Source organism: Pipistrellus kuhlii, unplaced genomic scaffold (assembly GCF_014108245.1).
Source record: "Pipistrellus kuhlii isolate mPipKuh1 unplaced genomic scaffold, mPipKuh1.p scaffold_m20_p_21, whole genome shotgun sequence".
NCBI lineage: Eukaryota > Metazoa > Chordata > Mammalia > Chiroptera > Vespertilionidae > Pipistrellus > Pipistrellus kuhlii.
The window spans coordinates 11,806,454-11,878,126 of NW_023425520.1; the positions used below are offsets into that span (position 1 = coordinate 11,806,454).

A 71,673-nucleotide genomic window follows, 5' to 3' on the forward strand; every position below is an offset into this window, starting at 1 on the left:
AAAAAGAAAGAAAATACATAGGGTGGCTTACTGAGTAAAAAAACAAGGCCTTTATATGTTACTTACAGGAGAAACATAAAGATATAAATAGGTGGAAAAGATACTTCATGCAAATGGAAAATGGGGGGAAAGAAGCTGAGGTAACAGAATTCATATCAGGCAAAATAGGCTTTAAAATGAAAGCTATAAAAAAAGGAAAGAAGGGCATTTTATAATAATAAAGGGATCATTCCAACTAGAAGAAATAATGTCAGAAAACTTTCCCTACCTGGTGAAATAGACTTACAAGTCCAGGAAGCACAAAGAGCCCCAAACAAAAGGAATCTAAAGAGGACCACACCAAGATAAATCATAATTAAAATGCCAAGAGCAAAAGACAAAGAGAGAATATTAAAAGCAGCAAGAGAAAAATAGTTACCTACAAGGGAGTACTGATATGACTGTCAGCTGATTTCTCAACAGAAACTATGCAGGTCAGACAGGAGTGGCAAGAAATATTCAAAGTGATGAATAGCAAAAATCTACAACCAAGATTACTCTACCCAGCAAAGTTATCATTCAGAGTTGAAGTTTGGATAAAGAGTTTTACAGATAAGAAAAAGCTAAAGGAGTCCATTACTGCCAAACCAGTATTAAATGAAATGCTAAAGGGTATTCTGTAAGAAGAGGAAGAAGAAAAATATAAAGATAAAAATTATGAATAACAAAAATATATATCTATCAATAAGTGAATCTAAAAATCAAGTGAATAAAAAATCTGATGGACAGAATAAACTGGTGAATATAATAGAATCAAGGGCATAGAAAGGGAGTGGACTGGCAATTCTCAGGGGAAAGGGGGTGTGGGAGTGTGAGAAGAGACTGGACAAAAATTAACACCTATGGATGAGGACAGTGGAGGTTGGGGGGTAAGGGCAGAGGTTAGGTGGGAACCAGGTGGAGGGGAGCTATGGGGGGAAAAAGAGGAACAACTGTAATAATCTAAACAATAAAGATTTATTAAAAATGAATGGGTTAATAATAATAAAGAAAGAAATCAAAAGATACCTGAAGATCAATAAAAATGCAAACAAAACAACCCCAAATCTATGGGGCACAGCTAAAGCAGATATAAAAGGAAGTTCATGGCACTATAGGCTTACTTTGAGAAACAAGAATAATCTCAAATAAACAGTTTAGCCATACATCTCAAGGAACTAGAAAAAGAAAAACAAAGCTCAAAGTGAGCAGAAAGAAGGAAATAATAGGGACCAGGCTGGAAATAAATGAAATAGAGTCTAAAATAGAATTCAAAAGATAATGAAACCAAGAACTGGTTCACTGAAAAGATAAACAAAATTGATAAAACATTTAAACAGACTCATCAAAAAAAAAAAGAGTAGAAGACAGTAATAAATGAAATAAAAAAATGAAATAGGAGAAGTAAAAACTGACACCACAAAAATACAAAAAAATTATAAAATACTATGAACAATTATGTGCCAAAAAACTGGACAATCTGGAAAGAATGTATAAATTCTTAGAAACATACAATCTTTCAAGACTGAATAAAAAAGAAACAGAAAATCTGAGCAAATCAATAACTGACAATGAAGTTGCATCAGTAATAAAAAATAATGCAACAAAAGTCCTGACCAGATGACTTCACAGGTGAATATTACCAAATATTCAATGAAGAATTAACATGTAGCCTTCTAAATTTTCCAAAAATCTGAATAGGAGAGAAGGCTCTCATTTTATTAGTTCAGCATTACCTAATACTAAAATCACATAAAGAAATTACAAAAAAGAAAATTATAGGCCAATATTACTGATGAATATAGATGTAAATTCCTTCAACAAAATATTGGCAAACCGAACTCAGCATCACATTAGAAAGGTCACACATCATGATAAAATGGGATTTACTCATGGGATGCAAGGTTGGCATAATAGCTGCAAATAAATTAATCTGAAATACCACATTTAAAAAAGCAAGGATAAAAATCATACAATCATCTCAATATATGCAGAAAAATAATTTGACCAAATCCAGTATTAATTTAATATAAAAACTCAGTAAAGTGATAATAGAGAAAACGTACTTCAACATACTCAATGGTGAAAGGCTAACAGTGGTTTACTTAAGATTAGGAAAGTGACAAGGATGTTCATTTAACCACTTTTACTCAGCTTAGTATTGCAAGTCCTGGCCATACCAAGAAAAACAAATAAAAAGCATTCAAATTAGAAAGAAGTCATTATATACAGATGATATACTATATATATAGAGAACCCTAAAGATTCCACCAAAAAACTATTAAAACTGATAAATGAACTCATTAACATAGCAGGATATATTGTACAATCAGTGTTCAGAAATTGGTTGCATTTTTATACATCAATAATTGACTTCTGAAAGAAATTAAGAAAACAATTTTATTTTTGATCAGATCACAAAAAGGAAATACCTATAAATTATTATAATTTAACCAAGAAGGTAAAAAAAAACCTGTATTCAGAAAACTATAAGACACTGAAGAAATAAACTGAAAAAGATACAAATAATGCTCATAGATAGGAAGAATTAGAATTTTAAAGTGTCAATACTGCTCAAAACTATATATAGATTTAATGCAATCTCTATAAAAATACCAATAGCATTTTATTATTTATTTAATTAATTAATTTATTTTTGTTTCCTCTCCATTTATTCATATTTCCTGGGTTGTTTCATGTCCTCAATGGGATAATCCAAAAACTGACACAGACGGGGATTACATGGGCTGACAATTCAAGTATTAAAAACGTTTCCACGAAACCGGTTTGGCTCAGTGGTAGAGCGTCGGTCTGCGGACTGAAAGGTCCCAGGTTCCATTCCGGTCAAGGGCATGTACATTTGTTCATTTGTTGCAGGCACATCCCCAGTAGGGGGTATGCAAGAGGCAGCTGGTCGATGTTTCTCTCTCGTCGATGTTTCTAGCTCTCTATCTCTCTCCCTTCCTCCTCTCTGTAAAAATATCAATAAAATATATTTAAAACAAAAACAAAAACAAAACACGTTTCCTACTTCAAACAAAGCAAACGTTATCCACCTGATGGCTAGGAAGTAAGCTTCCCTCCATTACCGCTGGTCTGCTGGGAGAGCCCTCGGCCCAAGGCCAAGTATTTCCGAGCAGCCTTGTGCCCAGGGCTGGACTGAGGCCCATTTGCCAAGAGGCTCTCTGTCCCTTCAGGCAGCACAGGGCAACCAATGGCATTTTAAAAAGACTAGAACAAATAATCCTAAAACTTACATGAAGCTGCAGAAGACCCTAAATAGGCAAAGCAATCTTAAGAGTGAGGAACAAAGTGGGAGGTATCCTTCTACCAGATACATAAAAACAGACACATAAACCAATGAAACAGAGTAGAAAGCCCAGGAGTAAACCTATATCCATATTGTCAATTAATCTATGACAAAGGAGGCAAGATATTACAATAGGATAAAGACATTTAATTCAGTAAATAATGTTGGTAAAACTGGAAAAATACATGCAAAAATATGAAACTAGAGCACTTTCTTACATCATATACAAGAGAAAACTCAAAATGGATTAAAGACTTAAATGTAAGACCTAAAACCATAAAACTCCTAGAAGTGCTGGCGGTAAACCCTTTGGCATTGCTTAGCAATTGTTTTGTGGATGTGTCCTTGGACATGAGAAACTAAAGAAAAAACAAAACAAAAAACAAATGGGACCACATAAAGTTTTTACACAGCAAAGGAAATCATCAACAAAATGAAAAGACAGCCTACCAGATGGGTGAAGGTATGTGTCAATGATACATCCAATAGGAGGTTAATATCCAAAATATATAAAGAACTCATCAACTTAATACCAAAAAACAAAACATAACAAAAAAAAAAAAAAACCCACACCATAAAATCAATTAAAAAATTGGAAGAAGTCCTAAATAGACACTTGTCAAAGAGAACATACAGATGGCCAACAGAAAATGTTCAACATCACTAGTCATCAGAGATGTAAATTAAAACCACAATGGGAAATCACCTCAAACCTGCCAGAATGGCTATCCTATATAATAAAAGAGTAATATGCAAATTGACTGTCATTCCAACACACAAGATGGCTGCCACTATGTGGTCAAAGATGGCTGCCCCCATGTGGACACAAGATGTCCACCACAAGATGGCCAGCAGGGGGAGACAGTTGGGAGGGATCAGGCCTGAAAGGGAGGGCAGTTGGGGGTGATCAAGCCTGCAGGGGAGAGCAGTTAGGGGTAATCAGGCTGGCAGGAAATCATTTAGGCATCAATCAGGCTGGCAGGGGAGTGGTTAGGGGGTGATCAGGCTGGCAGGCAAAATCAGTTAGGGGCAATCAGGAAGGCAGACAGGCGAGCAGTTGGGAGCCAGCAATCCTGGATTGTGAGAGGGATATCCGACTGCCTGTTTAGACCTGACATCCCTCGAGGGGTCCCATATTGGAGAGGGTGCAGGCTGGGCTGAGGGGAAACCTACCCCACCCTGCCGTGCATGAATTTCATGCACTGGGCCTCTAGTCATCAATAAATCAACAAACAGCAAATGTTGGCCAGGATGTGGGAAAAAGGGAATCCTGTGCCCTCTTAATGGGACTGCAAATTGGTGCAGGCAATATGGAGAACAATATGGAGATTCCTCAAAATATTAAAAATAGAGCAGGCATACGACCCAGCAATCCCACTTCAGGGTGTTTATCTGAAGAAATCCAAAACATTAATTTGAAAAGGCATATGCATCCCTATGATCACTGCAGTATTAATTACAATAGACAATATATTTAAGCAACCTAAATTTCCATAGGACAAAGAAGGGATAAAGAAGATGTACAATGGATATTACTCAGCCATATAAAAGAATGAAATCTTACCATTTGAGAAGGCGTGGATGGACCTAGAGGGTACTATGTTAAGCAAAACAAGTCAGGCAGAGAAAGACAAACCTATGGTTTCACTGAGACAGGGTGGGCCAAAAGTAGGTTTACAGTTGTTCATATGGACAGACTTATATGTTGAAAAACTACAAAATATTACTGAAAACGTAAAGATTTTTAAAAGATATACAGTGTTCATGAATCAGAAGACTTAATACTGTTAAGAAGAAAATACTACCTAAAGTGATCTATATTTTTGCTGTGCTGCTTATCAAAACTCAAATAGCCTTTATTTCTTGTGTTAATATAAAAACTAATCCTCACATTCATATAAAATTGTAAGGGGCTCTGTAGAGACAAAACAATCTTGAAAAAGAACAAGGACATACATTCCTGATTTCAAAGTTACTACAGTAATGAAAATAGCATGGTACTAGCAAAAAGGCAGACATGTAGGTCAATGAACTAGGGTTCCCAGAAATAGACCCTATCCTATCTAATAAAAGAATAATATGCAGCCAAAACCGTTTTTGGCTCAGTGGATAGAGCATCGGCCTGTGAACTGAAGGGTTCCAGGTTCGATTCCGGTCAAGGGCATGTACCTTGGTTGTGGGTACATCCCCAGTAGGGGGTGTGCAGGAGGCAGTTGATTGATGTTTCTCTCTCGTCGATGTTTCTAACTCTCTGTCCCTCTCTCTTCCTCTCTGTAAAAAAAAAAATCAATAAAATATTTATTAAAAAAAAGAATAATATGCAAATTGACTATCACTCTAACATACAAGATGGCCACCCCTGTGTGGTCAAAGATGGCTGCCCCATGTGGACACAAGATGGCCACCACAAGATGGCCTTCAGGGGAGGGCAGTTGGGAGTGACCAGGCCTGCAGGGGAGGACAGTTAGGGCAACCAGGTTGGCAGGGGAGGGCAGTTAGGGGCAATCAGGCCAGCAGGGGAGCAGTTAGGCAGGCATCGATCAGGCTGGCAGGGGAGTGGTGAGGGGTGATCAGGCTGGCAGGCAGCAGTCCCAGATTGTGAGAGGGATGACCAACTGCCCATTTAGGCCCGATCCTACAGGGTAGTCAGACATCCCTTGACGGTCCCAGATTGGAGAGAGTGCAGGCTACACTGAGGGACATCCCTGCCCCCTATACGCGAATTTTGTGCACCAGGTCTCTAGTGTATAATATGGTCAATTCATAAAAGTTTTTTTGTCCCTGATATTCAGTCCTCTCCTGTTCTCTCGCCTGGGTTCCTATCTCCTCTGCACTTTGCAAATCTCCCATGAGAATTCCACCTCTCCTCAGACCCACACAGATGCTGTGAGGCAGTGCCCAATACAGACTGGGCCTTTTCACGCACTTCAGAGTATGTCTATAGTCAATTGGTTTTGCACAGGGTTCCAAGGTCATTGAATAAGAAAAGAACAGTCTTTTAAGCAAATGATGACTGTACATCCACATGGCAAAGAATGAAGTTGGATCCTTATCTTTTTTTTTAATAAAATTTTATTGTTCATATTATTACAAATGTTCCTCTTTCCCCCCCCCTCCATTGCTCCCCTCCACCAGGTTCCTACCCCACCCTCTGCCCTTTTCCCCCCCCATTGTCCTCATCCATAGGTGCACAGTTTATGTTCAGTCTCTTCCCACATCCCCTCTCTCCTTTTCCCCAAGAATCGACAGTTCACTCCCCTTTCATACCTCTGATTTTATCATATTCACCAGTTAATATTGGTCATCAGATTTTTAAAAAAATTTCCTTGGTTTTAGATTCACTTGTTGATAGTTACATATTTGTTGTTCATAATTTTTATCTTTATTTACTTTCTCTTCTGAAAGAACCCCCTTCAGCAATTCATATAATTCTGGTTTGGTGGTGATGAACTCCTTTAGCTTTTTATTTTTATTTTTATTAGTGAAGCTCTATATCTGGCCTGCAATTATGAGTGATAGCTTTGCTGGGTAGATTATTTTTGGCGGTAGGTTCTTGCTATTCATCACCTTGAATATTTCTTGCCATTCCCATCTGGCCTGCATGGTTTCTGTTGAGAAATCAGCTGACAGTCGTATGGGTGCTCCTTTATAGGTAACTACCTGCTTTTCTCTTGATGCTTTTAATATTCTCTCTTTGTCTTTTGCTCTTTGAATTTTAATTATGATGTGTCTTGATGTGGTCCTCTTTGGATTCCTTTTGTTTGGAGTTCTGTGCGCTTCCTGGACTTGTAAGTCTAATTCTTTCACCTGGTGGGGGAAGTTTTCTGTCACTATTTCTTGCAGTATGTTTTTGATATCTTGCTCTCTCTCATCTTCTGGGACCCCCATAATTCTGATGTTGGTTCGCTTGAAGTTGTCCCAGAGGTTTCTTACATTATCTTCAACTTTCTGGATTCTCTGGCCTTCTTGCGTCTGCGGAGGAGTGTCTTCTGGCTCTTTATGTTCCAAATCTTTGACTTGATTCTTGCGATCTTCCATTCTGTTTTTAGGACTCCATAAAATATTTTTTTATTTCAGACAATGTATTCTTTATTTCTTGTTGATCCCTTATTATTTCTAGTTGATCCTTTATTATTTCTAGTTGATTCCTTTTCATATCCTCATAGGTCTCATTTATTTTATCAGCCTTTTCTAGGAAATTCTTGAAAAACCTTATAAGCGTGGTTTTGAACTCTATATCCAGTCACCTTTTGTCCTCCATTTCTTTCATTTGTGATCTGTTTCCTTGTCTTAGCATTTTCGCAACTTTCCTGAGTTGGTAGCCTTAAAAGTCTGTATTCAGCTTGGATGGGGTGGAGTTTCAAGGTGGAGCCTACAGCCTTGGCTTCTGTCAGCCACTCCCTATGAGGCTCCTGAGTCTCAGTGATCCTCAGTGTTTTTCAGTACTCGCTGTACGCACCTCTGAGAGAAAGGTGCCCTCGAGTTTTGCCTGCTACCAAACAGTCTAGGCTCTCCCCGAATGAGCCCGGAACTGGGGTTCAGTTCAGTTGGAAGTGGGGTTCAGAGCAGTCTGGAGCTTTTGTCTCCTTCCCGCTAGGGCAATCCAGTGGCACAGTCAACCATCAGTTCTCTGTGGGCAATGTGCGCGCCTCTGGGACTTCCTTTCACCGCTCCTCTGGGTTTCTGCCTTCCAGCCCAGGCTCTCTCCTAATGAGCCTGGGTCCCCAGGGTCTGGCCTAGAACTGGAGTTCAGTGCAGTCAGAACTGGGGCTCAGCACAGCCTGGAGCTTTTGTCTCTTTCCTGCTAGGGCAATCTAGCAGCAGAGTCAACAGTCCATCCTCTGCGTGCAATGTGCACGCCTTCGGGACTGCCTTTTGCCACTTCCCTGGTTCTGCCTTACAGCCCAGACTCCTTCCTTATTTGTCTGGGTCCCCAGAGCCTTGCCCAGAACTGGGACTCAGTGTTGTCGGAACTGGGTTCAGCACAGTCAGGAGCTTTTATCTTCTTCCCGCTAGGTAATGCCAGCCAGGCACTCAGTCTTTCCCTCCTCTCTGGCTCCGTCCTCTCCACGCGTGCACCGTGTCTCCGTACCTTAGGCTTTTATAGCTCCTCTGATTTTCCTTCTGGTTTTCTCTTTCCTTCTCGTTGTAGAATTTCCAGTCAGTCAACTTTCCTGTAGTTCTGGGTAATGCCCATTTTGTATTTTAGTTGTATTTTATTGAAATTGTTGTGTGAGGCTGAAGTTAGGTGTTTACCTAAGCCGTCATATTGGTTTCCCTCTTCAGGTTTTTTTTAGTTGTTAGAGGGATGAACTGGAGGTATTGGAGCCACCCAATTCTGGCTCAAATACCAGATAGAGAGTTTTCCTAAAATTTTGTTGTGAAAACTTTCAAACACAAAGTAAAGTTGAAAGAATTTTACAGTGAATACCCATATACCATCACCTAGATTCTACTATTTATAGGTTACTAAATTTTTTTATAAGGGTTTTTAATAGCTAAAACTTGGCAAAAATCCAAATGTCTATTTTAGTAAGTAACCTCACACAAGCGAAACTGATAAAATCTTTGGAGAACACAGCACACAAAAAGTACAGTTGTATGATTACATTATATAAAGTCTAAAACTGGTAAGATTATTGTATAAGAATGTATGAATGGGTGGTAAAACTATAAAGAAAAGCACACAGATGTCTATCTCAAAAGTCAGGATAATAGCTATGACTAGGAATGATGCATGAATATTGGTAGGAGTCTACTTCTCAACATGTGTGGATGCTTACAGGGTTTTTGCCTTATAATTATGAAATATAAAATTAAATGGTGTCACTTATATTAAGGGGCTTTAAAATGGAGCTAGAAGGCCATTAAAGAAATGGGTCTTATGCACAGTCTAGCCAGACAGAACATGAACTATCTGAATCAGCTTACCTAAATTCCAATTCCTTTTAAACCCAAATAAACACTTTCTTTTTCTTTGCTTAATTTTTGTCTACTGACAAGTTAAATTAACATACTCATATGCTATATTGGAATATATATGTTCTAATTGTTTCTGTATATATATTTCACATTTTTAAAAAGTATGAGAAACATGATTCTATTTTCATTTCATACACACAAATGTGTATATATACATACAACAGCATATATAAATAGATGTAATCAGTGTTTCTCCTGGACTTATTTATTATATGTTTCTTCAGTCTATACACTGTGTGCAAATTTTTTTTATAATGAATGCTTTAACTTTCATAGTCAGGGTAAATAACAAAGAACTTAAAAAATTATTCCATTATAATATTTCAAAATGATATAAAAATATTGAACATTTGAATAGGAAATGGCCGAAGTACCTATACAGGCAATTAACATCAGAAAATATCCAAGTGGTTCAATAAATATGAGATATATTTCATTTCACAAACATTAAAAATTAGATATTAAAAATTGCTCTATTAAAAACAAAAGCATTTTTTAAAAAAGCATTTAAAAGAAAATAATCAAGAATGAGTATGGGCCGAAGCCGGTTTGGCTCAATGGATAGAGCGATGGCTTGGGGACTGAAGGGTCCCGGGTTCGATTCCGGTCAAGGGCATGTGCCTTGGTTGCGGGCATATCCCCAGTGGGAGGTGTGCAAGAGGCGGCTGATCGATGACTCTCTCTCATAGATGTTTCTAGCTCTCTCTCTCTCTCCCTTCCTATCTGTACAAAATCAATAAAATATATTTAAAAAAAAATAATGAGTATGGGTGCTAGGCATATAATGTTATGAAATGCATATGGAAATATAAATTGTAAAATTTTCCAGAAAAGTAATTTTCTGAGCCACAGGCTAGTTGTAGAGCTTCATTTCAGTGGATAGAATGAAAATCTGGGTCTCTCTGCCTTCACCCTACATTGCTTCATATGACCTTCAGGCTAATAACTCCTGCTTTATACATACTAATCATTGAGGAATTCTGTTTCTGCCTTGTTTTTACAAACATCTCCTTCCATTTTCTCTTCCCTCCCTTGACATAAAAGAAGCCTACATTCTGTTACTTTCTTAAAATGGATTTGGAGATTAGGATGTCTATCTTCTCAGTTGGTGCCTCCTTGATCAATAAAAACTTTCCTTATTCCAAATTCTGAAGTTTTGAGTTTTGGCCTTTAGAAGTGTTGGGCACACAAAATTTGTGCTGGTAACAGCTAGGCAATGTACTTAAAATTCTAACAGTCCTTGATCTAGCGAATACAATTTTAAGAAATTTAAGTTAAGAAAATAATCTCCAAAAATTTACACTGAGTGGCCAGATTATTATGGATTCAGAGATCATAATAATCTGGTCACTCAGTGTATATCTTATCTAATAAAAGGCTAATATGCAAATTGTCCCCTCAACCAGGAGTTTGACAAGCAGGCAGGCCGGCCAACCCCTCATATTCCTTCCCCCTGGCTAGGCTGGCAAGATCCCACCCATTCACGAATTCATGCACCAGACCTCTAATATATATACTGAGTGGCCAGATTATTATGCATTCAGAGATCATAATAATCTGGCCATTCAGTGTAGCTACAAGGATATTAATGGAACAAAAAATTGGAAGTAATATAACTAACAATAGGAGTTATATTACTCACTATATTTATTCATTAAATATTCTACCCTGTTTCCTCGAAAATAAGACAGTGTCTTATATTATATTAACTTTTTCTCCTAGGTCTTATTTTCAGAGGATGTCTTATTTTCGGGGAAACACAGTATCTAATAAAAGAGTAATATTCAAATTAACCACCATTCTGCTACATGCTCAGGCCATGCTCATAAGCCACGCCACCAGCCAATCAGGAACAAATATGGAAATAAACCCAACCACGATGGCTATGGCCACAGAGGGCGGGAGGTAGGTTTGGGTTTCCTTGGCAATGGAGGAAGCCAAGCTTTCTGCCTGCCTTTGCTGGCCTAGGCCTCCACTCAAGTCTACAAAGTTTCAATGATAGAAGGTAAACAAATCCAAACTGAAATGGTGGCAGCCACAGAGCTGGAAAGAGCAGGAGACTAGAGTTGCCCCCAGCAATGGAGGAAGCCAAGCTTCTGCAGCCCTGGCCAGCCCAGGCCTCTGCTTAAGGCTACAAAGTTTCAATTATAGAAGTTAAATAAACTCCAGATACCAGGGCCTCCATGTGGGTCGCCAGTGGACTGGCCAGCCTGAAAACCACTGCAGGCCCCAGAAGAACCCCCACTCTGATCCGGGACATTCTTCAGGGCAAACCAGCCAGCTCCAACCTGTGCACCAGGCCTCTATCCTATCTAATAAGAGAGTAATATGCAGATTGACCATCACTCCAACACACAAGATGGCTGCACCCATGTGGTCAAATATCCTGCCCTCATGTGGACACAAGATGGCCACCACAAGATGGCCAGCAAAGGAGGGCAGTTGGGGGTGATCAAGCCAGAAGGGGAGGGCAGTTAGGGGTGACCACACTGGCAGAGGAGGGAAGTTGAGGGTGACCAGGCCTGCAGGGAAGAGCAGTTGGAGGGGAAGAGGCCTTCAGGAAAGAGCAGTTGGGGGGAATAAGCCTGTAGGGAAGGGCAGTTAGGGGTAACCAGGCCTGCAAGTGGGGGGGCAGTTAGGGACAAACAGGCTGGCAGGGAACCAGTTAGGCATCAATCAGGCTGACAGGGGAGTGGTTAGGGGGTGATTAGGCCGGCAGGCAAAAGCTGTTAGGGGCAATCAGGAAGGCAGGCAGGCAAGCAGTTGAATGCCAGCAGTCCTAAATTGTGAGAAGGATGTCCAACTGCCCGTTTAGGCCCAGTGGGATCGGGCCTAAATCGGGCAGTTGGACATCCCTTGAGGGGTCCCATATTGGAGAGGGTGCAGGCTGGGCTGAGGGAACCCCCCTCATGCACAAATTTCATGCACTGGGCCTCTAGTATTTTAATAAATGAACTCAGTTTAGTTAAAAATATTTAACCAACAGAATTAATTAGGTGAAATGGCATGAACGGAATCCATTAAAAAAACATGACTGAGGAATTAGTACTTATTGGAAAATTTAAGTAAATGTCTAAGACATATTCCTTTTTTTGTTTTTTGTTTTTTATTCTTCAGATTTTCTATTCACTTAATTTTTAAATTCACTTGTTGGTAGGTATGTATTTGTTGTCTTTTTGTTGTTCATAGTTTTTACCTTTACCTTTTTCTTCTTCTTCCTCTTCTTAAAGAATACCCTTCAACATTTCATGTAATCCTGGTTTGGTGATGATGAACTCCTTTAGCTTTTTCTTATCTGTGAAGCTCTTTCTCTGACCTTCAATTCTGAATGATAGCTTTGCTGGGTAGAGTAATCTTGGTTGTAGGTTCTTGCTATTCATCACTTTGAATATTTCTTGCCACTCCTGACTGGCCTGCATGGTTTCTGTTGAGAAATCAGCTGATATTCATATGGGAAATCCCTTGTAGGTAGTTAACTGTTTTTCTCTTGTTGCTTTCAATATTCTCTCTTTGTCTTTTGCTCTTGGCATTTTAATTATGATGTGTCTTGGTGTGGTATCCTTTGGATTCCTCTTGTTTGGGGTTCTGTGCACTTCCTGGACTTGTAAGTCTATTTCTTTCACCAGGTAAGGAAAGTTTTCTGTCATTATTTTTTTTCAATAGGCCTTCAATATCCTGCTTTCTCTCTTCTTCTGGCACCTCAAAAATCCGGGTGTTGGCACTCTTAAAGCCATCCCAGAGGCTCCTTACACTATCCTCACACTTTTGGATTCTTGTTTCTTTCTGCCTCTCTGGTTGGGTGTTTTTTGTTTCCTCATATTCCAGATCTTTGGTTTGACTCTTGGGGTTTGTTGATCTACAATTGAGTTTCTGTATATTCTTTTTAAATTTTTTTTTAGAAAGCAGGACTTTTTCTTTTTTTAAAAAATATATTTTATTGATTTTTTACAGAGAGGAAGAGAGAGGGATAGAGAGTTAGAAACATCTATGAGAGAGAATCATCGATCAGCTGCCTCTTGCACACCCCCCTTTGGGGATGTGCCTGCAACCAAGGTACATGCCCTTGACCGGAATTGAACCTGGGACCTTTCAGTCCGCAGGCCCGTTCTATCCACTGAGCCAAACAGGTTTCGGTGAGTTTCTGTATATTCTTTATTTCAGACAGTGTATGCTTAATTTCTGACTGGTCCTTTTCCTTTTTTTTTTTTTTTTTTTTTGTATTCTCATTAAGGTCCTTGAAGGTCTCTTCAAGTTTCTTAGCGGTTTTTAGAAGATTCTTGAGTAACCATATAAATGTGATTCTGAACTCTGGGTTGTCCAGTAGTTTACTTTCCTCCATCTCTCCCATTTGTGACATGCTTCTGTGTCTCCTCATTTTGGTTGCTTCCCTGCGTTGATGGAGTGGCTTTGTGTGGTCAGTGACCTATTGGGGCCAGTAGCTTCCCCAATCACTCGAGGTGGTTGCTCTTGGTACACCCCTTGTGGGCTGAGTGCAAAGCCTTGATTGCTGTTGGTACACTGGGAGGAATTGACCTCCAGGCCAATTGGCTGTGAGGACCCACTGTGTCTATAATGGAATAACTGCTGCACTGGAGACACACTTATGGTGCAGGCCTTGTTTCAGTGGGGCTTTGGTGCTCACTGAGTCCACATCCCGAATGTGTTACTTATGGATGTAAGAAGTTGAAAGCTGGTGTCTCACACTGACCACTACATACTCTGGCTTCTGGATCTCCAATGGGGTGCAGTTCAGCTACTGTCTGAGGCAACCCTGCAGGAGCTACAGCGAGAACCACAGTCCTCTCCTCCCTGCTTGGAGTTTGGAAGCTTTGGAGCTGTCTGCACCAGGTTGCAAGTTTGCTAGGTTTAACTGCAATAAAGCAGGCCATTCATATGCAAAAACTACTGCTTGGAGCTTGGGTGTGTTTGTAGATTGTGTGGGGTGGAGTCTCAGGGCATCACAGGCTAGGATGTGGCAAACAGTGATGGCTGCTAGTCAGCTGTTTCTGCCTTCTGACCTCGTCCTGCTTCTCTCACCCAGCACAGCAAACAATTATTCTTTCTCACAGCTCTGCAAGCAAGCCACCCTCACTTTCCGCCCTGATGACAGACAATCTAGCTTCTCCCCAGAAACTGAGATTGGAAGCCTGTCTCTCTTTGGGTTGAAGAAAGCAACGCCCTTCACCAGCCAGGATCCTCCGTCAGCTGGGATCCTCTGCCAGCCTGGATCCTCCACCAGCTGGGAGCCGTTGCCAGCCTGTTTCGCACGCCCCCCAGCCTCCCCTTACCTCAGTTTTTCTGTGCTTATGCCTTGGATGCTCCTTTCCCTTTCAGGCTTGTTGTAGAGCTTCATTTCAGCCAGCTTTTCTGTGGTTCTGGGTGATAGGTGTTTTGTCTTTTAGCTGTAGTTTTGAAATTTTTGTGCACAGCAGCAGTTTAAGTGTGTTTATGTAAGCTGCCATCTTGGATCATTAAGACATATTCTTAAGTGAAGAAAAAAAACCAAGATAGTTACAACTGCAATTTGCAATATTCCATTTTGTTAAAATGAAAGCTGTAGTGACTGACTGATAATGAATATATGTAGTTCAGGGATCTGTTAAAGGATGTTCACCAAAATGTTAACCACTTGTTTCTGCGTGGTTGGCATCAAGTGCATTTTTCTTTTACTTAAGAAAAAAATTATCAAAACAAAAAAAAAAAAGAAAAAAAGAAAAAGAAAAAAATTATCAACCTTTTAAATGGAAACTAGTAAAATTTTAAAAATTGTCGTTGGTTTCTCAGTACCTGACTGCCTCTACCCTCCCATGTTGCCTAGGACTTTTCCCTCCATTCTCACATTGTGACTGCAGGGGCCACCCTACTGATTCTACATTTTTGCTTTCCCTCATAACACTTATCTTCTAATCTAAAAAGTGTCAACGTAAGATGTTATCCGGGATTTTAGTAGCTAAAACTTGACAAAAAACATGGCTACTGAACCAATCCAATAATTGAATCAATAGTCCCTCACTGAGAACTGACCTTTAGGCCACTTCACAACAGACATTCCACTTGCTGAGACCATTATCTCTTTCCTCCAGACTTTCCCAGAATCCGGGCCTGCACAGAGAATTCTTTGCCCAGACAAAGCCCACCTAAAGTCCTTTAAAAACCTCTGACTCCCCAACTTTAGGTGCTGGTGCCATTTTGGGACTCAGCCCATCTGGGTATCTAGATGATCTAATCTATATATATAAAACCCTAATATGCCAAATAGACCAAATGGAGGAACAACTGAACAACCAGTCACTATGACATGCGCTGACCACCAGGGGATGCTTGTGGAACATGGTGGGTATTGGCACAGGTGGGATGGTGGAGCAGGTGAGTAGGGGTGCCAGAGCAAGGCTGGTCACTGTCTTTGGGGTGAACCTCTGGTGGTTACTGAAAATTCTTTGCTCCTGTGAGCCACAATCCTGCCCAGCACTTGCACCCACTGCTGGCACCAGCCCCAATTGCTCCGCCATGTTGTTAGCAGGTGCAAGTGGGGTCGGTGCCAGAAGTCTGTGGGAGTGGTAGCAGCAGGAGTGGGACTGCCTGCAGACAAGGGGTTGGGGCCACGGTGAGAGGGGCTGGGTGGGGGTATGGAAGATAGGCTGAGACCCACTCCTGTGTCCACTGCAGCCTCATGGTCCACAATTCCTTTCAAGGTGCATAAATTCGTGCACTGGGCCCCTAGTAAATTTATATTCTTTACCCCTTTTTGCCTTGTGCATTCCTCCTTCGGCAACCCTAACATTAGAGACACTTGAACCTTTTGTGAGTTTATTTGAGCCAAATCATCAACAAATGCCAGAAAGCAGAATTTCAATGGGTTGAGATAATGCTTGGAGAGAATGCACCTTGTTTGATACATTGCAATGAAAGGAGTAGACACAAGTGGGTTACATGAAATCCATTAGTAATCGATTAAGGAGAAATCAAAGTGGAGAAAGCTTGGATTGTTGGATGAAAAGTAAAATGATAGATGTATACTTTCTTATATAGGTGGGTGCAGGATAGTTAACCGTCAACAATTAACTCAATAACAATGAGGGCATCTCTGCAGAGCAGTACCTGTGCCTTGAGAAGGTATGGAAAAAGGAAAATTACTTTGACATTCCAACAATATGTTTTGGTAGATGTAAAAACACAATCGACAGGCTCAGTTAAGGTAAAGATTGACTTTTGTCTGGGAAGATACAGGCCTAGGACATGACTACACAACATAAACGGCTCTTTAGTTTAAAAAGTTTTAATTTCAGACCAGCCTTTGTGGTTGCTTTAGGTCTCTGAGTTTGTAAGGCTGCCAAGCAGGCCTCCCCTGAGCTAATCAGGTTAGTATGTGTACCCTTTTTGTCCACACAAGTTATATAATTATGTTCATGGCTTATGTATGCTCTTTACCTCCTCAAAGAGTACTGGAGAGCAGTGAACAAACAATGACCTTTGTTTTTCTCACGGACGCATTTCCAGCTGCCTACAACAGGGTTGGCATACGTGTACTTCCCTTGAATGACAAGGGGAAGTTAGTTGGTCCTGCCTGTGGTCTGTCTGCCTTACATCTTTATGCAGATACAGAGAAGACTGCCTCCGGAACCTCCCTTTCCTGACCAGGAGCGCACACAGGCTCTGAGGACTACAGTTCCCAGAACCCTCGGTTCTTGCGTGGGCTCCATTTCCCAGAGAGACTGCCCGCCCCGGCCGGACCTGCGCGGGGCGCTGGACCTTCGCCGTGGGAGTGAGGCCTCGGCCGGACCCTGGCGGAGTCTGTGCTGGAGGCGGCGGTCCGGCCGGGCGGTTCCCGAGCCTCCCTCCCGCGGAGCGCGCCCCGGAGCGCGGAGGTGAGCGCGGAGGCTCCGCGGGTGCGGGGGAGGCGGCGGCCCTGGGAGGACGCGCCGCACAGGCCGAGGGGCGCGCGGGGCCTTGGTGGGCCGGGCCGGGCCCCGCCTCTCCTCGCTTGCCCCCGGGAACCGCCCGCAGACGCCGCCGGAACGCGGCAGGTCCGGCACTTCGTCCCCTCGGGCCCGAGGTCCCGCCACCCTCCTTCTTCCTTCCCGCCGGCCCGGCGCCACCTGCCCGGCCCGGCGATCCCGGCCGCCGCCGTGAGGACGCGGTTCCCTGCGCTCGCCGTCGCCCCTGTCCTCGCGGGGGCCGCGGAGCGCTCGGGTTTCGCGGGAGGGAGGACCTGGACCCCGGGCTGCGGTGTCCGTGCCCCCTCCTCCGACAGCAGCCCGCGCGCCGCAGGGAGGGATGTTCACCCCCCGAAGCCGTTTTCTCTCCGTATCTGGATGTGGATAACTTTGCCGCGGGGGGCGGTGCGGTGGGGAAACTTGTGGGGGAGAAAGTTGCCGCACGCGCGCCGTGAGGTTGGAGCGGTGTTCGGAGCGCGCCGTGGCGGGGTCCTGGGTCGCCCTCGCCGGCTGTGAATTGGGGCGAGCGCTCCCGCTCCGCCCTGTTTCCCTGACCTGTAAAATGGGGTGCAGAACTGCCAGCGGTGCCGGGGGCAGAATGACACGGGCGCTGCTTGGCAGCCTTCGGCCTTGTCCCCCAGCCGGGGAGAAGGGGCCTGACCTGGGCGGCCGGTCTCTCTCTGGTCCAGTCTGCCCCGCGCTCCCCCGCCTCCCCTCTCGGAGGGCACTCGGAGTCATTCTCCTGTGTAGGGATCTGAGAGCTGGTGAGTCTGAGGGTGGAAATAGAAGGGGCTTCTCCCTCCTGGCGCCCCTTTTCTCTTCTCAGTTCAGCCTCCTGGAGACGCTGCCCATCCTCGGGCTGAAGAGCCCAGCAAGCGGACATGGCTGCTGAGCCGAGGGGAGCAAGCTCTCAGGTGAGTCACTGCATCTCAGGTCTCCGGGACAGATGCTTGTTTGTTTGTTCTTTTTTGTTTCCTGTTTCCCTTGAACTGAAGTTCTCCACCTATGCAGTCTTCTCCAGGATTTGGAGCTCAGGTCTTCCTAATTGAAGAGCTGGTCCACCTGCGCAGTGAATCTCCCCCCACCCCCCTGTGTGGTGTTCTCTTTTCTTTCCCTAACAGACACTCTTATTAATTTCAATTCTCTACATGATTACTAATGACAGGTCAGATAACTTGTGTCTTAGCTCAACTGGGGACAGAACAAATAAAAGTCTCACTTGGCAGAGTTCCTTCCTGGCCCTGCCTTCCCGCTCACCCCCTTCTCCCTCCCCGTTCACCCCCGTCTCCCACCCCATTCACCCCTGTCTCCCTCCCCGCTCACCCCCGTCTCCCTCCCCGCTCACCCCCGTCTCCCTCCCCACTCACCCCCGTCTCCCTCCCCGCTCACCCCCGTCTCCCTCCCCACTCACCCCCGTCTCCCTCCCCGCTCACCCCCGTCTCCCTCCCCGCTCACCCCCGTCTCCCTCCCCACTCACCCCCGTCTCCCTCCCCGCTCACCCCCGTCTCCCTCCCCACTCACCCCCATCTCCCTCCCCGCTCACCCCCCCCTTCTCCCTCCCCGCTCACCCCCGTCTCCCTCCCCACTCACCCCCTTCTCCCTCCCCGCTCACCCCCCCCCCGTCTCCCTCCCCGCTCACCCCCTTCTCCCTCCCCGCTCACCCCCCGCTCACCCCCCTTCTCCCTCCCCGCTCACCCCCCCGCTCACCCCCCGCTCCCCCCCGCTCACCCTTCTCCCTCCCCGCTCACCCCTTCTCCCTCCCCGCTCACCCCCTCTTCCCCCCCCCGCCACCCCCCTTTCCCTCCCCGCTCACCCCCCTTCCCTCCCCGCTCACCCCCGCTCGCCCTCCCCGCTCACCCCCCTCCCTCCCCCCCCACCCCCCCCCCCCCCCCCCCCCCCCCCCCCCCCTCCCCCCCCCCCCCCCCCCGTCTCCCTCCCCGCTCACCCCCGTCTCCCTCCCCGCTCACCCCCTTCTCCCTCCCCGCTCACCCCCCCCCGTCTCCCTCCCCGCTCAACCCCCCCCCCTCTCCCCGCCCCGCTCCCCCCCCGTCCCCCCCCCCTCGCCCTCCCCGCTCACCCCCCCCCCCCCCCACCCCGTCTCCCTCCCCGCTCACCCCCGTCTCCCTCCCCGCTCACCCCCGTCTCCCTCCCCGCTCAACCCCTTCTCCCTCCCCGCTCACCCCCTTCTCCCTCCCCGCTCCCCCCCCTTCCCCCCCCCGCTCACCCCCGTCTCCCTCCCCGCTCACCCCATTTCCCTCCCCTGCTCACCCCCCTTTCCCTCCCCGCTCACCCCCCTTTCCCTCCCCGCTCACCCCCCTCTCCCTCCCCGCTCACCCCCTTCTCCATCCCCGCTCACCCCCGTCTCCCTCCCCGCTCACCCCCGTCTCCCTCCCCGCTCACCCCCGTCTCCCTCCCCGCTCACCCCCCTTTCCCTCCCCGCTCACCCCCGTCTCCCTCCCCGCTCACCCCCCTTTCCCTCCCCGCTCACCCCCGTCTCCCTCCCCGCTCACCCCCCTTTCCCTCCCCGCTCACCCCCGTCTCCCTCCCCGCTCACCCCCCCCCCCCCCCCCCCCCGCTCACCCCCCCCGTCTCCCTCCCCGCCCCCCCCGTCTCCCTCCCCGCTCACCCCGTCTCCCTCCCCACTCACCCCCGTCTCCCTCCCCGCTCACCCCCGTCTCCCTCCCCGCTCACCCCCTTTCCCTCCCCGCTCACCCCCGTCTCCCTCCCCGCTCACCCCCCCTTTCCCTCCCCGCTCACCCCCGTCTCCCTCCCCGCTCACCCCCCGTCTCCCCCGTTTCCCCCCCCCGCTCACCCCCGTCTCCCTCCCCGCTCACCCCCGTCTCCCTCCCCGCTCACCCCGTCTCCCTCCCCGCTCGCCCCCCTCTCCCTCCCCGCTCACCTCCGTCTCCCTCCCTGCTCACCCCCTTCTCCCTCCCCGCTCACCCCCCTTTCCCTCCCCGCTCACCCCCGTCTCCCTCCCCGCTCACCCCCGTCTCCCTCCCCGCTCACCCCCCTCTCCCTCCCCGCTCACCCCCGTCTCCCTCCCCGCTCACCCCCGTCTCCATCCCCGCTCACACCCCGTCTCCCTCCCCGCTCACCCCCCTCTCCCTCCCCGCGCACCCCCCTCTCCTCCCCGCTCAAGCCCCGTCTCCCCTCCCCGCCCACCCCCCTTTCGCCCTCCCCGCTCACCCCCGTCTCCCTCCCCGCTCACCCCCCTTCTCCCTCCCCGCTCACCCCCCGTCTCCCTCCCCGCTCACCCCCGTCTCCCTCCCCGCCACCCCCGTCCCCCCCCCCCCCCCGCTCCCTCCCCGCTCACCCCCTCTCCCTCCCCGCTCACCCCCCTCTCCCTCCCCGCTCACCCCCGTCTCCCTCCCCGCTCACGCCTGCTCACCCCCTTCTCCCTCCCCGCTCACCCCCTACTCCCTCCCCGCTCCCCCCCCTCTCCCTCCCCGCTCACCCCCCCCTCTCCCTCCCCGCTCACCCCCCTCTCCCTCCCCGCTCACCCCCCTTCTCCCTCCCCGCTCACCCCCTCTCCTCCCCTCCCCGCTCACCCCCCTCTCCCCCCCCCCGCTCACCCCCGTCTCCCTCCCCGCTCACCCCGTCTCCCTCCCCCCCGCTCACCCCGCCCGTCTCCCTCCCCGCTCACCCCCGCTCACCCCCTTCCCTCCCCGCTCACCCCCCTCTCCCTCCCCGCTCCCCCCCCTCCTCCCCCCCCGCTCACCCCCCGTCTCCCTCCCCGCTCACCCCCGTCTCCCTCCCCGCTCACCCCCGTCTCCCTCCCCGCTCACCCCCGTCTCCCTCCCCGCTCACCCCCCTCTCCCTCCCCGCTCACCCCCGTCTCCCTCCCCGCTCACCCCCTTCTCCCTCCCCGCTCACCCCCGTCTCCCTCCCCGCTCACCCCCCTTTCCCCTCCCCGCTCATCCCTCCCCCGCTCACCCCCCCTCCGTCTCCCTCCCCGCTCCCCCCCCCGTCTCCCTCCCCGCTCACCCCCGTCTCCCTCCCCGCTCACCTCCTTCTCCCTCCCCGCTCACCCCGTCTCCCTCCCCGCTCACCCCCCCTTTCCCTCCCCGCTCACCCCCCCTCCGTCTCCCTCCCCGCTCACCCCCTTCTCCCTCCCCGCTCACCCCCCCTCCGTCTCCCTCCCCGCTCACCCCTGTCTCCCTCCCCGCTCACCCGGTCTCCCTCCCCGCTCACCCCCCGCTCACCCCCTTCTCCATCCCCGCTCACCCCCTTCTCCCTCCCCGCTCACCCCCCTTTCCCTCCCCGCTCACCCCCGTCTCCCTCCCCGCTCACCCCCCTTTCCCTCCCCGCTCACCCCCGTCTCCCTCCCCGCTCACCCCCGTCTCCCTCCCCGCTCACCCCCCTCTCCCTCCCCGCTCACCCCCGTCTCCCTCCCCGCTCACCCCGTCTCCCCCCCCCGCTCCCCCCCCCCGTCTCCCTCCCGCTCACCCCCCCCCGTCTCCCTCCCCGCTCACCCCCGTCTCCCTCCCCGCTCACCCCCTTCTCCCTCCCCGCTCACCCCCGTCTCCCTCCCCGCTCACCCCGTCTCCCTCCCCGCTCACCCCCTTCTCCCTCCCCGCTCACCCCCGTCTCCCTCCCCGCTCACCCCCTTCTCCCTCCCCGCTCACCCCCGTCTCCCTCCCCGCTCCCCCCGTCTCCCCCCCCGCTCACCCCCCCCCCCGTCTCCCTCCCCGCTCACCCCCGTCTCCCTCCCCGCTCACCCGCGTCTCCCTCCCCGCTCACCCCCGTCTCCCTCCCCGCTCACCCCCGTCTCCCTCCCTGCTCACCCCCGTCTCCCTCCCCGCTCACCCCCTTCTCCCTCCCCGCTCACCCCGTCTCCCTCCCCGCTCACCCCCCTTTCCCTCCCCGCTCACCCCCCCTCCCTCCCCGCTCACCACGTCTCCCTCCCCGCTCACCCCCGTCTCCCTCCCCGCTCACCCCCGTCTCCCTCCCCGCTCACCCCCCTTTCCCTCCCCGCTCACCCCCTTCTCCCTCCCCGCTCACCCCCCTCTCCCTCCCCGCTCACCCCCCTCTCCCTCCCCGCTCACCCCCCTCTCCCTCCCCGCTCACCCCCCTCTCCCTCCCCGCTCACCCCCCTCTCCCTCCCCGCTCACCCCCCTCTCCCTCCCCGCTCACCCCCGTCTCCCTCCCCGCTCACCCCCGTCTCCCTCCCCGCTCACCCCCGTCTCCCTCCCCGCTCACCCCCGTCTCCCTCCCCGCTCACCCCGTCTCCCTCCCCGCTCACCCCCGTCTCCCTCCCCGCTCACCCCCCTTTCCCTCCCCGCTCACCCCGTCTCCCTCCCCGCTCACCCCCCTTTCCATCCCCGCTCACTTTCGTCTCTCTCCCTGCCCTTGGCAGTCATGCTTTTCTTTTTCTTTCCACCCTCAGAATCCTCAGGACACCTTCCCCAGGCTCTGCAATCCATAGTATTAAATTTTTTCTTTCTCTTACCTTTGTTTATTTTTTAAATCTTTATTGTTGAAGGTATTTCATATGTTCCCTATTTTCTCCCATGCTAACCCACCCAGCTCCGACCCAGGCCTTCACCACCTCCCTCTTAACTTTGATCTTGTGCCGTACTTCTCCATTCTTAAAAACTGATCTTGATCTGCAGTTTTCAACTTTATGTGTGTGAGTGAGGGAGGGCCCCATATGGCGAGCCAGTGCTTGAACAAAAGATAGCCATACTGGAGGGCACACAGTCAGAGAGGTCTGACAGAGAGAAGAATCACAGGGAGGGTTTCATGGGATTTTGGTAGTAGAGAGGCAGTATGTACATGGTTAGGAAGTAGGGCTTTTGAGCTAGATGGGCAGGTTTGAACCCATGTCCTCTGTTGTCATTTCTAGGCTTTGGGCAAATAGTTTCACCTCTCTGTATGTCAGTTTCCTCACCTGTAAAATGGAAATAACAAAAAGTACCTACCTTATAGGTTAAGTGAGAGGCTCATATGAACTAGTGCATGCAAAATATTTAGTGCAGGGCCTAGCAAAATATCATCATGGTAGCTGAACAATGTTTTTCTAGTAATAATACCATTAATGTCGCTAGGTAGTTACATAGTCTATGTATAAAAGCCTAAGCTACTGGCCAACTGGCTCACCAGCCAGTAGCTATGACACGCACTGACTACCAAGGGGCAGGTGCTCAATGCAGGAGAGGAAACCACGGGCATGGAAACATGGAACAGACTAATGAATCTCAGAGGGAAGTGGGGAGGAGGAAGGGCGGGAAGAGATTAGCCAAAGATTTTGTATGCATACTAGAGGCCCAGTGCAAGGATTTGTGCACCAGGCCTCTAGAATTATGTAATGTTCATAGGACCCATAAATACTTGCCCTTTCTTTACTCATCTTCATCTGATAATAACAGGCAATGCTGCTGGGAATGCCTTGAGGGCTTCACCTTTGTTCTCACTCTCATAATACTGTAACAGTTATTATCCCTATTTTATTATTATGTTTTAAAAAATATATTGATTTCAGAGAGGAAGGGAAAGGGAGAGAGAGAAACAGCTGTGACGTGAGAGAATCATTGATTGACTGCCTCCTACACATCCCCCTTCTGGGGATTTAGCCCACAACCCAGGCAAGTGCCCTGACTAGGTATCACACTGTGACCTCCTGATTCATGGGTCAGTGCTCAACCACTGAGCAACACAAGCTGGACATATTTTCCTCATTTTACACATAAGGAAACGGGGGCCCAGAGAAGTCAATAACCTGAATTCAAACCCAAGTGTTTGTGGACTCTTAAGTTCACACTGTTATCGTCCAGCCATTGCTCTGGGGATCTTCAGAGCACAGCGCAGAGCCCTGAATGGTCCTGGATTGGAGAGGGTGCAGGCTGGGCTGAGGCCCCCCCTTCCCCTGTGCACAAATTTTGTGCACTGGGCCTCTAGTGCATATATAAAGAATAAATTAAAGTCACTCTTACCCTACACCAGCCAGTTTGGCTCAGTGAATAGAGCCTGTGGCTAAAGGGTCCCGGGTTTGATTCTGGTCAGGGGCACGGACCTTGGTTGCAAGCTCCTCCCTGGCCCGAACCCTGGTTGGGATGTGTTTCCCTCACATCGATGTTTCTGTCTTTCCCTCTTCTACTCTCTCTACAAGATAAATGGAAAAGTATTCTTGGATGAGGATTAACAAAAAGTAAAAATAAGCACACTCTTACCCCAACCAGGAAATAATCACCATCAGCTCTTTGGTATGCATACCTCAATATTAATTTTATACATCTTTGTTTATATGTACATATGTATGTATTTTATCATTTAAACTTTTTTATTGTGACAAAATTTACCACTTTAACCCTTTTTGAATGTATAATGCAGTGGCATTAAGCACATTCACGTTGTGTGGCAATCACTACTGTCCATCTCCATTTATATGGATTATCTCATTTATTTCTTGACCTATGAGTAGGTATTGACAGGGAGTTTGGTGAAGAGGTGAAGAATGGCACCTTGGACATCCACCTGAGTTGGAATTCTATCTCTACCACTGAGCAGCTATGATATTATGATTTATAATATAAAATATATGTTTGGTCTTTGTCTCTGTTCCTAGCACATAGCTTCTAAAGCACTTATAATTCCCTAAGTGATTAGTAATATGTGGGTGTTTTACCTAAAATAACTTCAGAGCAATAAAGATGAAGTGGTTTTGTTTTGTTATTCATAACCGGCCCTTTTCAATCACACCAGTTGGTATTAATGAGGTGACTAGGAAAGCCCTGAGGTTGGAGCTGGCTGCCAGAGAAGCCAACCCTGACTAGAAGGTGGCACTTTCAGCCTTCTACCCCGCTGCCTGTCTTAGGCTGGAGGTTGACTCAGTCCTGTCATGAGTTAATCAGTTGAGTACATGTAATGGCCAGTGATTTAACCCATTATGCCTTTGTAATGAAGCCTCCATACAAACTCAAAGGACAGGGTTCTGAGAGCTGCCTCGTTGGTGAGTGAACATGTGGAGAGTAAAGGAGAGGGGCACACCCAGAGGGGGAAGCTCCCGCCCTTTCCCCAAAGCTTGCCCTGTGCTTCTCCTCATGGACTGTTCCAGAGGTTCATCCTGTTATCATAAACTGGTAATCTTGTAAGGAACTTGTTTTTCTCAGTTCTGTGAGCACTGTGGCAAATTAATAGAACCCGAGGAGTGGTCTGTGGAAATCTCTGAATAAGCATTTCCTAGTAGCCCATCTACCGCCCCACTGCCACCTTCTTCACTCGGGGTGGGTATCCTGGGTGAGCTGGGATGGCCTGTCTTTACAGATGTCAGTGACGTTCAAGGACGTGGCTGTGCTGTTCACGCGGGATGAGTGGAGAAAGCTGCGTTCTCCTCAGAGACACTTGTACCAGGATGTGATGCTGGAAAACTACAATAACCTGGTCTCGCTGGGTAAGGAAGTTTCCCTAGAGGGACATTTCCCTATAGAAATGGGGGAACTCGGCACTTGCTTCTCTGAATAAAAGCCTTGGGTCATCAGAAACTTTTGCTGAGTTTTGCCTGAGGATTGTACACTTTGGATCTCCAAAAATAAATAGTGAAAACCTTTCCCTTTCTATAGGCATTGAATTGCCCACGGAAGGCACAGCCTGCAGTTCCACACTAGAAATGCCCTCCCACTGAGGCATTATTTCCCATCACCATTGTTCTGTGTTTGGTTGCTCACCTCTCAGCAGGGAGTGGAGCATCCTCTTCATTGACCTACCCCTTCCCTTTCCCAATTCTCTTTTCCAGTTCAGAAACTGAGCTAATTTAGCACCTGCTTCCCTGAGTAAGTGCTATGGGTTGTCCAATAAATTTCTGCTGAGTTTGCTGTGAGAATGTCCTTATGGGCTATCTCTAAAAATAAATTAAAAACACATTCCCCCTGTAGGCAGGGAATTGGCCATGGGAATGGGGAGCGGCTATAATCATCCCCTCCTGTTATATAATTACACACTAGGACTTTCTTTAGGGTGAAGGCATTATTTCCTCACACCAATTGTTCTGTGGTTTGTTTTCACGTCTCTTAGCAGAGGGGTTTGTCCAGTCTCTGGACCTATCACTGGCCTTTCCTACTTGTCTTTTCCGGGGGTCAGCAGACTTTCTGTAAAGGGCCAGGTAGTAAATATTTTAAGCTTTGGGAGCCACATGTGGTCTCTGTAACTTTCTGCTTTTATTTTGTCAGCCATTCTTTGTTCAAGGGCATCCTTAGACAGTGGGCTCGATTTTGCATACTTTGCTGACCACTGCCACCATTAAAGGGAGTCAGATTGTGTTTCTCATTTTAAACAAGCTACTCGGTACATAATCCTTTCCATAAATACCTGTTTACAAATTTAATTCAGTCTATACGTTTAACATATTTCATCTCTATAGGAAGCCAATAACACCCTATTAATCAAGGCTGATGTTTATGCTATTTCCCTAATGTACAACTAATTATTACTTAGTCGTGTGCTACAAGTCCCTTCCTTTTTCCTCGCACACCTCTCACATCGTGTGAGCATTGTTATGCCCAGACTTCGTGATCCCCAAGGACCACCAGGGAGCCGAGTCCGATGCAATAAACAAAAGAGCCTGTACCATGCTAGCAATGGGCTCCTCCCACTCATGCCGGCAGCATGGCGGAAGAGCGAATTTCTCCCAGTCCAGGGGTTTTGAGGGCTAGGGATAACTCCGCCCTATGGGGCGGAGTTGGGAGCTCATCCTCGCCCCGCCCTGCCCTTTCAAGCACAACTTGAAGACCCCACCGAAGCTTTTGTACCACCCCTGAGTTTCCCCTCAGATCTGAGCTGCCTCTTTGTGTCAAAACAAAACCAAGTCTTTTCTTTCTTTCTTTTTTTGTCTGAACAGGGCTCCTATTTTCCAAACCAAAAGTGATCTCCCTGTTGCAGCAAGGAGAGGAGCCGTGGAAGGTGGAGGAAGAGCGTCCTGGGGGCTCCTCTCTGGGTGAGTGGGGCTGAGGTGCCTAGGAACCACCAGGCGAAGGTCTGTTGTAGGTGGATGGCGGGGCTTGCAGAGGATGGCTGGGAAAGGCTCTCCAGGGCTGTTGGTTCTCAGAAGTGGTGGAGAAGGGATGCCGAGGACCCAGCAATGAGCTTCCTCCTTCGCCCTGCTGATCACTTCGTAATGGAACTGTCAGGACCTTTTCTTATTCTTTCCTGTTGTTTCAGAGGAGGACCGTGTCCTCATGTTCATTCAACTAACGTGGTGTATGTAAGGCTCAGGGTATGTGCATGGGGAAAGGAGATGAAGGGAACGATTTTGGAAAATTGGATTGGGCCCCATGATAAAGTGCTTTGGTACACTTCTTAGGGATGTGAACTGCTCGATGGGTGACTGCAGAGGATTTTAGGCAGAAGAATTCTGTGGCCATTGACGTTTTAGAAACATTAGCCTGGATCAGAAACAATGTGATGTCCTTCAGTAAAGTCCCGCTGAAGGAGCCTACAGCCAGAAAGAGCACCTGCCGTGCTCAGAGCTCCCTCCAAGCCAAGTCAAGGACTGAAGCAAGTTCAGGGGCATTGGTGTCATGTGTCTCATTGATGTTTAAAGAAAATTACATGGGCATTTGTCTAAGGTGTAATGTATAGAGAAGTTAGGGGCACAGCTTAGCTGGTAATAGTAAGGTTGGAATGGGGTCCAGAATGGGTGGGATGAAAGGAGACGTTATTTATATGTAATCTTTTGCTTTTTCACATGGAGAATAATTCATTAGTAATTTGAAATTAAAAAAAGTGATTTTGGAAGCATTGCAGGGGATAGGTTTAAAGTGAAGCAAAACTGGGTATAGGAGGTTTCTGGAGACCATTATATAATGTAGGCAAGACATAAATAGGGATGAAGGCTCGTGCAGTGGGGCTCAGCAGGGAAGAGGAGGGGCTGCTTGTTACGGGAAAAGGACAGATTTAGTGTGGATTGGTTTCATTTGAGATGTGAGTGAGGTGCTCTAGTAGAGCTCTCCCATGGACACCAAGGACCCAGACATGAGCTTCCTCTTTCCCTAATGTACAACTAATTATTACTTAGTCGTGTGCTACAAGTCCCTTCCTTTTTCCTCGCACACCTCTCACATCGTGTGGGCACAACTTGAAAACCCCTCAGAAGCTTTTGTACCACCCCCCGAGTTTCCCCTCAGATCTGAGCTGCCTCTTTGTGTCAAAACAAAACCAAGTCTGTCTTTTTTTGTCTGAACAGGGCTCCTATTTTCCAAACCAAAAGTGATCTCCCTGTTGCAGCAAGAAGAGCCGTGGAAGGTTCTTCTTCTAGTAGAGTTCTCCCATGGAGATCTCTACTAGAGCTGTGTAAGGTGTATGGGATTGGGATTGAGGGAGGTCAGGGAGCTTTTGGTACAAAGGCGGCATTTGAAGCCTTGAGCTGACCAAGTGAGGGAACAGAGCAAAGGACAGAGTCCCATGAAATCTTGACATTTATGAGGTGGGTTAGAGAGAAGAATCAGGAGAGGAATGGGAGAGGCTGCTGGGGTGGGACATGGGGACAGAAGGACACAGATTGTGCTGGTGGAGCTTGCTGTCGAATAGGGAGACAAGTGTCCATGAGCTGAGTGCGCACAGGGTGTGGAATGGCCAGGACCTCCTGGGAAGGATCCAGAATGCTGAGAATGTAGACTGGGAGGAAGCGGTGTTGGCAAAGGCTTCCCTGAGGAAGGGCGGATCTGAGGATGGGGACCAGTATTCCAGACATCAGAGGGGGCACATGTGAGCTTCCAGAGAAAGGAGGCCAGCGTGCGCAGACGGGAGTGAGGCGCGAGGAGGTTGCTGTCTGCCAGCCTTGGTAGGGTAGCATCACCAAGTAGGTGTCCTGAGAGACCTAGTGACGCAGTCTTCCTGACCATCTGAGCTGGGTGCTCTAGGAATGTCCCCTACGTGGGGTCAACTCTCAAGCTGGCTGACTGTGAGGACTGACTTTGACCACAGCGTGCAAGGCACTGTGGGTGCTGACCACATGAAGCAGAACTCTCCTCAGGATGGTCTGGTTCCTGCTAGCTCTCCCTTTGGATGTACTTGTTGAGCTAATGGGATCCTGTTTCGATGTTGTCTGAAGCCTGGCAGGGGGTGTATTGGTGGTGGGTCTCTTGAAAGGGACTCATGTGGGTCAGTGTCTGACACTACTCGTGACTGGCCCTAGGCAACCTGTTTGGAACTGCAAAGTGATGCACAGGTTTGGGCTGCCTCCGCTGGGCTGGGTGCATGCAGGAAGGCCAAGTTACACACCGAGGCCAGCTTTTATTGTACTAGCACTGAGCTAACCTAACAGGGTGCAAATCTCAGTCACCCTGAGATTAGCCCCTGCCTGCTTCTGCCTGCTTGGCTTAGTGTCAGAAAGTGTGCGAGTTTCAGAGGTAGCTTCTCAGTGAGTCACCAGATAGGTGAGGGGTGTTTACCACACTGATACAGATTCGGACTTGGTGCCAGTGCTGGCCTGAGGACATTCAGCAAAAGCCCTGGGGTACACTGTGGCCAGTGGCCACCCACCAGGTGCCCACTGACCTTCAGGGTGGGGCTGGTGTAAGGGAGTCGTTGGGGAGGGCAGCAGAGTTTATTGGGCCCAAACCGAAGCGAGGGCTCTGCACCTGCCAGGTGTGTGAGGGACATATGCCCCCTTCCTAGAGCCACACAGGCAGTCTGTCCCAGATTCTGCCCAGGCCTTGTTGAGAGCCTGAGCTCCGAAGGGTGGGCCTCCAGGAATGCAGAGAGTGGGGCTAGTGGATCTCAAACTTAGTCTCTGACACTCCCTGGGTCTGCCCATATGCACACACATCCCAGGCCTGGGCAGCTGACTCCTCCACTGGGCATGAGCTCCAGAGGGTGGGATGAGAGGGAGGTCGGTGGGAGGAACTATTGCTTTCCTCCAGGAAGTGCTCAACCCAAGAAAGATGGTGTCTGTTGGCAGTGTAGGAGAGGGAGACAGAACAGGGACCCTGTTGGCTCTCCTTTCAGCTCTTTTCCCAGAGCCACACAACTCCATCTCTCCTCACACAACTCTCATCCACTCTTAGCCTTCCTCTGCAAGAGCCCAAGGAAATGTCTGCAAACAAGATTTTGTGTGCTGGCCCTTTAAGAGGGTGCCTGGGTTTCTGTCAGACTCCTGTCTCTCCCTGGTGGGCAGAATTCCTGCTGTCTTTCATAGCCAAAAGTTATAGGGGCTCCTTTTCTTTAAAAAAAAAAAAAAAAAAATTAAAACAAAATATATTAATTATTGCTTTTTTACAGAGGGGAAGGGAGAGGGAGAGAGAGTTAGAAACATCGATCAGCTACCTCCCGCCCCCCCCCACCCCCCCATCGGAGATGCTCTGGTAATCAAGGCACATGCCCTTGACCGGAATTGAACCTGGGACCCTTCAGGCTGACGCTCTATCCACTGAGCCAAACTAGTTTCGGCTGGGACTCCTTTTCTGGGCTCTCCTGGCTAGCCCGATAGGGGTTAAAACTCCACTTAATCAGGGGAGACCTTTGCAGCTGAGATAGCCCTCTGGATTTTTAGCCACTGCTCATGGGTGTGAGGCTAACACTTTCCCATCTCAGCCCTTCCTACCAACCTTTCTGTGGCTGCTTCTATCTGTTCTTGGTTAAAAGACTCCTGTTCAGCTAGTCTTCAGTTGCTTATTCAGCTTGTTTGTTGTTCTGTATTTTTGTTGTAATTCCAGTGTAGTTCTGGAAGGTCAGTGTAACTTCCCACCCATTCTGCTGCCATCTTGGGTCCTTTCTCCTCATCCTTTCTCCCTCATTATGCATTATTTTCCTGAGAGTGCTTATCACTGCCTAATAGTACATATTTAGTATCTGTCTCTTCCTTTGAATTGTAAATGCCCTTATACTGGGTTGTCTGTTTTATTTGTTCCCATTACCCCAGTACTTAAAACAGTGCCTGGTCAGAGTAGACTTCCAGTTACTGAATGTATGAATGACTTGGTGGAGACAGAAAGAAGCAAACCAGTTTCAGAGACTTTTGGGAGACAAAAGCAGCAGGACTTGGAGGTGGATTGGATATGGAAAATGGAGATTAAGTTGTCCAGGATGCTTGCTTGGTTTGTGGCTTGTTTTGGGATGGACAGTGACAGCATTCACTGAGCTAGAGACACTGGAAGATCAGAGTTGAGAGATGATATAAATTTGATTTTGGATGTGTTAAATATAGTTGTCTTTGATTGACCTCATTATCCAAGTAGAGATTTTAAATAGTCTCTTAGATTTGGAGTACCACCCCTTTGAATATAGACTTGGTGTGAAATGTAAATTTGGGAGATTCCGGTCAAGGTAGGCTAATTGAAACAGTGGCTGAATTTTACTTAATTTATGGAGTTCAGATTATAGGAAGAGCAAGAAAGAGCTTTGAGTTAAATTTGAGGAACTCTGGCATATTAGGTTAAGGTAGAGAGAAATGAAACCATAGGGAAAGCAAATGGAGGTGTGTGATAAGAGGGAATTCGGGAAAGTCAGTTGACATTGAAGTAAAGGGTCATAGTAGGATTGTTATTAATAGAACTTGGGAGAAATAAATGTTTTTGAGGCATATTTAGATGATAGAATAAACAATTTTTTAAAAAAATATATATCTTTTATTGATTTTTTACAGAGAGGAAGGGAGAAGGATAGAGAGTTAGGAACATAGATGAGAGAGAAACATCGATTAGCTGCCTCCTGCACAACCCTTACTGGGGATGTGCCCCAAACCAAGATACTGCCCTTGACTGGAATCGAACCTGGGACCCTTCAGTCCATAGGCCTACACTCTTATCTACTGAATCAAACCGGCCAGGGCGAATAAACAATTCTTGATAATCGATTAGCTGAGGGATCTTAGGGAGAGATATTAATGATGCCTCTTAAAGGTTTAATTCAGAACTGGTGTCATTTACAGAGCTGAAGGATTATAAAGATTGAAGCAAGCCCTAACTGTTTTGGCTCAGTGGATAGAGCATTGGCCTGCAACTCAATGGTCCCAGGTTTGATTTGGTCAAGTGCATATACCTTGGTTGCATGCACATCCCCGGTGGTGGTGGTGGTGGTGGGGGGTGCAGGAGGCAGCTGATGTTTCTCTCTCATCGATGTTTCTAGCTCTTTCTCCCTCTCCCTTCCTCTCTGTAAAAAAATCAATAAAATATATATAAAAGAAAAGATTGGAGGGAATAATCATGAACTGAGTTTTAGGCATGTTGAATTTGAGGTGTCTTTGAGACATTTAAATTGCTATTTGGAGTAGGTTGTTGTATAAATGGGTGTAGAGAGTAGAGAAGTCATGCATGAGGTGTAAGTTTCTAATGAAAGCTGGCTCATGGAAAGAGTGTAGAGTGAGAAGATTTGGGGGCCTAGTACTAAACCCTGAGGAACTCTAGGGATCAAAGAGGAGGTAAAGTAAGTGCACAAAGGAGACTGAGAATTCCACCAAGGAAAGTGAGGCTGATGAACAATGAGAAGAACGTGGAGGGAAGTTCGGCTTCACTAGCTTAGGAAGAGAATGTCTCCAGGAAAAGAAGGTTCATTATCAGATGCTGCTGAGAAGAAATTAGATGAGACCTGGAAAGAGCATCTGTCTTAGTCATATGGAGAGCATAGTTGCCTTAGCAAGGGTAGTGGTGAGGACAGAAGCCAGAATGGAGCCAAGCAAATGGTGAGTGAGCAAGAGGAAGTGAAGTGTAAGATACTGTAGTCAGACTTGAAGCAGCAGTAGCTGGAAGAGCTCTTCCATGCATATATGAACAAATATTCCTGAATATACTCTTTCCTTTGTCCACTCCAGTGATAGTACACAACACACGTCATTCTGCCCTTTCACTTGATATGGAAAATTTCCATGGCAGTATGTAGAGGGCGTCCTCACTATGGGGAGTGGGAGTGGGAAGGAGGCCTTCGGCTGGCTCTCTTCCAAGGGGGAAGATGTGATTTTGATTGTTAATTCCCTCTCAGCACCCATCCTACAGCACATCAGCAAGTTCAGTCCTATTAGCATTTCCTTAATAGTTGATCCTGATGCAGTCATCTGTCATCCACTCCTTTCTCGCCTACATAACTGTAGTAGTCTTTACATGATTTATTTCTTTTCTGCTTCTACTTGTGCCCTACCAGTCTGTTCTCTGCATACTAGCCAACTTGAGTATGGTCATGCAGTTTTCCTGTGGCTTTCTATCATGCTAAGAATAAAATTCCAAAGACCTTACTATAACATATGAGGCCTTAATATGACTTGGCCCTATCTGTTGCTCTAGTCTTATTTATAATTTTCCCTCTTGCTCTCTGCATTCTAGGTACACAGCCCCTTGGCTGTTCTTTTGAAGTCACCACACTTGTGTTTGCTGTTGTTTCCTTTGCCAAGGAAGCCCTTTCTTCACATATCCATATGGCTTTTTTAATTACTGTTTGTCATTTCATTTCACAACTTCCCCCAGCACTCTCACACACACATACTGAAGTATAAGCTCCAGAACTCCTAGTCATCGCCTTCCCTAGAACATTACCTGGCCCATAGTAGGCAGTTAATAACCATTTGTTAATGGAAAGAATGTTTGCAGCACATGCAAAGATAAAGAAATACAGAAAACATGGGGTGCTTCAGAAACTGCATATAGCTCAGCATACCTGACAAGAAGCCAGGGGAGGAAGATGAGGACAGGTGGACAAAGGTCAGAACATGAAATACCTTGATCACCATCTTAAGTACTCAGGACTTTATATATAAACTATTAAAGATAAATTGGAGGATCTAAGGAAGTTTGTAACGTGATAAGATATAGATTTTAGAAAGATGACTCTGCCTACAGTGTAGAACTGAATTGGTAGAGAGTTGTTGTATAAACTTGAAGCAGGGAGACTAGTTAAGAGACTATGGGAGACTACAGTAAAGCATGAGGAACAAAATACCATTTGAGTACCTATGCCAAATGCTCAGGGTTCTAGTAAAGGTGTTGGTCACAAAACTGCAGTTTTTATGTACAGGCCTAAGGCAGGATCTCTAACTTTATTATAAACTAGAATCCAAATTGCAGAATCTTACTATCTTCTTCTCCTCAGCACATATACCAAACCTAGAACCAATGACTAATATAGTCACTGAAGAAATTACCTCATTTTTTGTGACTGCCTTTCATACTTTTACCCAAATAATGTATTGAGATTTGATCATTTAATTTATCAAGACTTAAATGGAGAGAAGGAACTAGGAAGGTGTTTGGCAGGAAGTAAAAAACTCCTGGTTCCCTTACAATAAATAGTAGATATGGGTGCATATAAAATTAGTCAGGGAGGCTATGTAGAATGAAAAAAAAAAATAAATAAAAAGTCCCAAAGCCTAAGGAATACTACTTTTTAAAGAGGGCACAGGAAATGTTATCCATGAATGAATCTGAGAAGTGAATACTGGTAGAAGAAAGGAGGAAAGTGGAATATATTATGTTCACTAAGTAGAGGAAATATATACACATTCATATGAAAGTGAATGTAAGATGGGAATCTCAAATGAGATGCAAAGGAGCCTTTTATATGATTACCCCTAGCCCAAAATAAAATGCCAAACTATGTGCACAATCATTCCCCTGGCAAAATTTAATATTCAATGAATTGTGTTCTTACCTAATTTTAATATTTATTGAAATCAGCTTTGTTCTTTACCACTTTATCATATTATTCCCCCCCCCCCCCATGTTTTTTTTAACGTTATGTGTGTGTATATATTTTTTTCGTTTAATGTATTTTAATAGCAAACTTACAGGAACAGCACAGAAGACAGACAACATTAAAAACATGTATTGCATGTAGGACAACTAAGTTAGAAAAGTATATTGAATGGATGGAATCTGTATGATAAAAATGCTACAAACACCATTTAGTTGCCATCAAGAAGAAATTTACTTGTTTTTAAAAAAAATCCAAATGCTGGCATTGTCCAGAAAAATTTAACAGGTTTATTTATATTGTTATAAAGTTGAACTGCTAACACTTGTTCACTGAAACATTTGACTTGCATTAATGTTTTATGTCCCTGCATTTAGATTTAAAAAATTCATACACAAATAAAAATGGAAAATTTGCCAGTGCCTGATTTCTGTCCCCTATTTTCAACTTGTAATCATATACTTAGGTACCTTTTTGACCCCATGGGGGGGAAAAATTAACATTCAGAACTACCAATAAAAGGAAGAAGAGAATTTTTTTTTTTTTTTAAATAACAAAATGTTTCCTATCATAGTAAATTCTTAAGCATGTTCTCCAGGTATGCGGCATGCTAGCTGGATGTTTTGGCCTAATTGTTACACGTTGGTATGGAGAGCACTCAGGTTGGTGTCTTCAGAAAGGCCACCCAGATCAGCCTCACTTGCCTCCTGCAAAGCACTCAGCTACACTCTGGAAACACAGGTTTGTTTTGAAGTCCTGAGTAATTTCTCGCACTAGATGCTGGAAGGGAAGTTTGTGAATCAGGTTAGTAGATTTCTGATATCACAGTACCAGGCCTGTAACCATGAGATTTCTTTAAAAAAATATATATATTTTATTGATTTTTTACAGAGAGGAAGGGAGGGAGATACAGAGTTAGAAACATCGATGAGAGAGAGTCATCGATCAGCTGCCTCTTGCACACCCCCTACTGGGGATATGCCCGCAACCAAGGTACATGCCCTTGACTGGAATCGAACCCGGGTCCTTTCAGTCCCCAAGCCGACGCTCTATCCACTGAGCCAAACCGGTTTTGGCATGATGAGGTTTCTTCACTCTTCCAGTAGAGGGAGCATTCTTTCGAGCGGCTTTGGTAGCCAGTTTCTTTGATTTGCAGGTAGTCTGCTTTGTACAAGCCATGGTATAGAGACTCTTTACTTACCCCCCTTCTCCTTTGGCTGGAGCTCCATGAGCTAGAGGCAGCACAGGCATTAGAGAGGGAAGGTGGGTGCGCACATCCCTTTTTATATTTATGCCTATTTTATTCTTGATCTTTGACTTTTTTACTTTGCTTGCATTATCTCATGCTTGGTGCATGAGCAAGGCTGCTTCCTAACTTGACTTTTGGCTTCAGGTCTATTTGTGAAACTGCCTTCTTATGTGAATTGGCCCTGAAACCCTCCCATCACCCATGTAATGTTCTGATCTGTAAGGCAACTTCTATAAATATTTGAATCATGTTTGTGTGTGAAAATAATGTATAAATAAATGAGAATATTTGGCATTTTTCAAATTTGGAATATATATGTAATTAAGAAAGATCAGCAAAAACATTTTGCATATAATTCATATGCCATCAGGAAGATTTAGAGGTTAATAGGGTATGTTAATCTGATTGTAAATAACACTTATGGGGAAAAAGGAAAGTTATATATATATATATATATATATATATATATATATATATATATATATATATATATATAATTTTTAAAACACTGGTATGGTCTATATTAAAGGGAATGGAATATGACAATTGAGTCAAGAAAAGACTCAGGAAGAGTTTATTTTTAATTGAATCTAAAGGATACAAAGGAATTTGGCATGAGGGAAATGGAGGAAGACTTTCCAGGTTAGGAATGATTACATAAAGAAGAGAAATGTCATGAAGATAATTTAGGAATCTATCATGGGCTTTAGACTCTGATTCCAGATTACCTTTTCTAATTCATATTCTTCTTTTCTCCATTCTTCATTCACCAATTCTCTTAGTCACTCTATACTCACCATGTTAAATGTGTTTTTTAAAATTATTTTTTCTTTCCAAATACTTCAGCTCTTATTGGTTATTTTCCTGTACTGCTTAAATCTAAATTTTTTCTTACTATTTTTTGGGCAGATACCAAGACCTTATTTAAAGATAATCAATGTTTATTTATTCTATACATTTTGTCTCTGTAGCCAAAAGCTGTATCATATGAAACATCTTCAGTTTGTTTTTTTCCCCCCTCCAGGATGGAAGAGCAGTCATAAAACCACAAAGTCAACTCAAACTCAAGATTCTTTAATTCAGGAGTTGATAATGAAAAGATCCAAAAGGAATGGACCCTGGATCTTCAAATCAGAAAAAACCTGCATATATGAAGACAGATTAGAGAAAAAACAGAAGAAAAAAGGAAGTGTTCATATATTTTCAGTCATTCACAAAAATATTCTTACTGTAGAAAGAAGACATAAAAATACTGAATTTGGCCAAAACCTTAGCCCAAAGTCAGTCCTTATTAGGAAGCAAGTGGTTCCTAGAGAAAGAACACTACCAAAATGTGAAATACAAGGAAACAGCTTCAAACAGAATTTAAATGTAATTAATCAACCAAAAATCAACACAACAGAGAAACGCTATAAATGTAGTATATGTGAGAAAACCTTTATTAACACTTCATCTCTTCGTAAACATGAGAAAAACCATAGTGGAGAGAAATTATTTAAATGTAAAGAATGTTCAAAAGCATTTAACCAAAGTTCAGCTCTTATTCAACATCAAATAACCCATACTGGAGAGAAACCCTATGTATGTAAAGAATGTGGGAAAGCCTTTACTCTTAGTACATCCCTCTATAAACATCTAAGAACACATACTGTGGAGAAATCCTATAGATGTAAAGAATGTGGTAAGTCTTTCAGTCAAAGGTCAGGCCTTTTCATACATCAAAAAATTCATGCTAGAGAAAACCCCTGTAAATATAACCCAGGTAGGAAATCATCTAGTTGCAGCACATCCCTTCCTGGGTGTCAGAGAATTAATTCCAGGAAGAAGTCCTATTTATGTAATGAATGTGGTAACACATTTAAGTCTAGCTCATCTCTTCGTTATCATCAGAGAATTCACACAGGAGAGAAACCTTTTAAATGTAGTGAATGTGGGAGAGCCTTTAGTCAGAGTGCATCTCTTATTCAACATGAGAGAATTCACACTGGAGAAAAGCCCTATAGATGTAATGAATGTGGAAAAGGCTTCACTTCTATTTCACGACTTAATAGACACCGAATAATTCATACTGGTGAGAAGTTTTATAATTGTAATGAATGTGGTAAAGCCTTAAGTTCCCACTCAACACTTATTATTCATGAAAGAATTCATACTGGAGAGAAACCATGTAAATGTAAAGTGTGTGGGAAAGCCTTCAGACAAAGTTCAGCTCTCATTCAACATCAGAGAATGCATACTGGAGAAAGACCCTATAAATGTAATGAGTGTGGAAAAACATTTAGGTGTAACTCATCCCTTAGTAATCATCAGAGAATTCATACTGGAGAAAAACCATATCGATGTGAGGAATGTGGGATATCTTTTGGCCAAAGTTCAGCTCTTATTCAACATCGGAGGATTCATACAGGAGAGAAACCCTTTAAATGTAATACATGTGGGAAGACTTTTAGACAAAGCTCATCACGCATCGCTCATCAAAGAATTCATACTGGAGAGAAACCTTATGAATGTACTACATGTGGGAAACTTTTCAACCACAGGTCATCTCTTACTAATCATTATAAAATTCATACTGAAGAGAGCCCCTAGAAAGTAGATTTGCATGTATGGAAGCCTTAAACCAAAGCTTATCAGAAAACATGAGATTGATGGAATAAATGTAATGGGTATTTAAAAAAAATTTCTATAATTCAGTCATCAGATATTAAATTCCAAAGGTATGTCTTGACTGTGTAATAGATAACGACAAAAGTGTTCTTGTCTGTAGACACTTTTTAAAATAACCTGAAATGAGTTAACATCAAGAGACGTTAACTTTGGGCATTTGTCAAATAGAAGAATTGTTTTATTTCTCAGCCGATTACACTAGATATGTTACTGTCAGTAATGTCTGGGCCAGGGGTGGGGCTGTGTGTACTGGATTTCTCAAAACAACTATAAACTGGTAATACTTTTTAAAATAACATTTTAATAGCATATAAAAGATGTGATAAAATAAATTATACATTTTTAGGAGAAAAGGACCAAATAAACTATAAAAATGAAGTGAAAATTACCTCTCAGTTTTTAAGATTTGACCTTTCCTGACTTATGTCAAACTTTGTGCATGGATATCATTTAAAAATAAAAATAAAGTCTGTTGCCTTCTAGTAATTGCTATGAGTTGAGGATTTTGTATCCAACTTGTAATTATGTTCTCAGAATTTTTTTCTCTGAAGTTTTTATGAATGTGAGCTTTCATCTTAGATGTATTAAATGGAAAAATCAGTAAAGTTTAAAGCTATTTTTATATTTTTATATATTTTTATATTTTATATATATATATATGCCTAAGTTACCAAATGGCTCATTGATTGGTTGCTATGACATGCACTGATGACCAGGGGACAGATGCTCAATGCAGGAGGTGCCCTCTGGTGGTCAGTGCACTCTCATTGCAAGAATGCCACTCATGCCGAAACCGGTTTGGCTCAATGGATAGAGCGTCGGCTTTGGGACTGAAAGGTCCCGGGTTCGATTCTGGTCAAGGACATGTACCTTGGTTGTGGGCATATCCCCAGTAGGTGGTGTGCAAGAGGCAGCTGATCAATGACTCTCTCTCATCGATGTTTCTAACTCTCTCTCCCTTTCTGTACAAAATCAATAAAATATATTAAAAAAAAGAAAAAATAAGAGTGCCACTCAGCTGACTGACTCGTCCTGCAGCCCACCAGCCTGGCAGCAGCCACTCACTCCATCAGTAGTTCTGCAGGTCCGATTGCCTCCTGCCTCCTGGAAATAGGCCTCGAGTACTGTGGCCGCTTTCCCTCTCTAGACAGTGCAAGGAAGAAATGATATAAAAGCAGTCACCAGGTGGCTCTCAACAATTGGTGCAAACATCAGTGGGATATCTTATCCCCGCCCAGCCTGGCCCCTCCCCACCCTCCTCAGGAAGAGTGCCAGATGCAGGGTTATGGCTGGTGAGTGCCACTCAGTAGTATGAGCTTCTCCCAACGAGGACTAAACTGGTCACAAGCCCATGGCAGGTGCAGCAGGGCCGGGGTAAGTGGGAGTGGCAGGCGGCATTGGGCTGGCGGTGTTGGACTCCCAGTTTCAGCTCAATCCCTGCAGGCTGTGCTGAAGAACCCCACCTATGCACGAATTTGTGCACTGGGCCTCTAGTATGAATATATAAATTCACAACGGAGTTTTTTTTTTTTTAAATATATATTTTATTGATTTTTCACAGAGGGGAAGAGAGAGGAATAGAGAGCTAGAAACATCGATGAGAGAGAATCATCGATCAGCTGCCTCCTGCACACCCTCTCCTGGGGATGTGCCCTCAACCAAGGTACATGCCCTTGCCTGGAATCGAACCTGGGACCTTTCAGTCCGCAGGCCGACGCTCTATCCACTGAGCCAAACCGGTCCTGGCACAACAGAGGAGTTTTCAAAAGAAGAAAACTGTGCCAAAATGTTAAAAGGTACATCAGTCTTTTCATGATATAAATAGTATGTTATTTGGAGTTCTTTAGTATCAATTTTAGGAAAACAAAAGGAGTACTTATGAGCAACTCAATAATTAAAAAAAAAAAAAAAATTCCAGGTTTGTGGGAGGAACTGCACAGCTGGGAGTTTTAAGTCATAGGCCTTCCAGAAGCCATGAGTCTGGGAAAATGAGGTGGAATTCAGGGACTAGCAGATGAATAAGCAAATTATTATGTCTATGTAAATATGGTTAACAGGCAAATAGGTGACTTGTGATAATATGTTGCAGTGTAAGAATGTAGAGATTTGAGCAGGACAAAAGGGAGATTGAATCTAACCAAGGAAACCTGGACATATCAAATAATGCTTTCCAGAAGCAGTGATATATATCAGGCAGAATTTGAAAGGCTAAGTCACCTCCAGAAGGTGTTATGCATTTCAAATAAAAGGAGACTGCCTATGTAATTACACTTTGTGGAAACTCAAGAATAGAACTGATGAGCAAGAGAATGGCGATGTTAAACATTGAGTAGAATGGGGAAGCCAGATAACAAAAGGACTATTTGCCATGATAAGAAATTTGGATTTTATACTGAAATTGATGAAATAAAAAATTTTAAGCAAGGGAAAATGTTCTGGCAATGTGAAGGGGATGAAGATGGATGAGCAGGTAAATGCTGGGCTTGCCTCTCCCATGACCATTCCATAATTACAATTGGATTATAGAACAACCACCCCTGAGAACCACTTACCTGAAGGCTGGCTGCAAGAAGACACATTGAGGTTGGTAAGAGGAGCAGAGAGCAAAATGGACTGGTTCTAACCTATGTGTGGTGGTTGAGAATCAGGAGGGATATCTCAGCTGCAGAGTTCCCAGAGGAGTGAGAGGTCATATTCCCACACCAGGCTCCCCCAGCCTGGACCACCAGTGCTGGAAGAGTCTCCACAACACGTAGCTGTGAAAATTGGCAGGATTCTGTTCAGGTGAGACAGGGACTGCTATAGTCTTAAAGGTGTCCTCTTAAAGGGCCCATGCATGTACTTACTCCCTGATGAACTCACTTGCTCCAAGCTCCAGTACTGGTGCAACAGTTTAAAAAGGGCCAAGGACATATGGGGAGGAACGGAATTGTTTGGTGTCAGGGCCAGGAATGAAGGGCCAGCTCTGTTCCAGGCAGAAGTGCTGGCACGTGCAACTGTTCCTTTGTTGAGACACACACAGCAAGCAGGCTCAGGTGGGTGCCATATCTTTCCTCCTTCAGTTTGGCTAACATTGCTCTCCCCTGTGTGGTGATTCCATGAGACTGCTATAACCAACTCTCCCATAAACCCAAAACTTTTTCAGTGGCTGTTCTTCACAACCTGTTGACTTCAGGCCATTCTGAATTTTGCTAAATCTCTCAAAGGTCCACACATCCCAAGGACGTAGTGTCTGGCCTTTGCATGTTCAATACTTCTAAGTGGCCTCAAATCTGGCATTAGTAGCAGCCAGTCTTGGTTCACAGCATAGGCAGCTATAAACCTCAGATCCATTTGTAGCTCCTATCAGGCGCCCCTGTGTTAGGCACAAACAGACTCTGCCTTAGATCTGCATTATAACTGCCTTCAAGATGTCTCAGAGTCAACACACCTGATGGACAGATTCACACCACCTCAGAGCACCACCCAATTAGCACCACAAACAATGCACCCAAGTGACAAATTTAGCAGGTACCAGAGCCCTGCTAAAATGAATTCTGATTCCTGCAGTCACCACCCATACAACAGCTCATCTGCTATAGTATGGCCAGCTTTCAAGGCCAGTTTTCAAAGCTAGACAGCCTGAGGGTCAATCCCATCCACTGATGTGTCAACAACAATTAAGGCTCAACAGGAGGGCATACAGAACCCACATAAAGGAACCCCTGGGATACCTCGCTCAGGTGATCAGGGATCTACTGGGCCCCATAGGACACCTACCACATAAGGCACCCCTGACCCCCCCCCCCCCCCCCCACACACACACTTCCAAGACTGGGAGACAAAGCAGATCTATCAACACATATAAACAAACAGAGGGGCAGCTAAAATGAGGAAACAAAAATGTCAAAATGAACAGAACAAAAGGCCCCCCCCCCCAAAAAAAAAAGCTAAAACCAAATTAAGGCATGCTATCTACTAGATTATGAGGCTATTCAAACAACTTAAGGAGAGAATAGATGAACTTAATGAGAATTCACATTTAGAAACCATAAAAAACACACAGAACAGACTTAAATGAAGAAAACAATAAAATGAACACATCAGATAGCATCGACAGCAGATTACATGAGTAAAAGATACTTTGAAACTCTGAAGTATAAAACATTCAATATGAAAAATGAGGGACAAAAATAAACTCAAAATGGATAAAAGACTGAAATGTAAATTTTAAAACCATAAAAATCCTGACCTAGAAGAAAGCATAGACAGTAAAACTTGTTGATATATGCCCTAGAATAAGGGAAACAGGAAAAATAAACAAATACATCAAACTAAATAGCTTCTGCACAGCAAAGGAAACCAACAAAATGAAAAGGGAGCTCACTGAATGGGAGATCATATTTTCCAAAGATACATCTGATAATTGGTTAATTAAAAAAAATATAAAGAACTCATACAACTCCATACCAGTAAGACAATCCAATTAAAAAAGGGGGAATGGTTCTAAATAGACACTTCTCTAAAGTGGACAAGAGACATGAAAAAATGCTTAGTCACTGATCATCAGAGAGATGCAAAATGAGGTATCACCTCACACCTGTCAGAATGGCTAGTGTACTAGGGATCCCTTTTCTCCACATCAATAAACTAATGCTAGTGAGGTTGTGGAGAAAAAGGAACCCTAGTACACTGCTGGTGGGAACGCAGACTGCTGCACCCATTATGGTAAATTGTATGGAGGTTCCTCAAAAAGTTAAATATGGAACTGTCATTTGACCTAGTGTTTCTTTGTCTCCCCATTTTGGCTGCCTTTTTGGGTTCGTGACAATGTATTAGATCTGCTATGCTGAAACATAGTGGCAACCATACTTTGGTAAAAACTGCTGTTTGAATTTTAACCCTTCTAGTTTGGCTCCTGCACCTGATTAAACACGGGATATTTACCTTAGCTTTCAGGTAGAGACCTGGAGGCTAAGGCAATTTTCCCTTGCCTGGGACCAGGACCACAGGAGATTAATTCCCACTGACTCAATAACCTTCAGAGATAGAAACTGTAGATAACCTCTGAGCTCTGCTTCCGTGTTATCGGCTATCACAAGATAGGGTCACATTCCAACATCCGGCATGTCTTTAGAATGTAGTCTTTAGGATTTAGAATTTAGAACAAAGGAAAATTCCTGTGGTTTGAACCTTTAAAAGGGACTGCCTACCCCTGAAACGGTGCAGTCGTGTGGAGTCCACCTGCATGTGGTGCTCTCTCGGCTGACCTGGCCAGTTATTTCAATAAATCCTTGCCTGTTTTTTTAATCAATCATCAGCCTTCGGTGGTCTTATTTTGAACCCAGGGTTCGACCCCACAACAATGTCTCTTAAGCTCTTTCTGACTGATATATCAGGCAAAAACTCAAAGCCTCCAGAGACTGCCTCTGCCTACAGACTGATAGGATTCTGACAGGTATTGTGGGAGTTTTTTCAATAGGATGGGACAATTGCTTCTGCTTGGAGGCTAATTGTTATTCTTAGTCTCTAAATGGGCCTCAGAAACTCCGCCCTGTGGGGTAAGGTGTTTTCCAACAGTGTAAGTCAACTGTCTTCCTCTCAGGCAAAGCTGCCTGCATAGCAAATGTCTGCATGAGAAAGATGACCTCTGCAACGTAAGGGAATATTCAGCACAGAAAACTGGGGTGTCTGCATTCTGAGTTCTAACCCTGGCTTCTGCTCACATATCTCCAGTCCACTCTGTCCTCCCTCCATGGGAGCACAAGGTGAGTGTCTGCACAGGGAATTTTCTGTGTTGGTTCTTTAAGAGGGTGCCTGTATTTCCAGCTGTCTCTCCCTGGCAGACAGCAACCCCACTGCTTTTCACAGTCGGATGTTGTGTGGATACCCTTCTCAGTTCTGGTGCCGTCTGCTGGGGGCCCTGGCTTAGGGATTAGACCCCAGAGTTCTCAGTGGCAACCCCCACAGCTGAGACTTCTCTCCAGGACTTCAGTTGCTGTCTGTGGAACCCAGCCAGCCCTTTTGCACCTCCACGCCTCCTACCAATATCTGTTCGGTCTCCACTTTCTGTCTTCAGTTATTATTCAGGAAGTATTCTGTATTTTAGTTGTAATTCCAGTTTGGTCCTGGGAGCATGTCTGTGCAGCATCCACTTACTCTGCCATCATTTTTAATCTCAGATATGCTTACATTTTACAGCTGCATAGTATTCCATGGTATAAATGTACCACAGCCTTTTTATCCACTCATCAACTGTTGATGATTAGGCTGTTTCCAGATTAGGCTGCTATAAACAAGGGGTGCATACATTCTTTCTGACTGGTGCTTTGGGTTTCTTAAGATATATCCCTAGAAGTGAGATCACTGGGTCAAAAAACAGTTCCATATTTAACTTTTTGAGAAGCCTCCATACTGTTTTCCATAGTGGCTGCATCAGTCTGCATTCCCCCCAGCAGTGTACTAGGGATCCCTTTTCTCCACATCCTTGCTAGCACTTGTCATCAATTGATTTGTTAATGGTAGTCATTCAGACAGGTGTGAGGTGATGATACCTTATTGTCGTATTAATTTGCATCTCTCTGATGATCAATGAGATGAGCATTTTTTATATGTCTTTTGGCTACCTATTTGTACAGTTTAGAGAAGTATCTATTTAGGCCCTTTGCCCATTTTTTAAATTGGAATGTTTGTCTTCCTTTTGTTAGGTTGTATGAGTTCCTTATATATTTTGAATATTTACCCTTATCAGATGTATCATTGACAAATATGTTCTCACATGTTGTGGGCTTCCTTTTTGTTTTGTTGATGGTTTCTTTTGCTGTTCAGGAGATTTTATTTTGAGGTAGTCCCATTTGTTTGTTTTTTCCTTAGTTTCCTTTGCCCTAGGAGATGTATCTGTGAACCTACTGCTACAAGAGATGTCTGAGATTTTGCTGCCTATGGTTTCTTAGAGGATTTTTATGGTTTCCTGTTTTACGTTTAAGTCTTTTATCCATTTTGAGTTTATTTTTGTGTATGGTGTAAGTTGGTGATCTAGTTTCACTTCTTTGCATGTATCTGTCCAATTATCCCAACACCATTTATTGAAGAGACTGTCTTGACTCCATTGTATCTTTTTACCTCCTTTGTCAAACATTAATTGAGCATAATGGCTTGGTGGATTTCTGGGGTCTCTATTCTGTTCCTATATGCCTGTTCTTGTGCCAGTACCAGGCTGTTTTGATTATGGCTACTTTGTAGTTTAACTTGTGATTCCTCTAACTTTGTTCTTCTTGTTCAAGATTGCTACAGCTATTCAGGGTCTTTTTTGGTTACATGTACATTTTTGGAGTATTTGTTTTAGATCTGTGAAATATGCCTTTGGTATTTTAATTGGGATTGCACTAAATCTGCATTTAATTGCCTTGGGTAGTATGGACATTTCAATGATGTTGATTCTATCAATCCATGAACACAGAATATCCTTCCACTTGTTTATATTTTCTTCTATCTCTTTTTTCAATGTCCTGTAGTTTTCTGAGTACAAGTATTTTACCTCCTCAGTTAAGTTTGTTCCTAAGTATCTTAGTGTTGTTGTTTTTTTCTCTCTCTCAATGATAAATGGATTGTTTATTTAGTTTCTCTTTCTGAGAATTCATTATTGGGCTATAAAAAAAACCTTTGATTTTTGGGTGTTGATTTTGTATTCTGCTACATTGCCAAATTCATTTATTAAATCTAGCAATTTTTTGGTGGAGTCTTTAGGGTTTTCTATGTACAATATCATATCATCTGCAAATAATGAGAATTTTACTTCCTCCTTTCCAATTTGGATGCCTTTTATTTTTTCTTCTTGTCTAATAACTCTGGTTAGGACTTCCAATACTATCTACATAATAGAAGCCTAAGCGACTGTTATGGTGGAATGACCAGAATGACTGGTTGCTATGATGCGCACTGACCACCAGGGGGCAGACGCTCAATTCAGGAGCTGCCCCCTGGTGGTCAGCGCTGCTTAGCCAGAAGCCAGGTTCGCAGTTGATGCGTGCAGTGGTTCTAGCAGGAGCCTCTCCTGCCTCTGCGGTAGCACTAAGGAGCAGAGAGTTGAGTGGTAAGAAGCAGCAAGCAGGTGGACGGTAAGGAGTGAGGGGTCCCAGACTGTGAGAGGGCACAGGCTGGGCTGAGGGAGATTCTCTTCCCCCCACCCCCTCTTGAGCGTGTATTTTGTGGGCCAGGCCTCTAGTATTGAGTAAGAGTGGTGAAAGTGGACATCCCTGTTTTGTTCCTATTCTTAGGGGAAATGGTATTTGTTTTTTGAAACCTACAGATGTTCACTGTAGGTTTATCATATGTGGCCTTTATTATATTGAGATATGCTTCCTCTATTACCACTTTGCTGAGAATTTTTATCAAAAATAGGTGTTGGATTTCATCAAATGCTTTTTCTGCATCTATTGATACGATCATGTGATTTTTATCTTTCAGTTTGTTTATGAGATGTATCACACTATTGATTTATGAATATTGTATGAGACTGGCATTCCTGGAATAAATCCCATTTGGTTTTGGTGTATGATATTTTTTAATATATTGCTGGACCCAATTTGATAATATTTTGTTGAGGATTTTAGCATTTATGTTCATCAGGGATATTGGCCTGTAACTTTCTTTATAGTGTCTTTATCTGGTTTGGAATTAGAATAATGTTGGCCTCATAAAACAGCTTGGAAGTTTTCCTTCCTCTTGGATTTTTTGGAATAATTTGAGGAGTACAGGTGTTAGTTATTTGAATGTTTGGTAAAACTCTCCTATGAAGCTGTCTGGACCCAGGCTTTTCTCTCTGACCATTTTTTGATTGGGTTGTTTGTTTGGTGTTGAGTTTTATGAGTTCTTCATATACTTTGGATATTAAATATCTTTGTTGGAGCTATTTTTTTTTCTTCAAATATCATTTCCCATTCAGTCAGCTGCCTCTTTTTTAGTCATTGTCAGTATATTTTGCTGTGCAGAACATTTTTAGTTTGATATAGTCCCACTCATTTATTTTTGCCTTTATTTACCTTGCTTTTGGAGTCAAGTTCATAAAATGTTCTCTATGACCAACATCCATAAGTTTAGTACTTATGCTTTCTTCTATGTAATTTATTGTTTCAGATCTTATATTTAGGTCTTTGTTCATTTTGAATTACTTTTTGTACAATGGGACAAACTGTAGTTCAGTTTCATTCTTTTGCATGTAGCTTTTCAGATTTCTCAGCATCATTTATTGAAGAGCTTTCTTTACTCCATTTGTGTTTCTGGCTCCTTTGTTGAAATTCACTATCCATATACATGTGGTTTTATATTTGAGTCCTCAATTCTGTTCCATTGACCCGTGTATCTGTTTTTCTGCTGATACCATGCTATTTTGATTATCATAGTTCTGTAGTTTAGCTGTGATATTAAGGTAGTGTAATATCTCTGGCTTTGTTCTTTTTTTCTCAGTGTTGCTTTGGCTATTTGGGTTCTTTTGTGGTTCTATACAAATTTTTTGTTCTATTTATTTAAAAGTTTCTTTGAGATTTTGATGGAGATTGTATTAAATTTGTATATTGCTTTGGGTATTATGTCCTTTTTTAGCTATGTTGATTCTTCCAACCATGAACATGGGGTATTTTTCCAATTTGTTGTGTCTTTTCCAATCTCTTTTAGTAATGCTCTGCAGTTTTTAGTATATAGGTCTTTTACATTCTTTGTTAAACTTATTCTTAGGAATTTTATTCTCGTGTTTGCAATTGAAAAAAGAATATGTTTTTTAAGAATATATATTTTATTGATTTTTTTCAGAGAGCTAGCAACATCGATGAGAGAGAATCATCGATCAGCTGCCTCTTGCACACCCCCTACTGGGGATGTGCCCACAACCAAGGTACATGCCCTTGACCAGAATTGAACCTGGGACCTTTCAGTCTGCAGGCCAATGCTCTATCCACTGAGCCAAATCGGTTTCAGCTGAAAAAGGAATGTTTTTTAAATTTCTTTTTTAAAAGTTTCATTGTTAATATATAGGAAGGCATTGGATTTTTGTACATTGAATTTCAATCCTGCAACTTAACTGTATTTTTTTTTATTGTTTCTAATAGTTTTTTGGTGGAATCTTTAGTGTTTTCTATGTACAGAGTCATGTCCTCTGCAAAAAGTGAAACTTTTACTTCTTTCTTGCGATTTTGCTGTTTCTTATTTCTTCCTCTTGCCTTATTGCTCTGGCTAGGACTTCTAGAACATGTTGAATAAGAGTGGTGAGAGTGGGAATCCTTGTCTTGTTCCTGATTTTAGAGGAAAAGCTTTCAGTTTTTTTGCCATCCTATATAATAAAGAGGTAATATGCAAATTGACCCCCACACTCTCAAATAGGATGGCTGCCTCCATGTGGTCAAAGATGGCTGCCCCCATGTGGCCAAAGATGGCTGCCAGGGGAGGGCAGTTTGGGGCAACTGGGCCTGCAGGGGAGGGAAGGCAGTTGAGGGGGACCAGGCCTGCAGGGGAGGGCAGTTAGGGGTGACTGGGCCAGCAGGATAGGGCAGTTGGGGATGACCAGGTTGGCAGGGGAGGGCAGTTAGGGGCAATCAGGCTGACAGGGAAGGGTTGTTAGAGGTGACTGGTCTATGGGATGAGCTGGGCCCTCTCTGGAGAAGAAACCTGGGTGCCCGGGCCTCACCAGCAGGCGAGTGGATCCCAAAGCAGGCACTGGGGTTGGAGGCCATGGGGGCATAGGATACCAAGGAGACAGAACTGAACCTCACATCACTCTGCTTGGCTCCAGAGGATGGCTGGTTAGCCAGAGACTGGTAAGAATCCTCAGAGAAGGAAAAACTTAAGACAGGGACAGTTACAGAGGGGCCAGCAGGAGAGAACTTGGGGTCAACAAAAGTAGGGCACTGCCCCCCCCCCCCTCAACTTGGCAGGGGCATGAACCTTCACCCCTTCTGAGGGAAGTCTCCTACGCCCATGGCTGATTCACTTCCCATGCACAGCTCAAATCGGACCCAGGTAACAGACAGAGAGTTAGCTGACAGCAGCTGCCTTCTCACTGCAACAAGACTTGTTTGAGAGGTCTCTACCCTTGGTGTGGGGAAGTGGGTTTTTGATATCCAAATCCAGCCTAGTACCAGGAATGCTCAGGGCCTATTCCAGAAGGCAAATAATCCTTTCCACTAATACATACAGGGTAAAATAAGATTGTTGATAGAGTGTCGAGTTTGACAGTTGAATAGTCAGTTTCTCAGAGGTAATTAAATTAGCTAAATGAAATAAGCGAATATTCTAGAAAAATTGTACTGTACAAAAAGCTGTTCCTAAAGTGTTAACAAAAATTTTTATTGGCAGTTCATCTCATGGTAAAATTGCATAACATGTAATGAACCTAAAGCAGTCATATTTTAGCACAAATAAAATAAAAATGTGAAGCTATCAAGACTACATTATAAAATTTCCAAAAGCCTCCTAATATTTAAATTAAAAAAGTGGGTGATAGTGGAAAAATATCATGTAAGGAAAAATATCCTGGGAGAAAATTACATCTAGAAAATTTGTACTTTAGAAAATTAACCTTCATTTGAAATGCTAACAGCAAGATACCCATGAAAAACATACACGATGTCAAAACAAGCCAGAGGAAAATCATTTGGGAAAAAAAAAAGAAAAGGGATCTCAAGTAAAATTTATGGAAAATATCCCTTTATTAATTTTTGGTCGAGAATATGTTTGTTTATTTTTAGAAAACAACTCTGAGACGATGTAGATTCCTGCAACAGAGAGAAATTGACAGGAGTGCTCCAGCCATGAAGACAGAAGAAAAACAGTCCAGAGATGGAAGAATCTTAGACTTGATTCTTGCAATCTTCCATCTGTTTTTAGGACTCTGTATAATATTTTTTATTTCGGACAATGTATTCTTTATTTCTAGTTGATCCTTTTTCATATCTTCATAGGTCTTGTTTATTTTATTGGCCTTTTCTAGGAGATTCTTGAAAAACCTTATAAGTGTGGTTTTGAACTCTATATCTAGTTGCTTTTTCTCCTCCATTTCTTTCATTTGTGATCTGTTTCCTTGTCTCGGCATTTTCACTGCTTCCCTGAGTTGGTAGGGTGGGTGGATCAGCTGTATCTATGCCAGGAGACAGCCTTATTTGACTAGACTTGGAAAACTGCAAGAGCCTCTGTGCTCAGCTTGGATGGGGCAGAGTTTCAGGGCAGAGCCTACAGCCTTAGCTTCCCATTAGCCCCGCCCTATGAGGTTCCTGAGTCTGTGTTCCTCAATGTCCTTTGGTACTTGCTGCTTTCGTACTCTCTGCAAGCACCTCTGAGAGAAAGGTGCCCTCTAGTTTCGTCCACTACCACACAGTCTAGTCTCTCCCCCAACGAGCCTGCAACTGGGGTTCAGTGCAGTTGGAAGTGGGGTTAAGAGCAGTCCAGAGCTTATGTCTCCTTCCCGCTAGGGCAATCCAGCGGCTCAATCAACAGTCTGTCCTCTGCTCGAAATGTGCGCGACTTGGGGGCTCTGCTTTTCGCCGCTCCCCTGAGCTTCTGCCTTCCGCCTTACAGCCCAGATTCCCTCTGTATGAGCCTGGGGCCTGAGGGTCTCGCCCAGAACTGGGGTTCAGTGCAGTCGGAACTGGGGCTCAGCACATTCCGGAGCTTTTGTCTCCTTCCCGCTTGGGCAATCGAGCAGCACAGTCAACAGTCAGTTCTCTGCGCGCAATGTGCACGACTTGGGGGCTCTGCCTTTCGCCGCTTTCCTGATCTTCCACCTTACAGCCCAGATTCCCTCTGTATGTGTCTGGGTCCCTAGGGTCTCGCCCAGAACTGGGGTTCAGCACAGTACAGAGCTTTTATCTCCTTCCCGCTAGGGAACGCCAGCCAGGCACTCAGCCCCTCCTCTCTGGCTTCGTCCTCTCTGCGCATGCAATGTGTCTTCATACCTTAGGCCACATGTGTCAAACACAAGGCCCGAGGGCCAAATCCGTCCCGCCAGGCCTTGCAATGTGGCCCGCACCGCGCTGTCATCACTGCACTCCGATGCGTTTCCATCACAATGACAGTTTATGACTGTTCAGTAAACCATTCGGCCCGCGATTTAGGCTGGATTTTAGATTTTGGCCCCTTCTCTGATTGAGTTCGACACCCCTACCTTAGGCTTTTACAGCTCCTCTGATTTTCCTTCTGGCTTTCTCTTTCCTTCTTGTTGGAGAATTTCCAGTCAGTCAACTTTCCTGTAGTTCTGGCTAATGTCCACTTTAAATTTTAGCTGTATTTTTTGAAATTGTTGTGTGAGGCTGCAGTTAGGCAGTTACCTATGCCGCCATCTTGGTTTCTCCTGACACCGTTATTTTTATTTATTTTTAAAATATATTTTATTGATTTTTTACAGAGAGGAAGGAAGAGGGATAGAGAGTTAGAAACATCTATGAGGGAGAATCATTGATTAACTGCCTCTTGTACACCCCCTACTTTTAAGGCGTTGTGGTCAGAGAATATACACAGGATAATTTCAATCTTTTTGAACTTGTTGAAGCTAATTTTGTGACCCATCATATGGTCTGTCCTTTAGAATATTCCATGTGCATTGGAGGAGAATGTGTAGTCTGATGTTCTGCAATAAAAGGCTCTGTAAATGTCAATTATGGTCCATTTGGTCTACTATGTTATTTAAAGCCAATATTTCTTTTTTGATTTTCTGTATGATCTATCTAGAGCTGATCTATCTAGTATTAAGGTCCCCAGCTATGGTTGTGTTTTGATCTGTTACCCTTTAGTTTTGTGAGTAGTTGTTTTATATATTTTGGTGCTCCCTGGTTGGTTGCATATATGTTAAGAGGTGTTACGTTTTCTTTCTTTCTTTTTTAAAAAAATAAATCTTTATTATTCAGATGATTACAATTGTTCCTCTTTTTTCCACCTCCATAGCTCCCCTCCACCAGGTTCCTATCCCACTCTTTGCCCTTACCCCCTCCTTCCCACTGTCCTCATCCATACGTGTGCGATTTTTGTTCAGTCTCTTCGCGACCCCCCCACTCCCCTTTTCCCCGAGAATCATCAGTCCACTCCCTTTCTATACCCCTGATTCTATTATATTCACCAGTTAATACTGTTTATCAGATTTTTCATTCCCTTGGTTTTTAGATTCACTTGTTGATAGTTATGTATTTGTTGTTCATAATTTTTTGTTATAAATCTTTATTGTTCAGGTTATTACAATTGTTTCTCCTTTACCCTCCACCCATCGCTCCCTTCCACCCAGTTCCCACCCCCCCCCCCTATCACCTCTCCTCCTCATTGTCCTCATCCATAGGTGTACAGTTTTTAAAAATATATATTTTATTGATTTTTTACAGAAAGGAAGAGAGAGGGACAGAGAGTTAGAAACATCGATGAGAGAGAATCATCGATCAGCTGCCTCCTGCACACCCCCTACTGGGGACGTGCCCGCAACCAAGGCACATGCCCTTGACCGGAATCGAACCTAGGACCTTCCAGTCCGCAGGCCGATGCTCTATCCACTGAGCCAAACCGGTTTCAGCAATAGGTGTACAGTTTTAATCCAGTCTCTTTCTGCACCTCCTGATAATTATCAATCCACTCTCTTTCTTTGCCCCTGATTTAATTATATTCACCAGTTTATTCTGTTCCTCAGATTTTTAATTAACTTGATTTTTAGATTCACTTGATATATATGTATTTGTTGATCATAATTTTTATCTTTTTTCTTCTTCTTCCTCTTCTTAAAGAATACCTTTCAACACTTCATATCATTCTGGTTTGGTAGTGATGAACTCCTTTAGCTTTTTCTTATCTGTGAAGCTCTTTACCTGGCCTTCAATTCTGAATGATAGCTTTGCTGGGTAGAATAATCTTGGTTGTAGGTTCTTGCTATTCATCACTTTGAATATTTCTTGCCATTCCTGTCTGGCCTGCATAGTTTCTGTTGATAAATCAGCTGACAATCATATAGGTGCTCCCTCATAGGGAACTAACTGCTTTTCTCTTGCTGCTTTTAAAATTTTCTGTCTTTTGCTCTTGAAATTTTAATTATGATGTGTCTTGGTGTGGTCCTCTTTGGATTCCTTTTGTTTGGGGTTCTGTGTGCTTTCTAAAATTGTAAGTCTATTTCTTTCACCAGGTGAGGGAAGTTTTCTGTCACTATTTCTTCCAATAGGCTTTCAGTATCTTGCTTTCTCTCTTTTTCTGGCACCCCCATAATTCTTATGTTTGTACACTTGAAGTTGTCCCAGAAGATTCTTACATTATCTTCAACTTTTTGTATTCTATTTGCTTTTTGATTTTCCAAAGGAGTGTTTTTTGCTTCTTGGTATTCCAAATCTTTGACTTGATTCCTTCGATCCTCTAGTCTGCTTTTAGATGTCTGTATAATATTTTTTATTTCAGACAGTGAATGCTTAATTTCTAGTTGATTCCTTTTCATATCCTCAAGGGTCTTATTTAATTTATCGGTCTTTTCTAGGAAATTCTTGAAGAACCTTATAACTGTGCTTTTGAACTCTATATCCAGTCTTTTGCTCTCCTCCATTTCCTTCAATTGAGGCCTGCCTCTTTGTCTCTGTATTTTAGCTGCTTCTCTGAGTTGATGGAGTGGCTTTGCATGCTAGGTGTCCTATCAAGGCCCAGTAGCTCAGCCTCCCCAGTTACCTGTGGTGGATCCTCTTGGTGCAGCCCTTTGTGGGCTGTATGAGCAGTATTGTTGTAGTTAAGCCTTGCTTGTTGTTGTTATCACTGGGGAGAGTTGATCTCCAAGCCAAATGCTGTGATGATCAGCATTGTCTCACTAGGAGGGTTTCTGTGCTCAGCTTGGATGGGGTGGAGTCTCAGGGTGGTGCAGACAAGCTTTGGTTTCCTGTCAGCCCTGCCCTAACAGGGCCCTGTTCTCCAAGTCCCATGGCAATGGCTGCTGGCCGTGTGCACCTCTTTAGAGAGGGCTGCTCTTGAGTTTCTCCCACTTCCTGACAGTCCAATTTCTCCCCAACTGGAGCTGACTATCAGTGAAATCAGGAGGTTTTGTTTTTCTCCTAAATGAGAAAGCTAGCCGTGAGTTAGCTGCCTGCCCTCTCCACGTGTGCCACGAGTAAGCCAGCAGTGTATTCAGCCACTCACCCTTTCCGTGCTCGTAGATCTTTGTACCTCCACAGCTCCTGAGGCTCAGCATCCTTTTCTCATTTTTTCTAGTTGGTAGAGCTTCCACTCAGGCAGCTTCTGGTGGTTCTGGACGATGTCCACTCTGTTTTCCAGTTTTAATTTTAAAATCATTGTGGTAAGCTACATTTAGGTGTTTACCTTATGCTGCCATCTTGATTTCTCCAAGAAGTGTTACATTTTCTTGATGTAGTGTTCCCATTATCAGTATAAAATGTGAATTTTGTCTCATGCTATCTTGAAATATATTTTTCAGATATAAGTATGGCTACACTTGCTTTTCTGTAGTTGTTATTTGCTTGGAGAATCATTTTCCATCCTTTAACTTTGAATCTAACTTTGTCTTTGCAGCTTATGTATGTTTTTGAGGAAGCATATAGTTAGGTTTTGTTTTTTAATCCACTGCTGCTCTGTGCCTCTTTATTGGTGAATTTTGTCCATTTACACTTAGGATAATAATTGATGTATGAGGATTTCCAGTAGCCATTTTATCTTTTAATCCACTGCTGCTCAATGCCTCCATTGGTTCTTTTCCTTTGTGTTTTTGTCTGTTGAGTTTGTTTGGTGGTATTCCATACATCTTTTCTCTGTTTATTTATTTTATTTTCTTTATTTATTTTAAAGTATGTTTTTATTGATTTCAGAGAGGAAGGAAGAGGGAGAGAGATATATAAACATCCACGATGAGAGATAATCATAGATCAGATGCCTCCTGCACAACCCCTACTGGGAACTGAGCCTGCAACCCAGGCATGTGCCCTGATTGGGAATGGAACTGTGATATTCTGGTTCATAGGTGGACACTCAATCACTGAGACACACCAGCCAGGCAGATTGGTTCTTTTTTCAAGTTTTAATCTTGTTGGTAAAATATTAATTTTATTAATTTATTTTCTGAGTGTATGGAATTTCCTATCTGCATTCTTGCATCTTGTTGAGTATTTTCAGACTGCAATATTGATTTCTCTATCATTTATATAAAACTAGAGGCCCAGTGCATGGATTTGTGCACCAGTGGGATCCTCAGCCTGGCCTGAACCCTCTCACAATCGAGGACCTATTGGGGGATGTCAGATAGTGGTTTTGACTCGATCTCCACAGGCCTAATCCAGACAGGAGGGAGCCCCAATCCTGAGGGCTGAGTATCTGTCCCCTGGTGCTCAGTGCACATCACAGCAACTGGTTAACTGGTCGTTTGGTTGCTTAGGCATATATATATTTCCATGTGTTGCGGCTTGCTTTCTGGAAGTTTTCATTTTCTTTCTGAGCTTCCTCATTAACATGGTTATTCGTGGTATTTGCTGGTCTCCTCTGTTGAGGTATTTTTGTATTGACTTTCCTCTATCAGCTTTCTCTGCAGGGGTATTTCTACTATTTTCCAGTAGGTGGCAGTGAATCACAAGATTTTTACCTCTGTGATGTCCTAGAGCTGACCTTGGATTCCTTCAGACACACTGCTTGGGGGAGGGATTTGTTTTGCCCTCACCAAATGGCAACCCTGGACCTTCAAGGTATCCCCTACCCTGAGTCCCACCTGGGGATTAATCATAGAGGGAAACCGATTCCACTGCAATAGTGTTATAGCAATAGTAATAAGGATAAAATATAGTATAGAATTAGTATTAAAGTGTGGAATTGAAGTGTGTGAAAGTATGGAATGGAATGTAACCAAATTGATAAGCACCCTTGAATGGCCTGTATGTAGAAAATAGATAAAGTGATCTGTACCCCATATGTAAGACCAGATAGCAAGGCTCCTGGGACCCACTGATAAGACATATCTGAGCACAGAAGGCACATCTGAGCACATAAAAAGAGCAAGCCCTAGAGAAGATCAGAGACACTCGTACTGCTCCTCCACAGATGGTCGCTCTCCACTTTCCCCACCTGCACTTGTCAAGCTCTGCCTGAACCGCGAGTCGTGAGCCCCAAACTGTGAGCCTTGGACTGTGATCTGTCATGAGAGGCCTCAACTGAAGTTGAGCTACAGCTGCAACATCCTCCGTGAACCATGTGTGTCTGTCAGGGTGGATCCCCAGGTGACCTGCCGAGGTCTGGAACCCACCAAGACTCTGGTAAATAAACTATGTGTGATTCGTGCATTGCATGTTTGTCTCCTGTGTAATTTATGCTCAGTGGATTATTAATTAAGTACCTTGGGTCGTATGTGTCAGATTACCGGCTGAAGCACCCTCGGTCACCTGTGCATATGTCCCTTATGGAATAATTGGGACAAATAGCTCTTGGTTTCCAGATAATGGGCTCTTTGACCCAACACCAAGGGCAACTGGAGGTGACATTTGGGAGTCCTAGAGATGGCAGGGCTCTGTGGCTCTGTTTCTTTGTCTGAAACATCACTGCCCAACAGCAGGCAGCTCCAGCAGAACCCCAAGCTGGGCAGAACCCCTGTGCTGTGTCCTTGCCTCGGCATCTCTGCAGGCTCAGCGCTGTTCCCACAGCTCTCCCTGTGGAGAGCCCCCTCTCCCCCAACTCTCTTCTCCTGGATGGTGGAAGGGCTCGCTATCATCAGCTTCCTCCCTGCTATGGGCTGCACCCTTGGTCATCTGAGCTCTCCTCACTTCTAACTGTCCCTTTAGTCCCAGTTGCCCACCTTTAGATTGTTCAATGCACAGGCCTCTCAGGGATGCTTCTGTATGGAGCAGGGAATCCTCTGTTAAGTTATAGTTGATTAACATGTTGAAGTTGCAGGGGAAGAGGCTAACAGACTCTCTCACTCCTTCATTCCTGTGATGTCACTTAGACATGCATATTTTTAATATTGGCATTAAGTACAATAAACCTCCCTCTGTGAACTGCTTTTGATGCTTCCCATAAGTTTATGTTGTATTCTCATTTATCTAAATACTAGAGGCCCAATGCACAAAATTTGCAGCCACGGCTTCATTGGGAAGATCGTTCGGCTGTCTGGTCTAATGAGCATATTATGCTTTTATTTTTATTTTATTTTTAAAAAATATATTTTATTGATCTTTTACAGAGAGGAAGAGAGAGGGATAGAGAGTTAGAAACATCAGTGAGAGAGAATCATCGATTAGCTGCCTCTTGCACACCCCTTACTGGGGATGTGCCCGCAACCAAGGTACGTGCCCTTGACCAGAATCGAACCTGGGACCCTTCAGTCCGCAGGCTGACGCTCTATCCACTGAGCCAAACCGGTTTTGGCCATCATTGATATTTCTATCCCTTTCCCTTCCTCTCTGAAATCAATAAAAATATTTTTTTTAAAAAGAAAAAGAATGTTATAAAAAAATAAAAATATGTGTCTGTCAATTTAATTTTTATCTAATCCCAGTGTTTTCCTGCTTTGCTTTCTCCCACCTCCCTAACCTATCACCAGTGGATTTCATGTAACTCACTTACACCTCCTCCTTTGAATGTAATGTATAGAACAAGGTGAAAACTGCCATTCTTGGAGCATTATCCCAATACGTTGAGATTCTGCTTCCCAGCTGTGGTCAACAGTTTGGCTCAGATAAACTCACAAAAATTCTTCACACCTTTGAATGTGTTCATACATTAGCAATATGACCTCAGGGAATCCCTTTAAAGGGTGAGGCATGCCTTTCTTCCTGTCAGCCACGATGCAGGCATGACAGCTTGAGCCTGAGTAGCCAGCCTGGACCGCCAGCTAGAAGTCACATGCTGAGGGCAGGCCTGGAAGGCAGAGAGAAGCAACCCGGCTCCCTGAAGGTTACGAAGTCCTCCTGCAAGCCCCCCCCCCCCCACACCCACACACACACTGTCTGCTTCTCACGTTTGGGAGAAATAAACTACAGTGTGCGTGAGCCGCTGCTTTTGGTTTTCAGCCTTTAAATCACAAACTAATCCTGAATAATGCATGTGTCCTCAGACCCGTACCGCTCATGTTCTCTGATGAGGAACTGGCCTGGCAACCTGAGGCTTTAGTCCTGGTTCTGTGGACACTCACAGCTCCCTCTTCCCACAGGCCCCAGGGAGGGGAAGGAACCGTTCCATACCCTCCTCCTTCTTCTCCCCTCCTCCTCCTATCTCTCTCCTCCTCCTCCTCCTCCTCCTCCTCCTCCTCCTCATGGTCGGCTTTGACAAACAAACCCTCAGGGGCAATGGAGTCTCAACTGTGAGGAGGCTGTGATCCCTGAGGACCACCAGGGAGTCGAGTCCGATGCAATAAACAAAAGAGCCTTTTCCATGCTAGCATGGGCTCTGTCCCACTCACGTCGGCAGCATGGCGGAAGAGAGTGAATTTCGCCAAGCCCTGGGGTTTTACTCTGGTGGTGATGTCACTGCTTTGGCTGACCCTGATTGGGCTAGGGTCCAGTTAATGAAGGATAACTCCACCCTGCCCCACAGTGGAGTCAGGAGTTTTATCCTCGCCCCACCCTGCCCTCTCATCCCCCCCCCCCCTCATGTCTTATGTGCATGAGTCAAGTCATTGACTCAGCCTACTTCCTTTCAGCATAAACATCAAATACAGTTACCAAGACCCTTAGTACCACAGTTGAGGAGTGAAAAATTACTGACCTTGCCAGGAGGGTAGAAAGTTACTACTCCCTCCCCCTCCTGGACCTGAAGACCAAATCAACAGTCTGGGTTAGTCAAGGCTGAAGGCCAAATCAGCAGTCTGGGATAGTCAAGGCTAAGATAGCAGAACAAACCAAGGAGGGAGATTAGGCCATCTGGCTGATGCATGCAATCACAAAGTTAAGACCCCCCCCCCCCCCCTTGTTTGGAATGTGCTTGTTTGAAGAATGCTTAAAAAGAGAGAGACCGCTTTGTAACCGCTGCTGCTTCTGGCCGTGCCATTGCCACGGCGGCAGCCCAGATTCGAATCTGCAATAAAATTTGTAATTAGACTCCGCAATTGGCTAGTTGGAGTTATTTCCCGGGTAGGGGTCTCTGCCTCTTGGGTGGTCTCATCTCCATTCAACAACAGTTCCCATCAGTATTGTTCTCACTGAAGTCCAGTTCCCCTCCTGCAGGCATCAATTCTCCTCCTGGCCTGCATGGAATCCAGGCTGGGGATCTCACAGGTGAGGCCGCTAGTTGCCAGGATCTAGGCCATGCAAGAGCTGGGAGTCATGTAGTCAGATCTGGGTGCCATCTACTTCAACAGTAGTGGGCATGCTCAGGATAACAGTGTAGCATCCCTTTAAGTCCTTGGGCAGTGAATTTCTTTACCCACACTGAGTTCCCAGACTACAGGATCTGCGGTGGGCACTGGCAGTGCATCTGGAACAAGCAAACTGCAGAGCCTGTAAGGACTTGAGCAAGGGAATGGTTACCGTACATGATCCCCCTCAAAAAAGGAGAAACTTGTCCCAGTAAAGGGTACACCTGGCCCTTAAGAAGGCAAAGGACAGGGAGTTGGTCCAATTTTCACCGATTCTAGGACACATTTAGTTAAACCCCTTTTCCAGAGTCTCACTTTTGCCTGTCCTAGGCTAGAGCTATACTTTGAGATACCTTGGCTACAAAGGTGGGGCTGTTATCTGTTACTGGCAGCCCAAATCTAGGTATAATCTCCTGGAGTAATCTCTTGACTACTATAGAGGCAGTTTCTGTCTTAGTGGGGTATACTTCAACCTAATCTGAAGTGTCTACGAAAACTAGACCTTAATCCTGGTGGTTTAATCTCTGAAATCTACTTACCAATGCTCTGCTGGGGAAGTTCTCTGGGACCCGAATTCTCAGAGGGACCCCCTTACTTTGCTTAGCATTTACCTGTACACAGACAGTACTTCTAGCAACTCTGCCTCACAGAAGTTCAGAAGTTTTGGTGACACTTAAGTGGGTAACCTGGTGTCACTGGGCAACCCTGGGATCAACAGGCTTGCATATGGAGGGTCCACCAATCATCTGGTCCTTTGGTGGCTTGCTTCTGTTCAGCTGATTCCTTCCATCTGCAGTTGGTAACCCTCTTTTCTCTGTGGATGGCACAGTGTCTCCATCAAAGGGCCTGGATTAAGGCCAAAAGTTCTGGAACTGTGCCCAAATGGTGTGGTCCAGGGTGACTACCACTGCCTCTGCATATCAGGTCCCATCTTGAATGTAACTGCTCCCATCCGTGAACAGTACCTTGTCGTCTGTTACCTCTGTGCAGTCATGAATTGGTTCCTCCATCATCATCTGGAAGCAGGCTGGCAGGGTTGATGGCCAGAGTCTTATGAATCCGGACACAGGCCTGGTCCAGGAGAAAAGCTTGGCCCATACAGGTTAGCTCCTGGCCCAGAGTCTGCTTATCTGCCTCCTTCACCAGCAATGCTGTGGTGGCCACTGCCCGGAGGCGTGCTGGCCACCCTGCTGCCACAGGGTCCAGTCTCCCAGACAGATAGGTCTCTTCCAGGGACCTAGAGTCTGAGTGAGAACCCCTTTTGCAATGCCCCTTACCTCACTCACGTAGAGGTGGAAGGGCTTCGCGATGTCTGGCAATGCTAGGGCAGGTGCTGAGATGAGAGCCCTCTTTAGCTCCTCAAAGGCCCATTGTCCAGTTCAGCAGCTGCGTTCCTTCAGTACATGTTCCTTCTAAGGTCCACAGTTCTTCGATGTCCAAGAAGGCTCCCTGCTTTCTACAATAAACATACTAATTCCTTCCTATTAGTTGCTGGCCTTTTATAATTTCAAATTAACTTCTAAACTTTCTTTCTATATCCTTCAAAAATATATAACCATGCCTCAAATTTTAAAGAAAAGGCAGGGAGGAGGGAGCAGGTCCAGTACTCTGTTCCCAGGCCTCCAACCGCTTGAAACCCAAAATGCCACATTTTTCCTACAGATACAGATTTGTCTGCATTTCTAAGCCCCCCTTTACTCCCCCCCAAACATCGGTGAAAATTGTCCAAGCAGTCGTTAAATCATACAAATAATTGTTTTCACATTGTTTTAACACAATTCTAAATAAATTATAAACCTTTGTGATGAAGTCTACTTAAATCTATAAAGTAGACACACATGACTGAAACCAAAAATGACTCCCAAAGTTTACAAAATACAAGATGCAGGTACAAGCCCAAATTCAAGCTTACAATGTGATTACAAATGACAACAATGGCATATAAAGCAAAACAAAACAGATCAAATATAAAAGTTTCATAGGTTACATTAAAACATTACTTCAGAAAAACTGACTTCAAAAAAATAGTGCATCACTGACTTAAAATAATTTTTTAAGTGTAAGCAGCACATACTTTCTCATCTGAAAAATGAGAATAAAGCAATCCTTGAGATCTTTGATATTTTTAACACATGTAATATAGTTCAGCCTGCCATATTCTAGGCATTTAGTTACTGCAAATAACTCTTCCTAATTTAATTTATACTTTGAACATTTAAAGATGGCAAGTCAAATATATTTGGCACTTTTTAGATTAATAACATTACATTTCTAAGAAAAATATAAGACATAATAATTAAGAGCCTCAATTCTGTTCTCTAGATTTTATTTTTATTTTTTATTTTTTTATTTTTTATCAATCTTTATTGTTCATATTATTACAAAGGTTCCTCATTTCTTCCCCCCTCCACCAGGTTTCCACCCCACCCTTCGCCCCCTCCCCATCCCCCATTGTCCTCATTCATAGGTGCACAGTTTATGTTCAGTCTCTTCCTCCCTCCCTTTCCCCGATAGTAAATCCCTTTTCAGATAGTAAATCAGTTACTTAGCATTTTTTAATATCAATAATACCTCCACATGCCCAATGATACACTTCACACAAAAGACATTTCCAAATAGGTCAACCAGCCTCATCCAGGCCCCACCCAAGGCACTCACAGATCAACACCCCAGCACTATACTAACTCAACACATCCAGATCTAAGCCTTCATCACTTGATTCAGCAGATCCTCAAGTTAACACAAAAGTTTCCAGCCATGTCTGAGGGGCAGCCATGGGGCAGGGGCAGGTGAGGAGCGAGCTGTTCCAGGCCTGGTTGTTCCGGGCCTGGCCTCTGTTGCTCTGGTTCGTTCCACAACCAGCTGCTCCGGGTCTGGCCACTGCCGCTCCTGACCTAGTTGCTCTGGATTTGGCTGCTGCTGCTCTGGGCCTGGCCGCACCCGACCCGGCTGCTCCGGGCCCGGCCACTCCCAGCCCGGCAGCCGCTGCTCCGGGCCTGGCCGCAGCCAGCCTGGATGCTCCGGGCTTGGCTACTGCTGTTCTGGGCCTGGCTGCTCCCAACCCGGCTGCTCTGGGCCCGGCTTCTACGGGCCCGGCCATTCCAGGTCTGGGTGTTCCTGGACTGGCCACCCTGGGCTTGGCCGCCTCCGCCTCAGGCCTGGCTGCCACTGCCCCAGGTCTGGCTGCTCCAGTGCTGGCTGTTGATGCTCTGGTTCTGGCTGCTGCTGCTCTGAGGCCTGGCCTTTGCTGCTTCGGGCCTGGCTGCCACTGCCTTGTGCCTGGCCACTCTAGGCCTGGCCGCCGCTGTTCCAACATTCTGTCCTTTTTTTTTTTTTTTTTTTTTAAACGCATTTATGTTGCAATGTTGGCTGGTGAGTTGAGTTCTGACTTAGTCTTTGATTTTTCAAGATCTTCTTTGTATTCTTTCTTAAGTAATTTTACTATCTTTTGCTCTCACTTGATTTCTTCACATTGAGAACTTCTTTGGTTTCTTCCTCCTTGTCCTGGAAGCTCAGCAGGTTGGCCTGTGGCACCCCTTTGTTCTCCATGGGCTCCTGCGCTGCTTCAGCCTGTTGCCTGGGTCGGCGCCGCCCAGGAAACAGCCCCCGGCCTTGGCTCCATTGCCTGCGCTCAGCAGTCGAAGGCTCAGGGGCACCCCTGCCCCCCCCCCCCCAGGTGGCCCCGTCGCCTGGCTCCTTGCTGGTGCCCGGCTGGCCGGTGTCTGGCAGGGGCTCCTGCTCCTCGTCATGTTCCTCCAGTCTGGAGCTTTTTTTCTCCTTCCCGCTAGGGGAGTCTAGGATCAGAGTCAACAGACTGTCCTCTGCGTGCAGTGTGCGCGACTCTGGGGGCTACGCTTTTCGCCGCTCCCCTGGGATTCCGCCTCACAGCCCCGTCTCCCCTTGCCTGAGCCTGGGTCCCCAGGGTCTGGCCTAGGACTGGGGTTCAGAGCAGTCGAAACTGGGCCCAACATGGCCGGGGCTCCTGTTTCCTTCCCTCCAGGGCAATCCTGCATCAGAGTCAACATTCCTTCCCTTGCGAGCAATGTGTGGGACTCCGGGGGCTCGGCCTTTCGCCGCTCTCCCAGGACTCCACCTCACAGCCCCTTCTCCCTCTGCTTGAGCTTGGGTTCCCAGGAATTGGCCCAGAACTGGAGTTCGGGGGCGGTCGGGAGTGGGGCTCAGGACCCCCGGAGGCCCTGTTCCTTCCGGCTAGGGTAATCCAGCATCAGAGTCAACATTCAGTCCTCTGCGCACAATGTGCGCGCGACTCCGGGGGCCCTGCTTTTCGCCGCTCCCCCGGGATTCCGCCTCACAGCCCCGTCTCCCCCTGCTGGAGCCTGGGTCTCCAGGGTCTGGCCCATAACTGGGGCTCAGCGCTGCCGGTCCGGGGGTTCAGCCCAGGCTGGGGGTTTTATTTCCTTCCTGCTAGGGAACACCAGGCAGCACCCAGCCCTCTCCTCCTCTCCGGCTGCGACCTCTCCGCGCGCGCGTGCGTGCGGGCATACAGCATGTCTCCGTACCTTAGGCTTTTTTTCAGCTCCTCTGATTTTCCTTCTGGTTTTCTCTTTCCTTCTTGTAGTAGAATTTTCAGTCAGTCGACTACCTGTAGCTCTGGGCAATGTCCACTCTACATTTTAGTTGTATTCTATTGAAATTGTTGTGTGCTTCTGCGGTTAGGTGTCTACCCGAGCAGCCATCTTGGATCCTCCTCCTCTGTTCTGTAGATTTAAAAAAAAATATATTTTATTGAGTTTTTACAGAGAGGAAGGGAGAGGGATAGAAAGCCAGAAACATCAATGAGAGAGAAACATCAATTAGCTGCCTCTTGCACACCCCTTACTGGGGATGTGTCCGCAACCAATGTACATGCCTTCACCAGAATCCAACCTGGGACCCTTCAGTCTGCAGGCCGACACTCTATCCACTGAGCCAAACCGGTTTCTGCTGTTCTCCAGATTTTTGATGAGGCAAATCTAAACTTTACTTTCCTATGTCTTTTTTCTTTTTCTTTTACATCCTGCTTCTTAGGGAGGAGTTTCAGCAACAGATCTGGTCATTCCCTGTAGATCACTGGGGGAGGGATTGGACAAAGGGAGCCATTCAAATGCAAATGAACACATTCTTTAGCTGAAGACTCCCAGCATTACCATCTAGTTCCTGCCTCAGGACGGGAAATTTCAAAAGCTGCTTACAATGCCTATGGAAACTAGTTTTAATTTATCTCCCAGTTAATCTCCACCATTTTTAAAACTCATCCTGTACACAGAAAAGAGTTTAAGCACAGCCCAAAACTATGCGCACTCATTTTAAACTGGCCTTTTCCTTTACATGAGCACAGAAATTCAAGATGCATAAAAACTTTCTTGAAGAGTGGCTTTGCCATGTGTCTCCCCTCCCCAACCTCCTGCCTGCTTTGGGGGGAGAGAGTAGCAAATTTACAAAGAACACAGAAACAGACAGAGGGCTCCTGAGAACAGTCTTCCAACTCTGTGGAAGCCAAACCAAACAACGGCCTCACTCCAACCGGTGGCCCTCCGACATTGAAAGCTGGCCACCCACTAGAACGAGTCTGCCATGGCCATTCCAGACCTCCACAACACAGAAAATCACAACAACCAACAAGAGGGCGCCCAACATCAACATTTCAACTTAAAACCAGACTTGGGAGAGGTCCACTTCTCTCCCGCCTGTACAAGAGCGCAGAAATCGCCCTTGAGGCCTCTTCTCCCGGACCCGATGCCGCCATGCCGGCCCAGGCCCCCGAGCGAGGCGGGTTCTATGTTTTCTTTAAAAAGTTATTGTGCTTGAATTTTGATAATTTAATTTTTATTTTTAAAGATTTAGAGAACAAGGCTTTAAAAGTTAAGTTGCTTTACATGGTCAGCCATGGCCTCAAGGATATTCCTGCAAAGAAACCTCAGATCAGAGATAGAAACAATTCAGCAAGAACAAGTCAATGAAGAGAAAACAGCAGAGACAAACCTTTGCGGTGGGGTGCTTCTCCTTTTTCCGCGTCCTGCATGGGAAGGGAGAAGGACAGGTTCCTGAGTGGAGGAGCTGGGAATTAAGAAATAAAAGAAAGAGACAAGAGGGAGGAGATTCCAAGATGGCTAGACAGGTAAACACCCAGCCGCAGCCGCACACAACAATTTCAATAAAATACAACTAAAATATAAAATGGACATTACCCAGAACTACAGGAAAGTCGACTGACTGAAAATTCTACAACGAGAAGCAAGGAGAAACCAGAAGGAAGCACGGAGTAGCTGTAAAAGCCTAAGGTACGGAGACACATGGCCTGCGCGGAGAGGACGGAGCCAGAGAGGAGGATGGCTGAGTGCCTGGCTGGCGTTCTCTAGCAGGAAGGAGATAAAAAGCTCTGACTGTGCTGGGCCCCAGTTCCGACTGCTCTGAACCCCAGTTCTAGGCCAGACCCCCGGGGACCCAGGCTCAAACAGAGGGAGCTGGGCTGTAAGGCGGAACCCCGGGGGAGCGGCAAAAGGAGGCCCTGGAGGCATGCACATTGCGCACAGAGAAGGGACGGTCGGCTGTGCTGTGGGATTGCCCTGGTGGGAAGGAGACAAGGGCTCCAGACTGCTCTGAACACCACCTCCAATCCCACTACCAACTGAATTGAACTGAACCCCAGTTCCGGGCTCATTGGAGGAGAGCCTAGACTGTTTGGTAGCAGGCGAAAATCGAGGGCACCTTTCTCTCAGAGGCGCTTGCAACGAGTACTGAAGGACCCTGAGACTCAGGAGCTGCATAGGGCGGGGCTGACGGAAGCCAAGGCTGTAGGCTCCACCCTGAAACCCTGCCCCATCAGGGAAGCTGCAAAAATGCTGAGATGAAATAGAACTCAAACGAAAGAAACGGAGGACAAAAAGCAACTAGATATGGAGTTCAAATCTACGCTTATAAGGTTTTTCAAGAATTTCCTAGAAAAGTAAGACCTATGAGGATATGAAAAGGGTTCAACTAGAATTAATAAGGAATCAACAAGAAATAATAAGGGATCAACAAGAAATAAAGAATACATTGTCTGAAATAAAAAATATTACACAGAGTCCTAAAAACAGAATGGAAGATTGCAAGAATCAAGTCAAAGATTTGGAACATAAAGAGCCAGAAGACACTCCTCTGCAGAAGCAAGAAGGCAAGAGAATCCAGAAAATTGAAGATAATGTAAGAAACCTCTGGGACAACTTCAAGCAAACCAACATCAGAATTATGGGTGTCCCAGAAGATGAGAGAGAGCAAGATATCAAAAACATACTGAAAGAAATAGTGACAGAAAACTTCCCCCACCTGGTGAAAGAATTAGACTTACAAGTCCAAAAAACACACAGAACTCCAAACAAAAGGAATCCAAAGACAAATCATAATTAAAATTCAAAGAGCAAAAGACAAAGAGAGAATATTAAAAGCAGCAAGAGCAAAGCAGGTAGTTACCTATAAATGAGCACCTATATGATTGTCAGCTGATTTCTCAACAGAAACCATGCAGGCCAGATGGGAATGGCAAGAAATATTCAAGGTGATGAATAGTAAGAACCTACAGCCAAAGATAATCTACCCAGCAAAGCTATCACTCAAAATTGAAGGCCAGATAAAGAGCTTCACTAATAAAAAAAAGCTAAAGGAGTTCATCACCACCAAACCAGAATTATATGAATTGCTGAAGGGGGTTCTTTCAGAAGAGAAAGTAAATAAAGATAAAAATTATGAACAACAAATAGGTAACTATCAACAAGTGAATCTAAAAACCAAGGAAATTTTAAAAAATCTGATGAACAATATTAACTGTTGAATATAATAGAATCAGAGATATGGAAGGGAAGTGAACTGATGATTCTCGGGGAAAAGGGGAGAGGGGGATGTGGGAAGAGACTGAACATAAACTGTGACCTATGGATGAGGACAATGGTGGGTGGGGAAAGGGCAGAGGGTGGGGTGGGAACCTGGTGGAGGAGAGCAATGGAGGGTGGGGGGGGGGGGGGGAAGGAACATTTGTAATAATATGAACAATAAAAATTTATTTAAAAAAAAAGAAAGAAAGAGACAAGAGGCAGAAATAGTTCTAAAAGATGGGTGCGGGGGATAGGGGGATGCTGTCACTCTGATGGAGGGACAGTCAACACCTACCACAGACAACACAGTGCATTTATTGATTTCCAGAGTGGGGTTTAAGGTCTAAGAAGTTTTGAGTGTGCCCAGGTCCTATTCATTCCCTCATTCCTGGGATTTAGCATATCAAGATCTGGGTAAGTCAAGACCTATTTGTTCCTCATTCCAAGCACATGGATAAAGATAAGAAATCAGTACTTATCACATTTTCTGACATTTTGGGGGGCTGTTTCCGGGGGACAGCCATGCCAGTCATCTCGGACTCAGCTGGCATTAATTTAAAGGTCATCCATGTGCATTCCCAAGGAGCCCTCTACAAACATTTACTTGTAGCATGGCTTTAATGGGCCACTTATAATTATGAGGCTGAAATAATTATGTCTAATCATATTAGTTTAAAAAAAATCTATCCATGTGTGTCATCAAAGAAAAGGTGATGCTTGCAAAAAACAAGAAAATAACTCCTTTTTGAAAAAAGAACATTTTAAAAACAAATATGAATAGATTTTGCCATGGTTCCATTATCTTTATAATCAAAACTAATGCAACTGTCTCTGATTAAAAACTCTCATCACTGCCTATTTAAAAAAACTTGAAAACAGAATTTTCTAAACAAAGATTAAATCTTTTTCAAATGAGAGTTTCAATGAGATTTGTATCCACTGAAAGGGCAGGGTAGGGCAAGGCTAACTCCTGACTCCATTTTGTATTGTGGGGCAGAGCGGAGCAATCCTCCATTTTGTGTAACTGGACCCTACCCCTCACCCAACCAATCAGGGTCAGCCAAAGCAGTGACATCACCACCCCTATAAAACCCCTTGACCTGTCAAAGTTCGGTCTCTCTTTCTCCATGCTGCCGGCATGAGTGGGACAGAGCCCGTGTTAACATGGTCGAGGCTCTTGGGGATCACGAAGTCTGGGCATAACACCACTTGTTAAAAATCTGAAAACCTGCCTCCTGGGACTTGCTCAGGAGGCCTGTGGGACTGCACTCCTCTGACTTGGCCCCAGGCAGAGCCGGGCAAGGCCACGTGTGGTCCTGCAGTTCCTACTTGTTTACTGCGAGGAAGTTGTTGGGCCCAGAAAATTACACAACAGAACATGGCAGTCAGAGCAATAAACTCAAAAGTCCTATGCTGAGTTATAAAAATAATTGAATTTATTCTAAAATGACATGACCAGTGGCTCACAAGGGAAGTCTCTTGGTTTTGCCCCTTGCTCAGATGTTGAAGGACGAAGAGGTGTGATCAGAGACTGTTGTCCTGGCCCAGGAGACTGCTGTCCATCACCGAACCTTATGTCTTCTGCGGACATTACAGCCACGGAGTGTGCATTTGGGAGGTGCTCTCTGTTTACAGCCTCACCTTTACTAATGGTCTCACTTAGGCAACCTTGTAACTGAAAACCTGGGAGTTGGCCAAGTCTAGTTTTCATTTCCATTTGTGTTAAGCCACCCAAGAGGAAGCTGTCTTCGTAGGAACAGTGGAAGGAAGGGCCACTTATTTAAATATTTAATTCACAAAAGTAACCTTATGTTTTTAGATGTCCAATGGCAATTGTGATGTGTTAACCTGGATGAGCTGCGGGGTGCCCAGGTATGTGTGTGTGGCCACATGTTATTTCTGGGTGTGTCTATGAGGGTGTTTCTGGATCAGATGAGCGGATGATCTCTACACTGAGTGAAGCCTCAGGCAGACCCATGGAAGGCCTGGACAGAATAAATAGCTGAGGAAGAAGGATTCTTCCTCTCTGCCTAAATGTCTTGAAGCTGCAACACGGGCCTCCTCCTGACTTTGGACTCAGATTATGACTTACACATCAGCTCTCCTGGTCTCCGTTTGCTAACTGTAAATCTTGAGTTTCTCAGTCTCCATAGTCACGTGAGGCATTTCCTTACAGCAAATCTATATCTATCTATCTATCTATCTATCTATCTATCTATCTACCTACATGTCTGTCTATATCTCCCATTGGTTCTGTTTCTCTAGAAAACTCAGACTAGAACAGTAACTTCATGGAGCTGCCAGAATTATGAATGCAGTGCAGGTGACTTACTGCTCACCTCAAGTGTTAGCCAACCTTGGGTCATTTATACATCAAAATAAGCAATGACAGCAATGGTTTATCACACTTTGAGTAAAATGAGACTTCATGCTTATGCTAAATAAATAGATAACTAAGTGTGCAAAGAAGGAAAAACTCCTCCCTACAGTTATACATGTCAAAAATCACCACTGGGCAACCTCCATAGTGATAACTGTTTCAGGCAAGAAATGACAGGTTGAAAGCTTAATGAGACAGGATATTAGATAGCCTCACTGCAACTCCACCCAGGACAAAGGGAACTACAGAAAATTCACAGTGGGAAACCCCGTGGACACGACCTTCCTGAGTGCCCCAGTTAATGGCATCTCTAATCGGACACGTGGGCCCTATTCTCTGTGAAGTAATGCCCTGAGAAAGGGCCCAACCTCACCACTTGGGGCTCCTGCCTGAACACACTGTGTGACCCTAATCGGAGGAATATCAGCGTCTGCAGATTGATGCTTTTCAAAATAAACGGCCTGAACTCTTCAGACATGTTAAGGGCAGCAGACTGGAGATTCCCAATTAAAGGCGACTAAAGAGAAGAAAACCAAACAATGAGTGCTCCTAGGTTGAAGCACACGGAAAACCAGCTCTTTCCCTTTTCCTGAGAGAACGGTAACATTGGAATGATATCTATACATCAAACGCACCTGCGTCACAGTTAATTTCCTGCTTTATGAGCCGTACTGCGGCTGCATAGAGGAAGTCCTGGTTTCGGGACGTCCGCATTCAGTGCTGAAGGAGCATCATCTATCCCTTACTCTCCAGTGGGATAAAGCATATGATTGCATCCAGCTATCTAGTTCTATAACCAACAATAAAGCAACTGTAAAAGGTTGACTTTTGAGGAATCTGGGTGAAATACACATGGATATTTTGTTGCCTTTGCAGTATTTTTGCAACTTTTCTGTAAAGCCTAGCTCATTTTGAAATAAAAATTTAGAAAACAAGACCTGCAGTGGTAGGCTAGGTCACAGAATGCTGAGCATACATACTGAGGACCCCAGGACCTGGTGCAACCTTGAACTCAGGCAGGCACATGTCTGCCCTCCTCATCCTCTCTACCGTGAAAAGGCTTTCTGATGGACAGCTTAGTAGAAAGTCAAACACATTGTATTCCCAATAGGCTTTTATTAGGGAATAGAAGCCTGGTGCATGAACTTGTTCATGGGTGGCGTCCACCAGCCCATCTCGATTGGGGCCAGCCGGCTGGGGAGAGGGGCTGAGGGATATTGGCTGGCTGCAGTGCATGTCATAGCAACCAGCTGTTCCAGTTGTTCAGGTCATTCTGGTCACTTGGCTTTTATATATATATACATGATGATAGTGGTGATGAAATATACTGCCTCTCAGCGGAAGCCCTTACAAATATTCTCATCCTATATAATAAAAGAATAATATGCAAATTGTCCCCTAGACCAGAAGTTTGACC

At 45.1% G+C, this 71,673-nt stretch overlaps 1 protein-coding gene across 11 annotated transcripts; it reads left to right on the forward strand.

The window, feature by feature from the left end:
• Positions 1–16,993: 16,993 nt before the first annotated feature.
• On the forward strand, positions 16,994–39,256 carry ZNF354A (zinc finger protein 354A). 11 transcript variants are annotated; one of them, XM_045586009.1, is made up of 6 exons: positions 16,994–17,175; positions 18,071–18,158; positions 25,510–25,636; positions 27,080–27,175; positions 35,453–35,595; positions 37,128–37,234. In XM_045586009.1, the coding sequence occupies exons 2-6, from the start codon at positions 18,126–18,128 to the stop codon at positions 37,179–37,181; spliced, it is 453 nt and encodes a 150-aa protein (XP_045441965.1). In that variant the 5' UTR covers positions 16,994–17,175; positions 18,071–18,125; the 3' UTR covers positions 37,182–37,234. The 11 variants fall into 11 exon arrangements, with proteins under 11 accessions (XP_045441965.1, XP_045441966.1, XP_045441967.1 ...); XM_045586010.1 differs by lacking the exon at positions 35,453–35,595 and adding an exon at positions 28,424–28,535 and having other exon boundaries at positions 16,997–17,175; positions 37,128–37,257; XM_045586011.1 differs by lacking the exon at positions 35,453–35,595 and adding an exon at positions 36,011–36,117 and having other exon boundaries at positions 16,997–17,175; positions 37,128–37,235.
• Positions 39,257–71,673: the final 32,417 nt, after the last annotated feature.

What these genes read in the sequence shown, in the direction of transcription:
- ZNF354A (XM_045586004.1), top strand. Translation starts at nt 18,126, where the DNA reads ATGGCTGCTGAGCCGAGGGGAGCAAGCTCTCAG. An exon ending in CGAGGGGAGCAAGCTCTCAG is followed by an intron (nt 18,159 to 25,509) that starts GTGAGTCACTGC and finishes CTGTCTTTACAG; the next exon opens with ATGTCAGTGACGTTCAAGGA. An exon ending in CAATAACCTGGTCTCGCTGG is followed by an intron (nt 25,637 to 27,079) that starts GTAAGGAAGTTT and finishes TTGTCTGAACAG; the next exon opens with GGCTCCTATTTTCCAAACCA.